Source organism: Pteropus alecto, unplaced genomic scaffold, assembly GCF_000325575.1.
Source record: "Pteropus alecto unplaced genomic scaffold, ASM32557v1 scaffold461, whole genome shotgun sequence".
In the NCBI taxonomy this organism is placed as follows: domain Eukaryota; kingdom Metazoa; phylum Chordata; class Mammalia; order Chiroptera; family Pteropodidae; genus Pteropus; species Pteropus alecto.
Genome location: NW_006431079.1, coordinates 1,175,706 through 1,231,517, shown reverse-complemented (window position 1 = coordinate 1,231,517; position 55,812 = coordinate 1,175,706). Strand labels below are relative to the sequence as shown.

The following is a 55,812-nucleotide window of genomic DNA, read 5'->3' as shown; positions in this document are numbered from 1 at the left end:
ACGTTTTAGAAAGATCACTCTGGTAGCAGTGTAGGGAGTGATTTGAAAAAAGCAAAATGGGAGGCAGAGACCTGAGGGTATTATAATAGTTTGGCTAAGACATTAAAATTTCTAGAAAAGTATAGGATTTCATTATTAGTAGAGAAAAAAAGGACAAAATGCACTAGAAGTTAGAGAAAATACTGTCTCCTTGGAGAGCTCCATAAGTAAAATACCTTTTGTATTTTGGGGGTGGGGTTGCCTTTTTTTTTCTTACATTGAACATTTTTTTAAATGTGTTTATATTTTTTCTGATTACAAAAGCAATCCATACTCATTGAAAAAAATTGAAACAATTCAGAATTTAGAAAGTAAATTAATTAACTTAAGAAGTAAAAGTCCTGCATAATCCCACCTCTGAGAAGTAACAGCTGTTACTAGTAAGATACCTTTTTCACAGTGGAAAGTCCTATTCTTTCTGAAGGATTTGAAATGCCTCACAACCACATCTCAGAAGGCAAAGCAATGCTTAGATTCCCTGAAGAGGAAATGAAAGACTATTCAGAGGAGGGAAGGTGTACAGAAATAATGAGTGGAAAAGATTGAATGCTAAAGCAGCTGATTCATTCCTAATCATATTTTTCTGTTCAGGAGTTCATTTACCTGAAGCTATCCAGAGTGGTTGGCTAAGTGGGTGGGTAGTGTTTACTTCAGTGAAATAAAATGAGCTCTAGAAGTTTACCTTTCTTCTTGGTTAACTGTTCATATGTTGCACTTTTCTTTTCAACAGAAAAGTGTTGTCCTGTGACTAGAAAAGTGTCAGTGCCGAGCTGATCAAGAAGGGAAGGTTTCGAGAAGGGAGGGTTTCGAGAAGGGAAAGTTTCAGTGGTGAGGTGCCCAGTTGAAAGAACACTCAAGGGGCCAACGTAAGAATGAAACAGCAAGCATCAACTTTATTGCCGGGAGCGCAGTTCTATTGCCATGAGCACGGTTCTATTGTGGGGAACGCGCTTCTGCATTAGGGAACCGCATGCCCTTCACATATATCAGAGTACAATAGTGCCATTCTGCCACACACGTGTGCTACAATAAGCTGAATCATGCTTACATGAGTTAGGCGCAGGAGCCCTACTACATTAATGTAACATTCTAAATCTGAGGTACTATTCCTAGCCGTGAGCCTGGATCACAGCCAGACAGGGGACCAGCCAGGCCTGGGACCCACAAAAAGGTTTTTTGACATGATGGAAAACAAGAGAAAGTAATTCAGTAGTTTTTGTGTCCATTTGTTCATATCAGATTGGGATAATAATACCTGTCTGCCTCCCCAGAGAGATGATACAGCAACTGATGGTTTGTTTGTTTGGTCCCTTACTTTTGCAATAGAAAAAATTCTAGACTCGAGATCTTTTAAAGGAAAGAATTATCCTTTCTAGGCAATTCTTAGAGAGTTTCTTTAGAAATAAAGCCTTTTTTAGAAACCATTCTGGAATTTAACAACTTTTGCTCTCAGAAATTCTAATCTCTTTCAATTGCATATTACAGAAACTCAATTTTAACAACCTTAGGTAAAAAGGGAAAGATGATTGTTTCACCCTTCTAAAGCCTGACAAAGGTAGAGTTGGCTTCAGGGATACAGCTCCATCAGGTACTATAACTGGATTTGAGAAATTCTACTTCAGTATCTGTATGCTGCTTGAGAGAAGGGGGTTCATTCTTGGAAGCCATGGAGTGCCATGTTTGGCTATATGCATGTCAAAACATCGAAGGCTAGTCTTCAAAGACAGAGAATACCATCTGGGCAGAGAGAAACCGAGATGAGAGATGGTAAGAGGACCATTAGGATCACGGTTCCTGATGGTTTTCCAGATCCCATTTCCTTTCCCTTTGTATCCTGGCTACCTTGGGGCTTTGCTGAAACACATTCTCTTTGCTCATAACCCAAAGAATCATGACTACTATGGACTGAATATTTGTGTCCCCTTCAAATTGATAGGTTTAAACCCCAATCCCCAATGTGATGGTATTTAGAGGTGGGGCTTTTGGGAGGTTATTAGATTTAAATGAAGTGATGAGGATATAAGCCCCATGATAGAATTAGGGCCCTTCAAAGAAGAGGAAGAGATACCAGAGCTCTCGATGCCACTTTGAGGACACAGCAAGAAGGCAGCTGTCTGCAAGCCGGGAAGAGTTCTTACAAGGAACAAAGTCAGTAGGGACCTAATCTTGAACTTCCCAGGCTCCCAAACTGTGAGAAATAATTATCTTTTGTTTAAGCCACCAAGTCTATGGGTATTTTGTTATAGCGACCCAAGCTAAGACAATGACTGAGACAAGTAGGAAGGAAAATTAGTGATAGCCTTTTCTGTGTACTTCCTGCAAGATGTGGAGAAAACATCTTTCTTATCCTGAAATTCTCTTTCAAAGGTCACTGATTTCTAATTGCCAAACCCAGTGACTCAATTTTCATTCTATTTTGCCATGCTGGCTGTTCTTACCTTCTCGAGTCTCTGTGACCCCTGCTCCATGCATTCTCCCTTAACTTCCCCGTCAGCTCTTTTTCACTATCTTTCACTATTTTCTCTACTTGGCCCTGTCCAGGTGACCTCTAAGATTCTGTTCTTGGCCATATTCTCATCTTGCTGACTGACTCTATCTGCTACCACAATTTTCTCTCTCACTCATAAGCTGATGACTTCTTCATTTATTATTCATAACCATCAAGTTTTGCTGAGCTTTAGGTCCTAATTTATACTCTCCTGGTGACTATACTCTCTAGATAATCTGCAAACACTACAAAATGTCCCAAACCAAATTTCTCCTTTCTCTAATCTAGTCTCAAATTTTCCAGCCTCAGGGGGGTTCCATAGAGTAGTGGTTAGCATGTCTGCTTTACACGCAGAAGGTTCTGGGTTTGAGCCCCAGTGGAGCCACCACCCATACCCTGGGTGCCCCAGGCCCCAGGCCCCGGGTGTGCACCACGGAGTGTGTGGGAGAAGATGGCCCTGCCTTCAGAGATCCAGTTCTCAAGGGGAGAAATGGGGGAATAAAAAAAAATGTTTTTCTAACCTCAACCACCAGTACTTCCCACGTTGAACCTCTCTTGCGCTCCATATTCTCTTGTAGTCATCAGCCCAGTCTCATGGCCTTTTTCTCCCCTAACCTCTTCTCTCCCCTAGTCTCCCTTTCTTGGTACTACGTTCCTACCTCAGCCTTGCTCCCGTTCTCACTTTCTTGTCTAAATTGTGCCTTGTCCAATAGTTATCCTCCTTCTTTCAGCCTTGCTGAATATCTCTTTCCCAGGACATGTCATGCATTTTTACACCTCCATGATTTGCTTACAGTTTCCTTCTCCCTGGGTGCTGTTTCTCCATCTTTGTCCTGTCTAAATCTTATTCATCTTTCAAAATCCAACCCAAATGATTATTCCTCCATGAAGCCTCCTGTCAGGACCAAGCATTGACTTCTTGTGGCTCTCAAAGAACCACTAGAATAAGTATTATAATCTCAGTTTTCCTTTCTCTTATGGTAGAGTCTGAATGTTGTTCATGAGGGAAGAACCTTTCATAACAGTGCAGTGCACAGTTCAGATGCTCAATAATATTCGTCAAATTAAATCAAAGAAGAAACTAAGAAACTGCAGAGATCTTTGATAAGAGTCAATGTAGCTGAAGAAAGATATTAATATTTGAGGGGGCTGCTTTTTGATATAATTTCTTTGCTATTACAAATGGAGTGAGAGACAGGCAATAGCAGATAGGGCAGATGCCCTCTTAACTCTTCTGGTAGGTGATTGAATTTGGCCTTTATCCTACAACCCAAGTGAGCCTTATCTTTAAAGTGTTTGCTTGGAATAAGCTAAGATTTCTTGAAATTTATATTCTGAGAGTTTTTATTCTTTAAGCAGAAGAGAGAACTGACACATTATATGGTCTTGACATGTAGTGGACCCCAAATATATGAGTAACTGGCTTACAAAGAAATCTCCTACAAACGGACATGACAAACAAACAGAGACTTACGGGCATGAACAACAGTATAGTGGTTACCAGAGGAAAGTGGGGGAGGAGGGAAGGTCGAAAAGAGTAAAGGGGACCAAATACATGGTGACAGAAGGAAATTTAACTTTGGATGGTAAACATGCAATATACATATGATGTATTATTGAAGGCTTACAAAGAAATCTCCTACAAACAGACATGACAAACAAACAGAGACTTATGGGCATGAACAACAGTATAGTGGTTACCAGAGGAAAGTGGGGGAGGAGGGAAGGTCGAAAAGGGTAAAGGGGACCAAATACATGGTGACAGAAGGAAATTTAACTTTGGATGGTAGACATGCAATATACATATGAGGTATTATTGAATGTACACTTGAAAAATATAATTTTATTAACCAATGTCACTGTAATAAATTTAATAAATAAATAATAAATAAACAAATATAAATAAAACTGGAAAAAAGAAATCTATCAGGGTATAAGAAACAGTAGAGAATATTGGTCAGGAGCTTGCCTTTGGAGCAGGACTGGTAGGGTCTGAATTAGGCAACTTCTCAATTCCCTCTTGTGTGTAGTAGAGGTTGTCATGGGCCTACCTTAGAGGTTATTAGACAAGAGAATATATGTAAAGTTCTTGACAAGCTAAGCATATAGTAAGCACTCAGTAATTATTAGGTGTTATTATTCTATTTGATTACCACTTTCAACTATGATGTGGCAAATTTTCCCTCTTCTGTACCCTAAAGACACCCTGAGCAGATCCTATGACTTCACTATTAAAACTCAGTTCAGTCTGATTTAAAACGTCAATCTCATGATTGGTTCAAAGCTCTCTGCCTCCCCCAATACAAGCTAGTCTTATGGCCTGAGGAGATCAGTCTATTTTTTTAATCTTTCTCTCACTCTAGTGCCTTGGAGGGCAGGTAGAGGCTGGGCCATGCTCTGGGACACCTTGTCCCCCTTCTCTGTTTTTAAGAAGGACTCAGGGAGAAGAATGAGGTAGTCAGAGCTCTTCTCACATAGTTTATTGCCTCTTGTTTGGGAGGCATCTCTGAAATTTAATACACTGGTTCATTTTGTTCTGCTACTGCTATAGCCTCTAATGAAGTGACAGCCTCCACTGGGATGGGTGCACCAGATCCTTATGCACATGGATCAGATACCACTTTAGCATTAGATTACTGAAGCACAATTGATGCTGGAGAGCCAACTGAAAACAGTACTTGATTTTGCTGTTCCTGTTGTTCTGACAAGCTACAGTCAAAATACTCTTGTTTCCCACAGTGCTTGCTAAATAGCCTCCTAAGCGAGATATGTAATAGAGTGCAGTATGGCCGAAGCAAATCAGAGACCAGGGCAGATGCTACTCAAAGGGCTTCTGGGTTTCAGATATTTTAAAAGAGCAATGACCCCAAATAATATTTATTGAATATCTACTAAAGCCAGGTTCTTAGCATACATTATCTATTCTATGTAATAAAGATTATTAACTCCATTTTATAGATGAGGAAAGTGAAGGTAAGAGGAAGTCGATCAATTGCCACTATTCCTGAGGGTGTTGATTCTTACATACTAATTTCCACACTGACCAAAAAATCTAGTTAAGATCTCAGAAAGGCAATATTAACGAAGTCATATTTTTGGACATTTAGGATATAACTGCTTGCTAATGTTATTTTTTTTTCTTCTGATGCAAACTTTTATCTTTACTTTGTATCAATTCATGACAAATATAAGGGCCATCGAATGTCTTTTTGGCACAACTTGAAGTTGGCAATGGACACGATAATCCCAATTCATTTTTGTTTTTTCTTTTTGTCAAGAAGATAATTCACTGAACAATAAAAATCTTCTTTTTAAATCCTCAAACAAATTACTTCTCCAAAGCTCTAGCACTTAATCACTTGCTTATTCAATTATAAATAAATATGTATAAAAAACCTGCTGTTCGCAGTGCTGGAATACTGTAGTAACCAAAGCAGACAAAGTATTTGCTTTCATGGCGCTTAGATCTTACCTAGGGAGACAGACAATAATCATATAAATAATACAATTCAGATGATGTGATGTGAGGAAAATTAGTCTAATTGTCATGAAAGAGAGTGATCAGAGGAGGGTAATATTAATAAGATAGTCAAGAAAGATTGACCTTTGACCAAAACCTGAATGATAAGGAGATAGCCACTCAAAGATCTGAGAAAAGAGCCTCTCAAACCAAGGGGCTGAAGACTTACTTGGCAACTTATAATGTTTTGGATATTGAGAACGCAGTGCTCTCTCTATTCCCTCACCCTCAGTGAGAGAACCCAGCAGTAAGTGCAAGATTGGAAGATTTTGCTTAAAAGATCTGGTATGAAAATAAGCAGAAGTCAAGAAGAAAACAAAGATAAATTGAAACCTAAAAGTGCACCCAGCCTGCTAAGAAGTTTTTCTATCATAAAGGTGAATTCTAGGAAGGTTGATTTAGTTTTAGTGATTCAATAAAGTTATTAACTAGCAAAGAATGCACCCTAAGTCACATTTCTATGTTTGTGCATCACTTTATAATTGAATGTTTCCTGAAATAAAATAAGAAACGACCACTTTGCTCTCTGTATTTATGCTTCTCAACAGATATCTTATAGTAGACTTTCTTATATTTGTGGTAAACTACTTTTAGCCATGCATCAAGGCAATAAAATAGTTTTCATGTGATTATGTCTTTGGAAGTCTGGCACAAAATGTGATTTCACTTATTGAGTGTGATGTGACAGCTGTAAATTGCCACATTCCAGCTTAATGTTTCAATATTGTACTCTCAGTGTGACTGAGTCGATGACTTTTCTGGCTTTGACCATTTTTTCCACAGAGAAGCTGGCACTCAGACAAATCTCCTGTGACACTCTCACAAAAAGATGCTGACAGATCTCTGTCTCTCAGAGGTTCTAACTTGGCAGCATTCCATCCAGACATGCTGGGCACGAGCGTGTGTGTCTGTGTCTTTTGGCCTATGGGAAGGTCCTCTCATTCTGTCTTGCCAGCAGCAAAGAGGCATAGAGAGCCCCTTGGGATGAGAGTTCTACTTTGGGGCCAGCATGCTTTGGTAGGAAGGCATTGGGCCAGTTTAATAGGGCAAGGAGTCTTATTCAAGGCAGCCAGAAGTTTGTGTAGCAGGCTGGATAATCAATTTTCTCTTCATTATATGGTTGGGTCATTGAGTAAATGCTTAATAAGTAATTGGTAGCATTCAGGCACTACCCTCAATACTTGTGATGTATAGATGAATGCCTAAGTCAAGGAACTTACTCTAACTTGTTTGGGGAAATAACCTATAGCTGCCAATCATTTAATAGCTTCCCCTTACCCTAACTGCAAGACTTCTTACAACTCATTCAATGAATTTTCAACTAGTTTTTATCAACTACTTTTACTATGCCAGGAACTGTAGTCTGCTTAAGACATACTGAAATAAATAAGATAGATGTTTCTAAGATTAATATTGTACACACAAAAATGTTATGATGGTTATCTTGGGGGAATAGAATTAGATGGCGGTATGGACAAAGACTCAGTTTATATTTTTTTATCTTTACTATTTGAACTTCTTACAACAATTTTTTGGGAATATTATTTTTTTGTAACTCAACAAAACTCTTTTGAGTAATTGTGCCAGGCACTCTTCTAGAGCTTTGAAAAAATGGCAGTGGATGAAGCAGAAAGAGCCGCTGTTCTCAAAGAGTTTCTCTAATTGGGGAGGCAACACAAAACCAAAAAATCCAAACCAATATTCCATATAATAAAATGATGATTGATGACGTATTCTATGAAGAAAATATTTTTTTAAATAGGAGTGTTCATTTTTTAAAAATTAATATTCTGTTGTTAACTATCCTGTAATCCAATCTCTGCCTTACTTCTCCCACCTCCATGTAATCTTCCTTAAGTTTCCTCTTTAATTTCAAATGCATAAAAGAATCTGCAAAACTCATTCTCTGGAGCATTTGAGATCTTGCTCCATGGTATAATCGTCAGTTTGGCTCAAATAAACTTTTATAAAAATTCAAAAACAAAAAAAGTTATGATATTCTAATTTGTTCAGATAGTCTTGACTCTTCAGAGGCCAGGGTTCTTTATTGGCCTGGGCAAATAGCACTACTGAGAGAAACGGGACAGAGGTCCAAGCCTCAAAGCTTTGAACTGTTTGGATTCTTGTCCAGCTCTCTCTCCACTCGGCACAGATGAAAAGGCAGTCTGAGCTGCCTGCATTCTTTTGGCACAAGAGTGATATCAATCTGGAGAGTTTGACCTGGCTCATTGCTCTTGTCCAGCACCCAGGCCTTTTCCCACCTAGTAGTGTGGGCACAAAACTCACTGCTGTGCCAGTCAGTATGAAGGTGCTGACCTTGCCTACCCCACATCCATAGCTTGCTTCTTCTTTCCAGCTTCACCAGCTGGCTTCCAGGGACCTAATCCCACTGGCTTCCGGCCTGTCTTGTTTGACAGCTGCCTGAACACTGGGACTTAAAAATTAGTTCTGAATGCCTGAGTCCAGCCATCACATTCCAATCTATTTTTAGGACAACATCCTTCTTCTTTGGCTTCCTGAGAAACTGCTCTTCTTTTTCTGTTTCTAAACTGTTTCCATTCCCAATTCAGACTGAGGTCTCCTTACCTGGGAATGCAAAATTTAGAGGTTTCATTTCCTGCTCACAGCCAGGGAGAAGATGCTGTTTTCACTGAATACCTATAGATGAAGAGGTAAAACTTGATATCAAATTTAAAAAATACAAGAAAAATTGTATACATGTGAACATTCCAAACATTAAAAAATCTTTAATATGTTATTTATTTTTGATCTGTTCTCATGCTCACAAGTTTGTTGTTGTTATTGGTTAAATATATTATTCATGCACACAAGACAAAATTCAAAAAGTAAAATCTCACTCTTCCCCTAATGTACTACTTTCTTTTTTGATTTTAGTAATTTGATTTTTCTCACATATGTCTTAGTCAATTTTGTTGATCTTTATAAAGAATTAGCTTTTGGTTTTGTTGATTTTCTCCACAGTTTTTCTATTCTCTACTGTGTTTGTCTCCATTCTATTCTTTATTATTTCCTTTCTACTGCTACCCATGGGTTTTAGTTTGCTATTCTTTTTCTAGGTCCTTAAAGTTAAAACTTAAATTATTGATTTACTACTCCCATTATTATGTTTTATTATTTTTATTATTTTGTTTAAAAATCATGCAGTATAATTGATTTTTTGTAGTACTGTTCTATGAATTTTAAAAAATATACAGATTCACATAACCAACAGGACACATAACAACTACTTGTTCTGTTAATTACTGAGAGTGATAAAATCCCTAGCTATAATTGTCATTTATGTATTTCTTTCAGAATTGTTGCCAGCAGTACAAAGAAATTTTTTCTTGAATTACTTAAGTGAGCTGTTGATATATATAAAGTTACTTACTTTTTGTAAGTGATTGATATTTTATGATAGATTTTTAGAAACTCTGTAAATATTCTATTTTCATCAAACTTTTAATTTATTCATTGATTTTTAAAATAATCACAGATTCATGATTTTATATTTTATTCAAAAATATCGTTATAGTCTGTTAATATCTTTATTTATTTTGCAGTTCAAATTATACCCGATTGGATCATTGGAGACTCTTCAAGCTGGCTCTTGAGTTCTTTCGATATGTCCATGTCATTTTTGAGCATTTCCTTGTTTCTTGCACAAGATGTTCTTGATTCATCATGTATTTTTTCGTATCTCAACCAATTCTATAACCAGCCATTTCTCTAAGAAGCAGAGACTATTATTTAGAATCAAGATTTTGACACTAAGCATATTCATTATTCTTGAGGTGTCACTGACCCCAAGCATTTTTAGTGGACACACTCATTTACATTTATATTCCTCCCAACATCTCTCTCTCTCTCTTTTTCTCTCTCTCAAACCATGACTTTACATCAGCACCTCTAATTTCAATCCAACATCACTCTACTTTTCTCCCTTTCCAAGGTTCTAATTCTAATCTGGGTTTGTATTATCCCTAATATTGCTTTTTTTTTTTTTAATCAATCTACCAATTTGTAGCCAAACTCTTATTGCTGCACCCTTTCCTCTCCTGTGCAGATGCCCACCTTATCCCACTTGAACTCCAATATCTTGTACCAGGTCGCCCTATATAGATGCACTTTTCATCCAGTTTTGACTCCGGGCTAATGCCATCATTGTCCCCTGAGTGGACACTTTCTTCATCCTCCTTTGGCTTTGAAAACTTGCTTTGAATCACTCCTCCTAAGGAATATTCTCATTACCTGGTGTGCAGAAAAGAGTTAATATAGCAGGCCGGAGACTGTTTTGACTTAATAGTGCCTACTTGCAAGCTTGACCTGTGGCTGGCATCTGGTAACTTGGATTTCAGGAGGGTTCCCACCATCTCTATACTGATAAGAGTGACTTACCTTGCCCAAACTATTTGTATAAATAACATGGTTTCTGCTGAATGATTGCTTTCCTTGAGGAAATCTGAAGTTTGGGTATATGCTAGGCATACAGTACATATGTGACCAATAAGTATGTTCTGTGCAATTCCACTGGGCAAGAACTTTTAGAAGCTTTTGCCTGGTTTTCTTTGGACTTTGCCCTATGTGCCTTTCTCTTTGCTGATTTTGGTTTCAATCATTTTGCTGTAATAAATCAGAGCCATGAGTATGATTATGTGCTTAGTCTTGCTAGTTAATCATTATTGTCTTGGGGACCTCTGACTTTCCTCGCTTGGACTCAGAAACCCTACAGTGGGCTACATCTTCTCTCTCTTCACTCTGCTTGTTTTTGTTTTTGTTTTCTGTAATATAAAGCTCTTTTTAATTAAAGTAGAGTTGGCATACAATATTATTATATTAGTTTCAGGTTTACTCAGTGATTTGACATTTATATACCTTATGAAGTGATCACCACAAGAAGTCTAGTAACCATCTGTCGCTGTACAAAGTTACTGTGACATTGACCTCTGCCAAACCAATCTCTTCACTCTGGGCTCTGACATCCTACAACCAGGCTGCCCCCTTCAGGGATGCTGTCCTCACATCTCTTGTTTCCAGTTTTTAGCTGTTGGGACTAAAGCTGCTATGAATATTTGTGGATCAGTCTTTTAGGAGTTATGTGTTTCCAATCCTTATGGATAAATTAATTGGCACTGCTGGATCATAAAGTAGGTGTTTGTTTAGTTTTATGAGAAACTGTGAAACCTTTCCTAAAGTGGTTGTACTATTAACACTCCCACCAATAATGTATGGTTACCATTATCCTCTAAAAATTATATAATGAGGAAAAAGTATTTTATAGTTACCCATGTTTACCATTTTGGGGCACTCTTCATTCTTCTGTAGATCTGTGTTTTCTTCTGCCATCATTTTTCTTCAATATTTCTTATATTCCACATCAGCTGATGACCAAACTCTCAGCTTTTGTTTATCTGAAATATCCTTATTTCACCTTTATATTTGAAGATATTTCTGCTGAATTTAAAACTCTCAGTTTGCAGTTTTGTTTTTATTTTCTTTAAGCACTTTAAGAAATTTGTTCCATTTTCTTCTTATTAGCATTAATTTTTTTTTTTTAAATATGAAGTCCTCATTTGTTCTTATTGTTGTTCCCCTGAATGAAATATATCTTTTCCCCCAAAACCCTCTCTGGCTGTTCCAAAGATTTTCTGTTTATCTTTGGCTGTCAGTATCATTATGATATGCCTAAGTGTGTTTTTCTTTATGTTTATCCTGCTTGGGGCTCAATAAACTTTTTGACCTTTGGGCTCCTTGTTTTCAACAAACATGTAAAAAAAATTGACCACTATTTCCTCAAGTACTTCAAATAATCTAATTTTTTTCTCTTCTTTCTTTAGACATATGTTAGACTCAGCCTTTTTCTCTCTATAGTGTCCAATCTGATGTTAAGCCCATCTAGTAAATTTTTCATTTTAGATATTGTGTTTTTTATTTTGTTCTGTTTTACTTTATTTATTGCTATTTCTTATTTGCTCCCTTATTATGTTCATGGTTTCCTTTAAGTCCTTGAACATATTCATAACAGCTTTTGAAGAGGACCAAAAGTTTTTCCTTTTGAGATGTTGATTTTTAAGCTTGTTATTAAGAAAAGACTCAGAAAGAAATTTTGACCCTCCCTTACCTTTCCTTTCTAACAGATTCAGAGGGAAAAACTTGTTTCAAGGAGGGTACCTTAGCAAAATCACCTTAGATTTGACAGGAAGACTTCCTGTCAAAAGCAGGAGCTTGTTTACTAGATTCCTCCTCAAAAGAAATGTAACCTTCTATGTATATTCCTGCTCTTCCTCAATTATCTGCAAATCACCCATTCTCCCTTTTGAAATCTAAGATTTTGTCCTCATCCTCCTTTTCCTTTGTCCAAAATAACATATATACCCAATTTTATCTATTTTTGGAATTTTCATGCTTATGTGAATTCCACATGCTCATTTTAGAAATTTGAAAATCTAGTAGAAATTTTATTTCCTCCTGTTAATCTGTCTCTGTTAATTTGATTATTAGCCCAACTAGAATTTAGAAAGTGGAAGAAAAAATATTACTTTTTAGCCCCCACACTTAAAAAAAAAAGTCATTTCTAGGTATGCCTCTGTTGACTGATTTTTCTTCTGATTATGGGTCACTTTTTCTGGCTTCTCTGAATGTCTACTAGTTTTAGACTGCATACTAAACATTATGGATTTCATGCTATGGAACATCTTGACTTTATTTTCTTTTTTAAAAAATTGAGCTTTGACCAATGTTGAGCTTTGTTTTAGATGACAATTTGTGCATGAAATTAATCCTTCGAACTTATTTTTAATCTTTATTAGTGTGTCTAAAGTAGCCTTTTCTCTATGGTTAGATTAGCCCTAATACTAAGATTTGTCTTTCTGGGGTATTTTCTGAATGCCCAAGGTGGTCACCAAATTTTCTCTACCCTGGTTGATTGGAAATTTAATGTCTTTCAGCCCCCTCTAAATGCTGGAATCTTCATTCAGTTCAGAACTTTCAGCGCTTGTATTTCCCCAGCATTTGTTCTTGGTTCCACCTCAGAGAGTCTTAACCTGGCTTGTGCAGATTTTTGACCAAACTCAAGGAGACTCCTATGCAACTATCTAGATTGTCTTTTATGTTCCCCCGGATATACTGTTCTGCAAATTCCAGTCAAACTGGTACCCTTAAACTCCAATCCTTTTCTCCTTGGCTTCGTAACACCAATGTGTAATCTTTGGCCTACCCCTCCTTTTGCTGTGTGGTCTAAAGAGTCTCTAGGCAGAAAGCCATGATGATCATGAGGCTTTTCCGTCTCTCAAGGATAACAGTCCTTGATTGACTATTGTTCAATATCTAAAAACAGTTGTTTCTGATATTTTGTCCAGTTTTTTAGTTGTTTGTAGTAGGAAGGCTGGTCTGGTACCAATTACTTTGTCATAGCTAGACAAAGAAATCTCAAATTAGCTTTGGGTTTTGTATTATGAGGCTTTTCCAGTGGTTTCTCTTGGGGAGGGTGAACAGAGACTTGGAAAATCTTCTTGGTTTGGGTAATGTTCTATTTTTGATTTGGGGACTCCCATGTTGTGACTGTGTCTTCTCTATTTTGATATTAATTTTAGAAATGTTAATTTTATTTATATTTATCACAAAAATATTCATTTTATTAAGTTTTGAACTTTTATTAAATAAATATTTTGCTACGGTTGCCCAAAGGTTGGGCCTCTAGGGCTTGCGAGTCAAAATTAAAAAAAAAAAAAAAAGATGTGTTTGCTCTAGGGATTAGGAGAGAAGAAAATAAGGGAAGAGTTGACAATAAGAGAGAAGGAGAGAAATGTCTGAAGTAATTATTATTTGTTCAGTGAAGTTGATTTGCTTTTAAGTGTGTGATAAAGTGCACATGGATAAAATCAGAATTTTCCCTATAGAGTATACTCAGAAAGTTCTTTTTACTTCAATATAATAAAAACATTTTTAATATTTTATCTTCCAGTACTTTCATAGTTTTGACTGTTAATTTTAAAGTTTTAATGTCATCTGATAATTAATTTTGTATCTGGTAAATGATAGGAATATGACTTAAAACATTGGTCAGAAAATTTTCTCAGTAGCATTTATTAAATAATCTTTTTTTTCTGATTTAAAATGCTACTTTTATCATACACTAATCCCCATAATTACATGGGTTTATTTGATCCCATTCATTGGCCCACTTTTTTCCAGCCTCAATATACCCTTGTCTTAATGACTACAGCTTTATAATTTTTTAGAATATATATATATATATATGTTGAAATTAATGTAGGGAGGAGGCAAGAGAATTAAAATGTTAAATCGAGCTACATTCAGAGAATGCAATATGCTGATCAGCCGTGCAACAAGGTCAGGAGGACACATTCAGAAAAAAAGAAGAGTTCTACTGATATTGCTCACATCCCATTTCCCCACACTTGTGAAAGGGGAAACAGGAACAAAAGAGTCTTTCTTTACAGGCTGCCTTACACTAATAAAATTGTATATATAAACTGAATTCTCTGAACACTCAGGGTCCCTCTCGGTGTCTTTCTCTCACTGTCCATCTCATTGCCTTTACTCTCACTGTCCACGTCTCTCTTAGTCCCTCTCATTCTCTGCCTTTGAGAGGAGATCAAGCTCTGTCTATGGAATATTATCTCTTTTCTAATAAACTTTCCTTTTGACTCTAACTTTGGCGTGTGTGTTTAAACTGAATTCTCTGAACACTCAGGGTCCCTCTCGGTGTCTTTCTCTCACTGTCCATCTCATTGCCTTTACTCTCACTGTCCACGTCTCTCTTAGTCCCTCTCATTCTCTGCCTTTGAGAGGAGATCAAGCTCTGTCTATGGAATATTATCTCTTTTCTAATAAACTTTCCTTTTGACTCTAACTTTGGCGTGTGTGTTGAATTCTTTCTACAAATTCTGCCAAAGGACCCTCTTCCTTTCTCAGTGCAGGGCTTGGTCTCTCCGCACTGGGGGAGATTTGCCCTGTCCTGCATCAAAATAAGTCTACCATCCTCAGTTTCCTTTTTTAAAAAAGTATCAGTATTTTCAACATTAGACTTTGTTTCAATCTCTGCTAAGCAAGGGACTCCTATATTTAACTATCTTGATCATATGTATTTGGAGAGCTTTCATGCATCTCAAAGGCATTCACTGTACAAAAACATATTGAAAAAAGGCACTGTGCTGGATCACTAAATGGTACTTATGGTCTGGTGGCAGATAATAAGTAAACAACTAAAATATAATTAGATAATTACTAAAGTAGAGGCAATCCAGGGAAGGAAGTGCCTATTAGGGCCAGTAACCTTAAGATAATTCTTCAAAGATAAGCAATAATTGATTATAGAAAAAACACTGGGGAGAAGGCACAGAAATAACTATTGTTAAGGCACAGCAGCACAAGTGAGTATAGTATGTTAAGGGTACTAGGTACTACATGTGGTTCAGAGTGGTTTCTTTTTTTCATTTTATTCATGTTGGATTGAGCTTGTGGCAAATCATGAAGGGCTTCAAGATTATCTCTTAGAGACTATTCTAGTGGTAATATGGAAAATTTCTTAAAGGTGAGTGGGAAGAGAAACCACAAGATCTAAATGAGGAGGGTAAGGAGATTGAGATCTGACTAGATCCAGTGTTTGACCAGATGTGGGTGTGAAGGACAAGAAGGAATTCATTCACAGATACATTTACTCAAAAATTGGATTTAATGATTGTTAAATGAGAATTCTTAGGTTGAGCAAGAGGGGAGCTGATGGCACTACCTCCCAAGATTGTGAACATGGAGTGGACAAAATTTGGAAGGTAAGATATTTATTCAGATCTGGATGTTCTGAGTCTGAGGTTGATAAGAAAAAAAATTGAGATGTTCTAAATTAAATTAGAGCAGCCAGAGAATAAGAAAAAGAGAACTGCTACTCTGTTAATGGCTGTTGACCAGCTACCAAAAGACTTCTCACATTCCTGTTTTGCCCGTTGGAGCTTCGGATTAATTTCCAGGTGGCTATTTCCAAACATTATTGTATCCAGGCACTAACTTCAGGAGCCGCCACTTATTGTTTACACGTGGGCATTCTGGATAGCTGCCCACAGCCAATTCACAAGAGCAGACATTTCTTTATGTGCTCTCTGCTATCCCAGAGCTGGGCCTGACTCATCTTCTCCTGCCCCTTTGCCTATACGTCATGTAAATTTTTTCAGACTACCTCTTCCTTCCCCCTATCCCCTTACTCGATGTATAAAAATGCTTGCAAAACTCTGGGACAATGGACATTCTGTCTCTTCTACCTAGCCATGCTGCTGGTGGTTTAGACTCCGTGCCCCAAGATTGGTCTTTTGGGCCAGCATTTTAGGCTCAGTGAAACCTTACTTAACAATTACTTCAGTCATGAGAATTAAAATTTTTTGGTTTAACAAGGTGCTTGTGGTACACCCTGGAGTAAATGTCCTATAATGTCATCCTAGTGTTTGACATAAACATTTGTCATCCATACATGTATAAATGATTGTTGAAGTCATGGCCAAGATTGCCTAGAAACAGTTCGTAGACTGAGGAAAGAATGCATTTCTCGAGGGAATACCAGCATTTAAGGGGTGGGGAAAAGAAGTTTCCTTCAGAAGAGGTTACTAAGTGGTCAGAATTATCATGAAAACCATGAAGGAGGGAATAGTTAATGTATTAAGCAATGAAGAGAGGTAGCGATGACTAAAAACTGATCACAAAATCCAACAAAAAGAAACTCACTGGTGATCATGAAAGCACTTTCAGCTGAGAAAAGGTGGTAAAAGTCAGGAAGTGAGCAAGTATAGATACAGTATCCAGAATGAAATTCAGTGTCTTTCTCTCCAATCCAACTCCTCTTTCTGTAATTTCTTAGGTGCAAATATTCCCCTCAGCCTCCTAAACCAGAAATTCTCCAAACATCTAGCCCTAGGAAGGTAAATATCTTACCTTCCAAATTTTGACCACTTCGTTCTCACTAATATATTTGTCTAATTTGGGCATTAATCCTCTAGATTTTACTTCCTTAACATTTCAAATATTCCAGAAGGGTAAATCCTAAATATGATGATTATCTATAGATGGTGGCTTTAGAGATGATTTTTATGTTTTTCTGATAGTTTGCTTTTTCAATATTTTTCTGGAATGACTATGTATGTACTTATGTAATTAAAGTAATAAATGTTTAGTTTTCTCATACATCATCTTATATCTGATGTCATTTCTTTGTTTCCCATCTACTATTGCGGGTCAAGCCAGAATTACAACAATAACCTCTTCGCTTCTCTTTCTGCTGCTAGTGTGGCTCTCCTCCAATTCAATAACTGGGCAGTCAAAACAAGCTTTGTTAATATGAATCCTAATTGGCCCCTTTCTGGTTAAAAGTTCTTCAGTGGCTTCTGATGATATCTTTGAGGGTTAGTTCAAACTTCCAGCACTGTCATAAGGTCCTTCCTTGTCTTATCTCTTTCATCTCATTTTTTTCATTCTCCTTCTCTTCACTTGCAGCTTTTTCAAAAATAAGCAGTAGCTTCCAGCGTTTGTAAAGCTTTTTCTTCTTTATTAATTCTCACTCATCCCCTAACATCAGTTTAAAAATCATTCTTCCTAGAACTTCACTGTAGCCCCTTTCTAATTTAGATACCTTCTCTTTTGTTGTGATCCACACACCTCTCAGTGTTATCATACTGTATTGAGGTTGTTCATCAATTTGTTGGCTGTTTAATTTCTTCTGTGAATTGACTGTTCATATTCTTTGTACACTTTTCTGTCAAGTTGTGCTTTTCTTACTGATTTGTAGTAATTCTTATTTATATAGCAAATATTTTTTCTCAGTCTGTTCTTAGTTTTAGTGTTTTTAGAATTTATTTTTTGGTGTTCTGTGATACTTTTTATTTTTGTGTGTAGTGAAAAAAAAGTTTTGTCTGGCTCTAGAAGACCTCTACACTAAAGATACAAACTTACTTGCTTACATATTCTAATATTTTGTTTTTATAATTATCACTTGGAATTGTTTTTTAATAAGCATAGTCCACATATTAGTATCTTCATAAATATCATTTTCTATGGTTGAAAATTTATTCAGCAAATTTATCGAATGCCCACTTAGCTGCTGGGGGATACAATGACGAAAAGACAAGCCTCTTATCTTAACAGAGCCTACATTCTAGAGGAGGAGGCAGGCAATAAATAAGTAAATAATTCAAATTATTGCGTTTAATAATGACTATGAAAGAAATAAAATGGGGAACTACTTTTCACAGTGGTCACCAAAGGTCTAAATAGAAGTAGGCAAAAGACATGCACATAAGACAGTTCCATTTAATGGATCCCCAATAATTAATCATTTTTCTTTAGTGTTGGGTTTTTAGATTGCTTCCACATTTATCATTATACTTATTAAAGCTATTAGGAACAACTCTATTTCCAAGGAATAGTTTCCTAGAAATGTCATTACTGGATGGGAACAGTATTTTTATACATACAGCCAAGTTGCTTTTACAAGGTAATTCCAATACACTCTCCAATGAGTAAACCCAACACTGATCTGAGAGATAGGAATGGAAAAAGTAACTGTCAAAAAAGGGCACGTTTGGGCTCATCAAATAGGCAAAGATAAATGTAACGAGCTGACCTGGGTTTACCAGAGAAAGGCAGCAGGGTGATGACGAAGGAAAGCATTGCTTGGGAATAAGGAGGCCCAGATTCTAAACCCATTTCTGCCACCCTGTGACCTTCACCACTAGAGCTCCTCCGTGAGACCTTATTTTCCTGAAACTCGGTAGAGAATCGGTTTCGGTTTTACGTTTTCCAACATCTTCAGACCAAGCATTCTCTAGCCCCTCCAAATTCAAGACAGATTATGAAAATGGTGCGAAAAGAGGTGTACTGAATATAGAACCACCACGAAATGCCAACTAATCACTAGCAGGCACTTCCGGCGGCCTAGACAAAAGGTTTGAAGTCGCTGGAACTGCACTTCCGCATAATTAGAGCAGCGCATTAGAAGCCAAGGTCCTCGAGTCACATCAGGTGACGCCGGAGCCGCGACTGCGCATGCTCCCGCTGTTGCGGGGGCGGGGCGCTGAATGGGGAGGGCCTGGATCCAATGTGTCTCGCGGTTGCTCGGCGGGCGCGCGAGCACGCGATTCTCGGGGGCGGTGCGGGGAGGCGCGGGGCGGAGCCTAGTGCGAGTGGGCACTGCTAGTCTCAGCCGAGCGTCGCTGTTATCGCGGGGCCGAGGTCGTCTCAGGTGAGGAGGTCGCCCCGGAAGTGGCTGTGGCCCTTGGGTGTTAATAAGGAGGCTGCGGTGGAGTTGGTCAGGGGGCGCGGCATCACCCTGTTTCCTCTACCTTCTCTGTAGCAGCCATGGCAAAAGGCAGAGTCGCCGAAAAATCGCAGACGGGGACACTTCATACGACCGCAGCGGGGGACCGAACTGCGGGGATGCGGGGTCTCACGGCGCCGGGCAATGGAAACAACCTAAAGGGTGAGTGGATCCAGGGACCAGAGCTGGGCCTGGCCCAGAGGCGGGTGTGTGCCATTTGGGGCTCGGGAGGGGAAAGGAGCCTGTCTCGGGAATTTGCGGGTGAAAAAAGCGTCTCTTGGTACCCAGGGGCGGGAGCACAGGGAGTGGAGGACCTGGACTTGGGCCGCTGCCCACCACAAGGCCGGACACCTAGTAGGTGCGTCATATATTTATACACGTGTACACACACACACACACATATATAGATACTTTTTTTTTTTTAGTTAAATTCAGTTAAAAGGAATAACACTGGCTTGTTGACGCCCCAGGGAAATTTTAAGATTGATAGTACTGAAGCTAGGCAGCGCTGTAGGAAACTGTAGTATTCGTTGCTTTATTTTTGTAGATGAGGAAACTGAGGCCTAGAGTAAATATATGACTTGCACAACGTGGCAGTCAGATTACTAAATTAGTAGTTAAGAGCGAAGGCTTAATTACGTCCAGGTGCAACTTCCAGGAACGCTTGCTTTACTACGTATGACTTCGGACTTATCTTTCAAAGCTCAGTGTCTAAACTGTACATTGGGCACGATGATAATAATAGTATCTACTTTTGGTGCGTAGATTAAACGAATAACTCCTGCAAAGGGTTTAGTGTAATGCTTGGCTTATATGAAGTGAGAGCTAAAATGTTAGCGATTTCTATTTCAGCTAAGAGCTCGCATTCTAAAGCTTTTTTTCCACTTGACTATCCTGGCATTTCTCAGGGCTTTAAGTATTATTTTAAGGAAGAAAAAAAAAAAACTGCATCGAGAAATTAAATACTTTGATTCCATCTTGGCATAGGGTTTTTAGTCCCTTTTCAGTAGTTGAAATGATCAAGCTCTTTAGATGCTATTAAAGCCCATTAACTTGAAGAGATCCTAACCAATGGCCATTATGTTGTTTGCTGCTCACACTAGTATGTTCCACCGCAAGTAATGGGTAAGATGAGAGTCTTTTAAGAATATCTAGCAACGTTGTCACTACTGTCAACAACAAAGTATTGTACACTTAAAATTTACATATATGAAGATAATATGTTTAATACGAGCTAAAATACTTTTTGAATCCAATTTAAAATGTATTAAATGAAAAAAGTGTCTAGCAGAAAATGGAATTTTATTTTCAAATAATTAAAATGTCCCAGTTTACTTTGGCTCTTTAAGTTTTATGTATGTAATTTCCCACTTTATAGACAGTAGAGCCAGATAACTGCAGTAACTCAGAAATGAATTGTTCTCAATATATAAATCCATCCTAAATTAAAGGAGTATTGTTCTGAAGATGCTACTTCTGAGAGTGACGAAAATCCAGGGATTTCCTGAAAAAGTGCTTTTCAGGTAGAACATCCTTAAAAATTGTCATTTGGTTTGCGATAAGTCAGTTGATTTATTATGTTTTTTTTTTTAATTTAATACTATTCAGAAAATAAAACCTTGAAATTTTCAAAGTGCTTTTAAATTGTTTATCTTATTTTATAATTTGAACAACACATTCACTACAGTTATTTTTATGATGCTGTCAGATGACTTCTGTAGACTACAAAGCTATAGGAAGCTAGAGGGAGGAGATGTGAACACATTCCTTCATGGACAAGTAGGGTTTGGATAAACAAGTTTTAGATAAGAGAAGGAAATGGAATTCCAGGCAGGGGAAACAGTAGGTTGAATGTTAGTGTGAACTTTTTATGTGTGTTAGTAAAATAAGTAACTTGTCAGGAGTGAAGGATATTTGTTGGGTGATAGTAGGAGATAAGGTTGGTTAAGGTTAAAATGGTGTAATAGTATAGAGGGCTTTAAAGCGCTAAGGAAAGGAAGTTTTTTGATCCATACTTTATATTAATGATTCTCAGTTTTGGTTTTTTCCCTTCTCTTCCTTTTCTTCTGTCTCTGTCACCCTCTGCCTGCCTGCCTGTCTGTCTGTCTGTCTGTCTGTCTGTCTCTCTCTCTCTCTCATTAATGCTAAGAATTCTCTCTTTGGACAAAAGATTTTGTGGACCTTTTACATAAGGGTTTGATTTACTTGCTGGTGGTAACCATCAGGTAATATGATATCATTTGAAACTACTTAGCCACTGATTTTTCAGGTTATGAAGAACAATTTTTGTTAATTGCAGGTGATAACTTGACGTTCAAAAAATGAAAGGAAAGGTATTGGGGAACAGATAAATTTTAGTGACTCTTGATTGAGAAATACATTGTAATGACAATTAAATGAATTTGTATTTTTATTAACTGACATGTATATAACTTTGACAAATAGTCGTCACAGTGTATGTTTGGAGTATTTTACATGGTACATGCAGTGTTTGGTAAATTTAATGGGTTCTTTACCATGACTCTGGTCTCTAGTCTAATATCTGAGCCTTATAGACTGAGGACCACTTTGAAGACTTGAGCAAGGCAGTAACACTGAAAGTCTAATTTTTGCATTTTAAGGAAGGGTGAGACAAGATGAGAAGTAGAACCACTTAAAAGATTCTACACCTAATCTATGTCCAAGGATGCCTCGACTGGGGTATTTTATTTCCGTGTGTGTGTGTGTTTTGCCTTGACTAATCTGTTTACTAGCATAGATGTTCCCAGTTTTGATTTAAGAAAACTCCTAGGACCGTGTTTTTCTACATCTAAGTCATTATCCTGTGAGAAGTGTGAAAGCAATTTGATTAGTACTGATGAGCCATTTAAAAAAAAAAAAAGAAGAGAAAATAGCATAGTGCTTTGCAAGTAGTAGGGAGTAAGTTTTATTCTTTGAATTTTTTTTCAGTTATGTAGATTTTGTGTGTACCAGATCACGATATAAAATACATTGCTTATTGTGGATTGAAGCCACAAATGTTTGAGAAACACTTTAAAAGTTGATTTTATTGCTTATAGAAGACAATATCATTTGAACTTGGATAATAAATTTCTCTCAGATGCCTATTCTAGATCCTGCCTTGATAATTTGATTCAACAAATACTCTTAATCTGCTATGAGCAAAGTATTGGCTATGAGGAATAAGGAAGCTCCGATTACTGATAACTGGGAACTAAGATCAAAATTGGCAACTGGACATCAACCGACGTATTAGCCTGATTTGTTGATGCCAGTCTCAACCCAGATATGTATCAGGATTCTTTTGCTTATAACCAGTAGAAAATGCAATTGAAACTCTTGCTGAAAGGAAGTTTTTTGGTTCATGGAACTAAAAAGTCGAGAGATTGAGTGGAATTCACTAGGTTTAGACTGGAACTAGTAGCCCAATGTTATCAGGATCAGATTTCATTTTTGTCTTGGTTTGCTTACTTGATGTCAGCTTTACCATAAGGTTGATTCCTCTTGAAAATCCAAGTAAATGCTGCTATGTTAATTTTGAGAATCTTTTTCCTAGCATTACCAATAAAAGTCTAGATATTCACTCTGATCAAACTGCCTCAGATCAGATGCTTATCCCTGAACCTATCACTGTTGTCAGAGGGTAAGAATAACCTGATTGGCTCAGCCTGATTTATGTCCTACACCTAGAAAAGGGAGTAGGAACGAGATCAGTTTTCCCAAAGACATAGATCTCTATCATGGATCACTCATGAATTTTCTCTGTTCAACCATCTTTGTGTAGGAATGAAGAAAGTGAACTTGGAGCACTAATTTTGGGTTAGATTGGCTATAAGGAAAGGATAAGGATTCCAATCAAAGACGTTGCTTCAGATGAAACACCATGGAGTCCAGGCTAGACATGGAAGGAAGAGAAGTGAGGGAATCCGACAGAAGGCAGAAAATGGAGAGAGTAAACTCATGAAAGAATAGTGGTGATCAAGGAATGGTATACTGAGATTTAAAATGTCCAGGATAAAGCAGTCTCCAGTGGTGCGAGAACTTAGTGGGTGGCTGAAAGTTGAAGAGAAATGAAAGTCTATGAGAATTTTGAGGCTGGGTGGATCATCTAAACAGATGATGAATCTTTTAAGATCATGAAGAATTTTACTATAAGCTTGGTCTCAGTCTTCTGCAAATGGGGGGACATGCTTGAAAGTAGTTATTAATAATTTTAAAATTTGAAAGCTCTCGAAATAGAATTTACTTCCAGCAATACAATTGATTCTTGTGATCTTAAAAAACCTAATAGAGACCCTCGTAAAGTTTTGTTTTCAAGAGAGGCTAGTCTTTGCTTCTTCATGGTAGGATCAAGTAGGTCTAGGGAAAACTGAATGTTGACAGCTAGTGGACTAGAGTCATTCTTAAGATCTTGTAGACATAGGAAGATTTTGCTTTTCAAAAAGTTTTGATATGAAAGTGATAAGAGAAATAGGGATCTGCTACAAGGACATTAAGGTTAAGTTATGATTTTTCAGAATGGATATATACATATTAGAAGTTAGAGAAAAAGTGCTTGTAAGAGGGAAGAATTGAAGATATTGGGTGAATGGAGAAGAGATAATTTTGAGAGCAAGATCTGGAAGGAAGTGTGCTGGCATTTAATGCAAAGATAAAGGGAAAAAGACAAGGGAAGATAATTTTGTGAAAGATCTCGAGTCAGAGATTGGAGAGCTCTCTAAAATGTGGAGGCAGTGTCATTGGTTGAGGGTAAGGTAAGGTAGAATTAAAGGCTTGAAGAGACTTGAAAAAGCCCTTTTGGAGAGTGCTGTAAAAGGATTATTGTTTGCCAGTCATAACCTTAATCGAAAATAGAAGAACTTGTGAACTTGTTGGAGGCCAAGGGAGCATGATGATATGACTTTCCCTAACAGTACCTTTGGCCGGAGAGGGAGTTGGAAAAGCAGATGATGGGATAATTCAGATTGGGAATTAGTATGATAGAAGATTTAGAGGTTTATGAATGTATGAAGTACTGGTGTGGTTACCTCTAAATGCTAAATGACACATGTGTCTAATGTAGTCAGAGAAGAAGGCACATTATAAATATGTATGCTGGACATGGTTCCATAGTGTAGTGGTTAGCACATCTGCTTTACACGCAGAAGGTCCTGGGTTTGTGCCCCAGTGGAGCCACGGTCCATGGCCTACAGCCATGCCATCCTGAACAAGCCCGATGTCTGATCTCGGAAGCTAAGCAGGGTCGGGCCTAATTAGTACTTGGATGGGAGACCACCTAGGAAGACCAGGTGCTGCAGGCATAAATAATAATAAACAATAAAAAATATTTGTATGTAAATATGTATGCTACACATTTAAAATGTAGATTTATCGTTAGAACAAGATCTTTACCTTTTAGCTCTTTAGAACTAAACGAATTACATACTAGTCTCTGGATTTATTAGAATTATAACGAAGAAGGATTTTTGAATCATAATAGCCAACACTCCCTATTTACCAGTTTGTTTGAGAGAGCTTCAAAATTGAATGTCACTTAGTTTTATTGCATTCTTATCAGTTGTTTTTTTGTGTTACTGTTGAACACAATGCTTGGAAACATTTTCCTCATTTTAGAAAGTGAAGAAAATTAACATGGAAGTTAATTTTGTTCAAGTGTCTATATATTTCATCATCCAACTGTAAGACAATAAATAGCAATCAGAGAGATGTTTACTCAAAGAACCCTCAGGATAGTGTTGTCTAGAGCAGTTAAATGTTGTCTGACACCTTTTTCCCCCTCTGACCTCTTACTTAGGACTGGTAAATTCATAATGGGAAGAAAAATTGTATAGTTTAATTTTAGAGCTAGTGTGATAAATGCCTTATTTAATTTTTAATTTAAGAGAACTATGTGACCTGTCGAAGTCTTCAAAAAATATGTTTAGCTACGATACAGGTTAGAGGGCTGTAAACTCTTCTCATCTTTTAGTCTTCAAATACATTTTTACCTGCTCACTGAATCTTGCTTCTGATACTCCAGCCGAGTAATCTTGCTTTCCTTTAAACTCAAATCCCCTTTGTCCCATTCTATAGGGAACTAGCTGAGGGTAGCATCAGCTTCTTAGGAGCAGAGATTGAGCAAAATATTTTGTACATAACAGATGCTTAGCAGATAGTTCTAAGCAACTCTATATTTGAGTAGAAACCCTAAAGAGAAGTTCCAGGAGAGGGGAGAAAATCAGCCATTTATTCTTAGAAATAATCCTGTGTCTACAAATATGTACAAGTTGAAAAACAAAAATCAAAGTTATTAATGGTTTTGAAGAGTATAAAGGATACCTATAATATTAATACTTTTTGTCTTCTGGACTTGATTCTAAAAGAGAAGTAAGTGAGAAGGGAGGGCTGGACAAATTAATTCCAGATAGTTTTAAAAGTGACATACCTTTTGAAGTAATAGGCCTCCAGAAAAATCACAGACTTTTATGTGTTAACATGTCTGCTTTGGTGTCAACCTATAGAAACCTTTGCCAAAATACTCAATATTTATATATTACCCTTTTCTAGTAGAGTACCTCTTTATTTAATAAAGTAGGAAAATAATCAATTTAGACTTGTGAGAATACTTTTTGTGTTTAAAGAAGGTCTTTTGGTTGAATTGGTTTTAGTGCACACCTGAAATTTTTTGTGACTTTTGGCTGATTACTCTTTTTCTTTTTTGGATGAGTAGATATGATTTATTAAGAGTCTTCAAGATAGGCATTGAATTAGATATCATAATCAGGGCAAAAATGTAGTGGACAATTCTGTATTCATAATCTTAAGATTCTGCAGAGATCTTTTCATATTTGACCCACTTCAGATGTTTAAAGTCTCTTTAATTAATTCTCTGTGCTGCAAAAAAGCATCTATACAAATACATCAGTGGACTAATGAACTAAAATAAATAAAGTATTAAGAGGCAGGCATGCCTAGTTTATTGTTCCATCTTTTGTATTATTTTATAATGCCATTCCTTCTTGCAGTAAATTTTAGAAGTATGATATGAGCAAATAAGTTTCTGTTTGTGACTTGGTTTTTGAAGTAAATTCATTTTTTAGGTTAAGAGGAAACAAAGTTAAAATGATAGGGACCAGTTGGGAGGTCAGGCTCATTAGTGATGTTTAGATTACAGAAAATCGGAAAACACAAAATTTTAACCTTAGTGTTCCACATATTAGAACTTGATAAACCTAGTATTGTCTTTTAGAAAGCACTAACCTAAGCAGTTGGTGTTTCAGAAGGAATTGAGTGGATTGTAAATGTATAGTAAAATGTTTTGGAGATATACTTAACATTATTTGGTCGCTTAGGATTTTTTTTTTAATAGTGCAACCTCCTTTGCACCTCTGTTTACTTTTAAAATAGGGTGAATCAGATTGTTGCTTTTTAAGCTTTAATGTGCATGCAGATCATCTGAGTATCTTATTAAAATGCAGATTCTGATTTAGTAGATCTGGGACGTTGACTTGAGAATCTGCATTTCTAACAAGCTCACTGGTGATGCTTTCATGTAATTCACAGAACACACTTTGAGTAAGAAGGGGCTAGATGGCTTCTTTTGCTCTAAGTTCAACATAAAATTTAGCAAAATCTTACTAAGTCGATTGCAACATATATAAAACTGCCATATTGAGATAAGGATAAATGAAAGTTAAGGCTTTTTGGTTGTAAAGGAACAGAAATCAGTTTAAATGAGCATAAATAAAAAGGGAAGCAGTTCTAAGAATATGAGACAATCTCATTGGTATCCATAAGCAAGAAATGAAATCTAGCCAGGCTGCAAAGGAAGTGGAAAGTTAAAAAAATTAAGTAGGTTAGCTATAGCTCCCATTTCTGTTCTCTGGGTTTCTATTCCAACTTCCCCTCTTATTTTCTGGTGCATGTCTTTGGCTTGCCATGTTATTGACTGTGGCCTTCACTATTTGACCTTTCAGCCTCAAGATTTACCACCCATTGACAACTATCTCTTTTTCTTAGTTCAGATCCTCCAGAGAAAATTTGGTCAGCCAATAATGAATTGTTTCTACTTGGGTCATGTATACAACCTTGAGTCAATCAGCCTTCTATGTTTGGGAGGATATAGTGTTAGAATCAACATGGTAATAATAAGGCCAATGAGATTAGTCCCTTTGGAGTAGGGTTTGGGCATGGAAAAAGTGCTAGTTTCCAGAGAAGGGGAGCGGTTAGTAGAGCAGGCAATGACGTTTGTCTAATACACCTTTATAAATATTCATGAAGAATGATTTGCTAAATTAATAGAGTATAAACAGTCCTGTACTTTTGTTTAGGATGTTTCATAAAAGCATGTATAAAAGTTACATAGACAGTAGTTGTGGGGACGGCATAGTGGCAGATCTAATCTCAGAGAACTAAAAATAATAAATCCTAATTATATTTTATACATATATATTTTTAAATTCCCTGAATGTTATTAGTATATACATGGAATAATGGTAAATGTAGGCCAACACAAATTGAATCACCTACTCCTGCCTCTTCCCCAGTGAATATTATTAAGATGTCTTGGCCTTCCCACTATTGACTGCTTCTGGGAAAAACAACCCTGCTCTTTCTTCTGCTTGCTGTTTCTGGATCTCATTTCTTTTATCTTGCATATAATTTTAAAGATAACACTAAGGAATGCAGACAAATTCTCCCATTCTTGGAATCACAGACAGAGCCACCCTTAACATTTGAGCTTCAACTGTATTCTGAAGCCCTTGGTGTAAAGAGAAAATATAATATTCACCAGTTGCATTAGTGAATCACTAGGTTCTTATGACAGTTGAAGTAATTGCCAGATTACCTCATTTTTCCTAAGAGGCCATTCTGTCTATGCTATCAGCTCCCAATATAGATCATATACAATTGAAACTCAATGATAGCATTTAGAGCAATGCCCTTTTCTCCTTTTGGCTTGTCAACAAACCAATGTTCCAAATTCTGGTGTTCTGTTTTTTCATATTTCTAAAATGGCTATATCCCAGAAAAGTACTATGCCCAGTTATTAAAATCAAATACAGTTGTACTTAAAATATAACAATACAGTGTTTCGGGTGAGAGTGTTAACAGTTTTTTGGGAGGAAAGCCTTTAAGTAAATTATTTGCTGCTGGCTTGGAATACTGTCTTCCTTTGTATTTATCTTAATTATAGCTTTTTTCTTCCTTTCAGAAAGAGCCTGTCTAGAAGCTGGGTCAGCAAGAATGTCACTTCTTATACTGGTGTCCATTTTCTTATCTGCAGCTTTTGTTATGTTTTTGGTATATAAAAATTTTCCTCAGCTTAGCGAGTAAGTATACTGAAAGAAACTGAAAATGTCTAGACATTTCTACTGATGAAAGTGGATTAAAAGTTAAACTGATTTTAAGCAACAGAACTGTCATGGTGATTGTATATCAGCTCTCATGGCTTGTAGTAAGTCCACATTGACACTGTTATTTAAATGCTTCTTTCCAGATATGCCTCTTGATTTTCTATGCAGGATTTTCCTAGCACTATTCCTCTAATTAAGGCCTCATCTTTCTAATAACTTTACATACATGTGCCTACCTTTTCCTCTTCCCCTTTACTTGCATACGTGTGTGTGTGTGTGTGTGTGTGTGTGTATAAAAAACTAAGTCAAAGTTTTGTGAAATGGGTAGTGGTTTCTGATGTTTTCCAAACTATTTCATTTATGTTTTAATTCTAGTAGTGACCAAGTAAATTTATTTTATAGTTTATAACAGATATTGACTTGTGTTTTGAAAAACATCAATGGCCTTTTCTGCTTTTCTCATTTTTCCATCCCTGCCTATATTTTCCCTTCCTATCTTTCCTTATAACCAATTTTTATCTTGCTTTTATTTATTTCCTCACCCACAACATGTGTCTCCTAGCTCTTTTTCTCACCCCAGTTTTATGGAAATGATATGATCTGAATAGGTACTTTTCACAGTGAAATGAACCTTGTAAGAGACTTGTATATCTAGTACATATCCACAGTTACTTAGCAAAAACCTTGGCAGTTAAGTGTGTTTCAGAATTTACAGTTTTTTCATTTTTGAAAAATAACATGGAATAAATATTGTATGTTGATTAGTACTTCCAGCAGGATCTGAGGCAGCATCCCATAACCAAATACATTAATAGTTTTGCAGAAAAACAGGCACCATAAAAGACTATAAATACGTTTATAAAAGTGTGAGTCAAGTTTTGCTGACAATAAAAAGATTTTGGTTTTGAGAGTTTCTTGAATTTCGGAGAAGAGATTATTGGCCTGAAACATACTTCAGTAGAGCAAAATATTCTCGGGCTATTTAACCACAATAATACAACCCTTGTGTAATCATGAATTACATAAGGGACTACTAAAATGTAGTTAGACTTTCAACCAGGGCCAGCCTGGTGTGGTAATGGATAACTGAAATGAAATTTCAAGGTGTTGGGAAGTTCCTGTTTCCTCTAAATTCCTTTTATTAACAATTTTTTATGCTTGAAATTTATAGTTAAACTTATTTATATTTTAATACTTTGATTTCTTGCATCAATGTAAATGCCTTTGGGAGGATATCATGTTGTATTTTGTTAATATTAGTATGATTGAATTTTAGATCCTTTCTGGTTTTGATCAGAGAGTAGGAAATAAAGAGCTGACTGAAAGAGGAAAGAATATAGAGTGTAGATTAAGGTTGCCTTTGCTCCCAATCTTCTCTAAGAATAACATCGCACGTATATAATAATGTGCAATTATAAACCTTTTATAATTCTGCTTATTTCTTTGTGTTTGTGTAGTGTGTATGTATGCATGGCTGCATGCACACCCCTATAAAGAGATTTTGTTTTTTGTTTTGTTTTTTGTTTTTAAATTTATAATGAGGAAACCCATTTTAGTTTACCTGCTATTTTCATAGGACTTAAGCAGCAGTCTATCGTTGTGCAAGGTCAGTTAAATTTTATTATGTAAACAAATGGGCACAATATAAATTAAATGTAAACGTGATTATTTGAGGTCTTTATAAGCAAGAAATCATTGAGTTCCAAACAAGAAACCAAATAGAAAGGAAAATTAATATAAAGGAAAAATGTTTTTAAAATTTTTCAATTATACTCAATATATAATATATTATTTTAATATGTGCAACATAGAAAATGTTTAGTTATTATCTGCACTTTGAGCTGGAATATTCCAGAAGAGGTGTGAACTGTAAATTCAATAAAATTTTTTAATAATTTTGGTTGTAATTGATTATTGACTTTAGCTTGTCATGAGGATTACCCAAAATGATGGTAAAATTTTAAATATTGCTAACATCAGTGATTCATTTCTTAATTCAAAATTTACACCAATGTTGGAGCAAATGCTTTTAACCTTTTAGTTTGAGTCATCTTTAACTTTCATATATAGAGTACATGGTTCATTGTATTAATTATATTAAAGCATTAAAAACAATTTATAATTTTTGAACTTAAAAATTGTGGATTTATGCTTTACTTTTAACGGATCAAGGCGTCATCATTTTGGATAAAACTTCATGTTTTAAAGTTGACAAACTGTAATGTTAATTGTCTTGGCAAATTTTTGCTTTAAAATTTTTCACTTTAATTTTATTTCTTTAGAGAAGAAAGAGTGATTATGAAGGTTCCCAGAGATATGGATGATGCCAAGGCTCTTGGAAAAGTTTTATCCAAATATAAGGACACCTTTTATGTACAAGTACTTGTAGCTTATTTTGCTACATATATTTTGTATCCTTTCAATTGAAAAATGCTTTCTAGTTTTGTTTAAGAAAAAGGTTTTTTAAAAGATTTGTTCAGTTATATATAATTATTCTTCCTTTAAAAATTGTTAATGCAATGTAACAATATTAAATAGAATATTAAAAGGCAAAAAATTCTCACTTTAATCCTATCTCTTCAACTCAATATTATTTCTGGATATTTATTACCAGTTTTATTCTGCTTATTTCTCTCATTATAAACATTTTCCTCTCCTCTGCATTATTTGAGATAATTATTTTATTTGTTTTATTTATGATTATTTTATTAATTGTCTTGTTTTAAGTAATTATTTTTAATTAATAGTCACCATACTGTAGTTTTTAAAAGTTGCCTTAGGTTTAAAGAACTAATTTGTATTTAACTTTTTGCTTTTCTAGATGTTATGAATCTTTTTGTTCATGATCTTTTTCTTCCATTTAATGGTTTTCTTTGTTAAAAAAAAAAAATCCTGAGAAGATAGTCATTCAAAGAATATGAATTTTTTAAATAGTACTTAGTATGTATTTCATTGTTTAATAGAAATAATTCCGTATTTTAACTAATCAGGGAAAATAACTTTGTTCTTTCTAAATATTTTCAAGCAGCTTATGCTACTAGATTGATTTTCCAATTTGTAGACTTTAATTTCTAATTTTTGTATCTTTTATTCTAAGCCAATCTATTTTCCAAATCTTCTTAGTTAATGAAAGACATTATCTCTTGATGTTGTGACAGTAATCATTATCCTTTTAAACCAGTTTTTATTTTAAAAAGACAGGTTACTTTGTTAATTCTCTCAAACTATTTTTGTTCTTGTTTCTTCTAGCTTGCTTCTAACCAAGCACAGTGCATGGTTAGGAGAAGGGATCAGTAATCTAGTTTAGGTGGGGTATAGAGTGTGAGCAAAGGAGAATTGAGAAGTAAGTTTAGGAAGATGGGCTAGACATAATACTTAGATTATAGAGAACTTTGAGTACCAGGCTAAGGAATTTAGAATATTCATTTGATATTGGGTAGTTATTGAGGACTTTTGAGCTGTGGATGACATTAAAAGTACAAATCATTGAAAGTATCACCATCACTTCTTATTTGTTTCCCTAAGGCCAAAATCTTAGAGTAACTTAAATTTATTTTATTATGGAAAGTTTAAAACATATATAAAAGTAGAGAAAATTATATCGTAAACTTCTGTGTACCCATCACCCTTATTCAGCAGTTATGGATATTATGCCAGTCTTATTCTTAGTAGTTCTTTGACTTTGTATTCCGGCCTTTTAGAGAAAAAAGGAATTAGTAAAAGACCATGTTTGGGGTTGGGAAAGGAGATTAACATTTACAATGATTTAGGATATCTTGAGTGTTAAATATTCAAATAGAAGTATCTGTACCCAGATGTCAGTCAATAGGGGATTGTTTGAATAAACTATGGTAAATATAAACACTGGAGCACTATGTAGCTGTTAAAAAGGATGAGAAGTATAGCTAAAAGCTGTTAAGGTGTTACTTTGAAACTATATTGTTAAGGAAAAGAGAGATGAAACGGATAAAAGTGAAACTATTTAAATGTACTTTATTATGTAGATTTAACTTTAGAATCAAGTAAAGATTTCACATAATTATGAAACCAATTAAGTCAAAATGAAAAAAGACAGGAATCTTAAAAATCTAAAGCAACTTCACACCCATTAAGATGGGCACTAACAAAAAAACAGAAAATAACAAGTTTTGGTGAGGATGTGGAGAAATTGAAACCTCTGTGCACTGTTGATAGGAATGTAAAATGGTGCAGTCTACAGCCATGCCACCCTGAACGTGTCCTATCTTGTCTGATCTCGGAAGCTAAGCAGGGTCGGGCCTCGTTAGTACTTGGATGGGACCACTTAGGAATATCAGGTGCTATAGGCATTTTTTTTTTTTTTAAGGCAGAATTAGTAAAATGGTTCAATTTCTGTGGAAAACAGATAATGTTTTCTCAAAAAATTAAAAACAATTACCATATGATTCAGCAGTCCTCCTTCTGGGTATATAACCAAAAGAATTGAAAGCACCTGAAGGACATATTTGCACACCCATGTTCATAGTTTTATTCACAATAGCCAAAAGGTGAAAGCAACCCAAGTGTTTTTTAATGGATGAATACATAAAATCTGGTATATACATACAATGAAATATTGTTTGCCTAAAAAAAGAAAATTCTGACACATGCTACAATACAGATGAACCTTGAGGACATTGTGCTAAAGTGAAATAAGCCAGTTGCAAAAAGACATGCCATATGATTCTGCATGTATAAAGTACCTAGCATAGTCCAATTCATAGAAACTGAAAGTGAATGGGTAGTTATTAGGGGTTTGGGGTAGGAGAGACTGGAAAAGTAATAAGAGTATAGAGTTTTAGTTTTGAAAAATGAAAAGAGGTCTAGAGATTGGTTGCACAACAGTGTGATAGTATTTATTGTTACCGAGCTGTACATTTAAAAATGGTTAATTTTACCAAAATTTTTAAAAATTAAAAATCTAAAGCAAAATGAAATGACTTTAACAGTGTATTAAGTTGGTTGGGGGTTTGACTGTCTAGAGGAATTATTTTAAATGATCTCAAAAACAGTAATTTGGCTAATCCCTTCTAGAGTAAATATGAAGGACAAAAATATTTGAAAAAAATCTTAAACTACTTTTAGTTATTATTTTAATAGTAATATTCCGAAGTAAATATGTAAAAAAGTTTTCAGAATAATACTAATGTATATATTTTATATAATATATAATAGTCTGCAAAGCAAATAGGTAATTGAGACATTAAGAACCAAGATTTTTTAGTAACAGAAGAAATACAAATCTAAGCAGATCTAGAAAGTTAAGCTCAAATCACATTCCCATGCAGAGAGAATGAACGGCTTTGTTGATATTACAAGATAAAGGACAGAGGAACATATTAAATCACTCTGAGGGATACAACAGGCAAAACTCTAAAAGTGATAAATTCTATGAATGACCTGGTTTCTTCAACAAATTAATTTCAAGGAAAAAAGGAAACTATACTTAAGTGATATAATGAGCCATGTGTGGACTTTCTTTTTTTTATCCTGATTTGAATAAACCAACTGTAAAAGAAATTTGGGAAATCTGAACATGGACTAAATAGGTAATTAGAACAGTAAAGAATTATAGTTAGTCTCATGAAGTCTGACATTGGTATTACAGTTACGTTAAAAAGAAAAGGAATCTATCTTTTAAAGGTATTAAAGTAGTTGCACATTAAACGATATGTGTGGGATTCTCTTCAAAATAATCCAGTGTAAGGGATATAGACAAAACAAGATTGGTTGTGTGTGAATTGTTACAGCTGTGTATAGGTATGTAGGACATCATGATACTAGTTTCTCTACTTTCATATATGTTGAAACTTTCATATGTGTTAATTATTGAAGTTGTGTATGGGTATATAGGGCATCATAATACAAGTTTCCCTACTTGCATATGTGTTGAAACTTTCCATCAAGGTCCGAAGACCCCTTAATAAATATATTAATAAAATTTACTTTTAATTATTTTTTAATGGAAGCATCCAGTAGACAGATGGAAAATTTGAGAATGGTATTTGACTGGCAAGTTTTAATCAGACATAGAGAATTCAAAGTTATCAGTATATATGGCCATATACTTGAAGCTATGGAAATTGCTGAATTTATCAAAGGAAAGGGAGAGGAGAGTGTGGCTAATAATGTTAGAACGATCCCAGATTTGAGAGTGAGGAGAAGAAAAAGACTAGAGGAGGAATATCTGTAATGTAGAAGAAAAGTTTCATGTGAGAAGATGTTTAATCCTATGCAGGGGTCACTAAAAAGTGATGAGAAAAAGCCATTAATTTTGGCTGAGAAGTTTCAATAGAGTGGTAGCTGGGTAAGCAAGTTGCAAGGGGGCAAGGAGAGACTACCTAGTGAGGAAGAAAAGTGAGAGACAGTAGTTGTATAGGGTACCTTGGTCAAGGAAAACCTAGATTTCCTTCAGTTTATAGGTGTCTGAGTGGTTTTATAGAGGACGGATCCTGTAAAAGAGCAAAAAGTCGAGGAAAGAACCCAGGAGGAAGAAGATTGATATGAAAATATAAGTAGGACCTGAAGGTAAAGGGAGAGGGAGAATCAATGGGAGAAGATAAATTTTAAAGTAGGAAAGAGATGTTGAGGGAATTCATTAAGTCTGATTGACTAGTAAGGAAATCATGTTAGGGGAGAAAAAGGGGTCCCAGCCACAACTGGCAACTAGAGGAAAGTAGAAAAAGCATAACTGTTTTCAAAATAAGATTTCTGATTTTTACTATATTTTGTAACCCTTCTTTTTTATATTAGTGAATTAGGGCAAATGCCTATAAGTTAAATTAGAAGTAATTATGCCTTATATGTACTTAGATTTACACAGAAATGCAGTTTTCTGAAAACGTTTGGGAGTAAATACAATGCAGTAGGGAAGCATATTATTATTATTATTATTTTTTAATTTTAAGTTTATTGGGGTAACATTGGTTAATACAATTATATAATTTTCAGGTATACATTATCATTTGATATCTGTATATTCTATTGTGCGGTTACCACCCAAAGTCCAGTTTCCTTCAATACCACATATATGATCCCCTTTACCTACTTCACCCTCCCCCTAAACCCTATATTTAATCCCCTTTACCCCTTCTACCTACCCCCTTCTCCCCCACCCCACTAGTAACCACTAGTCTATAGTCCTCTGCTAAACACTAACCTATAGTCCGTGTCCATGAGTATCTGTCCTGCTCATTTGTTGCTTTTAGGTTTATATCCCACATATAAACTTTTTCTGTTTGGCTTCTTTTTCTGTTTGGCTTCTTTCGCTTAGCATGATTATCTCGAGGTCCATCCATGTTGTTGCAAATGACAGTATTTCATCTCTTCTTATGGCTGAGTAATATTCCATTTTATATATGTACTACAGCTTCTTTAGCCAATCATCTATCATAGGACACTTTGGTTGGGGAAGCATATTGTTTAAAAGGTTACCAAAAACTGTTTTCATTCTCTTTTTTTTCTTCTTTTTTTTTCCGCCTGATTATCTGGTACATATCAGTAAATGGTCAACTTAGCATTAAATGCATTACAACTGAGGACTCATTTTTTAAACTTTTGAGTATAATTTTACTTTATTTTTAATATTGAAATATGGTTGTAATCTTATTAACATGATAGTTTATGTATTGATACTTTTTCCTAAAATGTTGGATTTATCTTTTTAAAATTTCACTTCATTATGTTTCAATCCTTAACTTAAAAGTTAACAGCTTACAAACATTTGCTATTCCAGGCTCTATATTTCTCAGTATACTCTCGGGGTTTCTTTATCCCTTTCCACTAGCCTTATTTCTTGTTTGTTTGGTAAGTATATAAAATGAAATTGGGAGAGTAGGAAAAAAATAGCTTTAAATAGAATGATGAGGATGATGGTGGTATACTAGTCCCATTAGTCTGTGTAAGCATAATTGCTATTTAATTCGAATAATCCAAGAATGTTGGGCAAAATGAGTTGTCTTAGGGCTGGGGGTGGTGGTTTCAAATATAGCAAAAAAAAAAAAAAAAAAAATTTTTTTTTTTTTGACTCTTGAAGTTTTATTCTTAAGCTAAAGGCTAACCGTTAACTATTTGGATATAGTCACTAAATTTAATCACAAGTACCAATTTGTTTCATTTTAGTTATAATTTGGCCTGAGAAAGGACTGCATCAAATCAGTTCTTATACTCTGCACAAGAGATTTCATGCAGAGTATCCTCCCCATACCCCAAAAGAAGTAAACTAGTTGAGCTTTTCCTTAGGTGAATAGAATATATCCGTCTAAATGAGATGGAAAAGTACAAAATGCTTATGACTTCTTGTTTTCTAGTGTTCTGGACTCGGTGCCTCATTCTGTTATATGCTGTCCTATTTAGTTGGGAGGCCAGTTGTATACAAATACCTAACAGAGAAAGTGGTAAAATGGTCACAGCAGGTAAATATGTATTTTTAAATTATTTAATTATTTGGCTAATTGGGAGGTCAAGATATAGTCTCCACTTAAATTAACTCAGACTCAGGGCTTTAATAAAAATGATCTTTTGACCAAAACAAAACCAAGTGATAGGCAAATAATGAATGTTAATAATTTCAAATACAAAATTTTTGTACCTGTAACAGTGATTTTAATTCTTCATTCCTAGTAATTTCAATGAGAGCAAAGAAGTCAAAATGTTGATGTAAAGGCCTCCACAGATTTAGACTCCTCACCTGTTTTGTGTTGATGCAGTTTTGCTGTCAGTTGGTCACCGAAAAACTTGTATCAGCCAACTCCTTTAATGCATTTCATCAGTGAGAACAACTATTATCTTCAGTTAAGATCTCTGCAAAGACTAGCTATAATAAATACAAGCAGTACTACACAGAAAGGTCTTACACAGTAAGACTTAGAAAACCCTATTTTTATAAAGAGTCAAAAGAAATCTTGGAGGAATTTTAGTGATCATCTTTGCCTTACTGAGTAGGGTATTAACAGAAATTAAGCATTTGGCTTAAAATCACATTTACTTGTAAAACAAGTTCTAGAATCTCAGATCTCTAGACTTGTATGGAGTCAAGTGCTTTTCTCACTTTACCACATATGTACTGAATATTAAAATCATTTTACATGTAAGTTTTTCTTTGGAATATATGTTTTCTGTAAAAGCTTATTCAAAGGAAATATTCACTAATCACTATTCATATTTAATTGATTAAATATTTTCATGTACTTTTTAAATCTAATCAATAATGAATGAATTCACTCATGATATGTATTATAACAACAAAATAAAGATTATCTGAAATTTTTAAAAATTAGAAGGTAGGTATATCGATATGCTTTACTAGCCCTTTGCATTGTAGGAAGTTAAAGGCATTAAAATTTGATTACTTGTGTATTTTATATCTAGTCATAAGTTTAATTTTGCCATTTTAGGTTTAAAATGTTGTCGGGCCATCATTATCTAGGCTAATGTAGAACCATCCTCAGTAGTGTAACATTAGGCTATAAGCACAATTTTAAAAAAAGTCTCATTCCATGCTATCTAGCTTTGGTAATGAGCGTTTGATTAGTTCATTGTCATTTTCAAGCTCTTATTTTGATCATTTCTATTAGATAGACGCTCAACTATCAAAGATGAGAATTTAAAATAAGGCATTTTATATTAAAACAATTATTTTCAAGATTGACTTTTCCTTAATCCTGATTCTTTTCTCTTTTTTTGGCAGGTTGAACGTCATAGAGAACATCTCATTAACTACATTATATTTTTGAGAATAACACCATTTCTGCCTAATTGGTTTATTAATATTACATCTCCTGTAATAAATGTGCCATTGAAAGTTTTTTTTATTGGCACTTTCCTGGGTAAGGCTCTGGTTCATGCTGTGTTAGAACTGATAGTATACATATCTAACAGTGTCCAGCCAGGCTAGATTTCATGCTTTTTGCAGAATGTGCCAGGACCATGGCATAGAGCCTGATCTATATAAATACATGCTCAGAACTGTTTGTTGGATTGTGTTGATTTAAGTATTTTTATGCTACTTCTTTTAAAAAAGAGTGCGCTCTACTGGACATTTTTTTAATCATGCAGGATTAAGCAGAATTTTTAAGCTCCATTCTCTCCTTCAATGGAGAGGGAAAAAAATCAAGATGCCTTTTTTGAATAATTTTCTCTTTTATCTTCTAATCAAGTACTGAAATATTGAACTTCAATTTTCAATTGATTCTATTTTGAGAATTGATTCTATTTTTATTTTATTGAAATCATTATGGGCATTAGCAAGAGTATGGGAGAAGAAGGATAACAGTTTCTTGCATTCAAGGAGCTGACACTTTGAAATTAATACTTGTGAGAATAGATCTTTTTGTAGAGAATAATTAAAATCAATTTTTTATTGCTACTTTTACAAAAATTTATTGACAAACTTAAAAATTTCAGCAGGGGTAGTTTTAGATTTTGTAAATAATATTAGCATTTAGAGAATCAGAAAAGAAAATTGTATCCATATCTCCTTACTTTACAGATGAAATACTTAGCTAATTAGTTAACTTCAGCTTTGGGTAAAGCAGCTTTTTCTGTTCTGGTTTTTAATGAAATGTGACCATTTGTACATGCTCTTGTATAAAATATATTTTTTTACTCATATTTGGAGTATCTTTTCTGAGTATCTCCTACCACTTCATTTTTAAGTATATTCTATCAAGGATGAATGACAGTTTACTCAGTCTTATTTTTGAACATTTCAACTATTTTCAGATTTTTATTATTATAATGCTTTGATGAAAATCCTTGAGACTAGACCTTTGCTCATACACATTATTTCCTAAATTTGAAATTGCTGGATCAGAGCACTTTTTTTTAAGCCTGTTAATAAATGTTATAAAATTATTTCCTAGTCTACAGCTTTGTCACCCTCAATGCGCCCAGTCTCGTCTGATCTTGGAAGCTAAGCGGGGTCTGGTCTTGTTGGTACTTGGATGGGAGACCACCTGGGAATACCAGATGCTGTAGGCTAAAATAAATAAAATAATTTCCTGGAAACTTTTCTTGGGTTTTAAAATTCATTATACTTAAGAGATGATTATGAAATATTTAATATTTTATATGGAAATAAATGTGAGGGGCTTAAAATTAAATTAAAAATTTCTGAAATGGAGATTGCTATATTCTTAAAAGAAATCTTATACATGTAGAAAATTTTAATTTAAAAAAACAATTGATGGTTCTGTTTTGTTTGTCTTTTAGGTGTGGCACCTCCCTCTTTTGTAGCAATCAAGGCAGGAACAACACTGTACCAGCTTACAACGGCTGGGGAAGCTGTTTCCTGGAACTCAGTATTTGTTCTAATGTTTTTGGCTCTTCTTTCTATCCTGCCAGCCATCTTCCAAAAAAAACTAAAGCAGAAATTCGAGTGAAAAATCATCTGACTTTTAGTTTTCCTATTATCATCATCATCATCATCTCAGGATTGGCAGGTGTATATGTTAAAATCACCTCTTTAGTAATTAAAACAAGGAATTTGTAAAATAAAATTTCCTATGATACAGTTAAAATATTATGCATTTAAATGGCAAGGAAGAGAAGAAAGTAAGAATGAAAACTGATATACTATGAAAAGTGCTGTCAGTAGTTATGATAGCCATCTTCTAAATTACTGTTCCACAGGTAGCTATAAATAATTAGTAATAGCGTGGTAGGAAATTCTTGACCTAACTGATTCATTCAATTTAATATATTCATGAACTGGTTATAGAGACTTACTCAATATTTTAATATTTTTTTCTTATCTCTTACTAATAACTAAAATAGATATACTAAAGCAAAGATGTTAGATTTTTAAAAATAGTATTGTAGTTCTGGCTAATCTTAGCCTTCTTTGAGAGTATAAACTTCAAACTAAAGCTCAAAAGAGATTTATATCTTCCTCTTTTTACCTTTGAGGTAATAGATGTGTTTAGAAGTTGCATTTTAGTGGACTACTGAATTTGGAAAGGATATCAAGTTATATCTATTTAGTGAATTTCGTTTTTTTCTGTTCTAGATTATATCATGGATTAGTCTGAAATTTAAAATTCTGACCAGTCTATTTTCATCTTTTTTTCCTAGCTTTCAAAATATTTCCACTGTGCATATACAAAATGGCAATTACATGATAATTGTATTATATTGGTGTTGATAGTTTATATTCAGATAATATTTTATTACACAGTTTCCCTTTACTGTATCAAAAGGGATCAGTAAACATTCAAAGTATGCAGTTTTTAGATGTTAATGATATTACTTTATATTTTGAAACAAACAGTGACAGTGTAACACTTAAGTAGTTAAATATAGTTTATTTGTTCTAATGACTGTAAAATTTACCTCATTTATATATTAGTCTGGTCATTAAAGTATGTATTATGTAATTATCTTTTGCATGATACTCTTATAAGAATGCCTTGTTTGGAGCTGCTTTTGATTAATGCAGTTTCCCAATTTAGTGTTTTTACTTTTTATAACTCAATGTATAATTAACTTCTCACATGGTAACTACTATATTTAAATAGTCCTGGGAAAATGAAACAGCTTTTTGCTGCTTGTTTATTGGTAATACACTTGATTCTAGGACATCATTGGTCTGAAGTCAAGTACTCTGTCAGTTTTACCTTCACTCAAGACTGTCATATTTACGAAAGTACTTTAGTTGTGGGAAAAATCCGTATATGTTTTTATTGTGAAAGGGACGATCATCCTCAAAGCCTGTTTCTGCTACATAATATGGACTGATTTATTATTTTTTCTATTACAGTATTAACAAATGGATTTACTGTAAATACAAAGAAAATATATTGATTAATATACTAAGCTTATGTCACCTGGCCTTTAGTGTGAAATTATTTATTGTTATTTCTAGCAAGGTTTCCTTCCTTTCTTATTGACCAGAGACCGAGTAATAAAGTTTTTTGTTATTTTTACAAATAAACTTAAAATCTTTTTGGACAAAGTTCACTAAATACTGTTGTATAAAATGTAATTGAATAAATTTTTATCAGAGTTTTCAAAATAAAAGTAAGAGCTTGAACTCAGGAGAAGCTTCACTGTTTACTCCAGTGTGTATATATTGTACTTACTCTATTCTCAGTATTTTCCCTATCCTTATCATTTATTCTTTCTCTTTGCTAATTTTTTTTCTGTTAGACTTTAACTGTCACTCAAGGTGGGATATATTTCCTCCTAAGAGAATAGTCAGTCTTTCCAGATTCATCATCATTGACTGTCAAGAAAGAACCCTTTAGCTGGTTGTACCCTAAATGCAGTGATGGCCTGTGTTCATGGATTCACAGACTTCACCTGATGCCAGATGTATATTCAAGCTTTAGCCACATCTTGAAGACAAGTTACACAGTAATAACCACAAGACAGCAAGTATGTGTAGTGGGTAGGTGTGCAGGCTAACTAGGAAGTTGATGCACTGAGACAGTTCTCTACTTAATGGCCTCTCTTTGGAGCTCTATTACCTTGAGTGTGATATTTCTAAGACAATAAATGCAAACTTAAATGTAATATGCATAAATTGTACTGAAAAAAATGAAATGTAGAACTTTGAATTTACTTCATGGTAGTATCTGTATTAAAAAAAATTTTTAATTAAGGAGAAAGAAAAGCCTCTTTAATGATGCTGGGAAAACTGGAAAGCCACATACAAAAGAATGAAACTAGACTATTGTCTATCGCCACACACCAAAATTAACTCCAAATGGATCAAGAACCTGAATATAAGACCTGAAACAAATTGCATAGAAGAAAACATAGGTACTAAACCCACAGAGCTTGAATTTAGAGAGGATTTTATGAATTTGATCTCAAAGCAAGGGAAGTAAAAGCAAAAATAAATGGGACTCTATTAAACTCAACATAAGTAAAGAGGCAGCCATTCAAATGGGAAAATATATTTGCAAACAATGCCTCTGATAAGGGCCTAATATCCAAAATATACAAAGAACTCATACAACTCAATAACACCAACAAAAAAATCCAATTAAAAAATGGGTACAGGACCTGAACAGACACCTCTCCTAAGAAGACATACAAATGATCAACAGACGTGAAAAGAAGCTTAACCTCACTAACGATTGGGGAAATACAAATCAAAACAATGGCGTAACCATCTCACATCTGTTAGAATGGCTATCATCAACAGGACAAATAAGTGTTGCAGAGAATGTGGGAAAAAAAGGAACCCTCATACACTGCTGGTGGGACTGCAAATTGGTATAACCACTGTGGAAAACAGTATGGAGTTTCTTCAAAAAACAAAATATGACGCTGCAATCCCTCTTCTGGCTATTTACCCCCAAAATCTGGAAATGTTTATCCACAAAGAGATATGCACCCTGTTGTTCAGTAGCAGCAACATTTACAGTGGCAGGACATGGAAGCAACTGAAGTGTCCTACAGTAGATGATTGGCTAAAGAAGAGCTGATATATTTATACAGTGGAACATTAGCCATAAGATGAAATACTGCCGTTTGTGATATCTTGAGATGGATCTTGAGATAATCATGCTAAGCGAAATCAGAAAAAAATGAAAACTACATGATATCACTCGTGTGGGATATAAATTAAAAAGCAAACAAACATGACAAGCAGAGACTCATGGACATGAACAGTGGATTAATGGTTACCAGAGGGAAGTGGGGAGGTGAATAGGGGTAAACGGGTCAAATATTTGGTGATAGAAGGAAATCTGACTGTGGGTGGTGAACACATAATGCAATATATATATATATACACGACATACTGTTGAATTGTACATTTGAAACATTGGATTTTGTTGATCAATGTTACCCCAATGATTATTTTTTCCCCAATGATTTTTTAATAAAAATTTTAATTAAAAAAACCATTGAATAAAAATATGTTCTCTTGAAATTCTGTTGCACATTTTCAACTAAGAACATGAAAAATTTTTAACCTTTCATTTTACTGTTGTTTTTTGAGAACCTTAAAGCAATTTAAATTGGAGAGAGAAGTACATACAGGTAAACAGCTAGGTTTCCGAGATATGTATACTTAATGTCTCTATAAAGGAGTCTTTTTTAAAGTTCTCTTTGGCTTTTTGAAAATGAGTAGAATAAATCAAAAAAGCTGAAGCTTACCTGGTGTGTAAATTATCATTCACTGTAGTTTACATGTGTAAAAGGTGGACTTTATCGCAGCTTTAATAAACAATGATATTTTTTCTTTTTAACCTGTGATACAAAATCTCCTAAGCCTTACATATGGGTAGAGGTTATTTTTCCTATTTTTGTGTAGCCAAAAGCTATACAGAAAAATTTTGGCAATTATCCACCTTACCAAATACTTTATATCATCTTTAAGTTTAATGCTACCTCCATCAATATCCCAGCAAGATATTTTATAGATATAGACAAGATTATTTGAAAATGTATATGGAAAGGCAAAGGAACTAGAATAGCTAAAATGATCTCAAGTAAAGTGGGAGGAACCAATTCTAGATTTCAAAATTTATAGCTACAGTAATCAAGACTGCTGGTTTTGGTAGAGGGGTAGACATATAGATCAGTGGAACAGAGACCCCAGAAGGAGGACCCACATAAATATGCTCAACTGGTTTTTGACAAAGGTGCAAAAGCAATTCAGTGGAGGAAAGATAGTCTTTTAAATAAATGGTGCTTGAGCAATAGGCAAAAAACATTTAACTTCTACCTAAACTTTAAACCTTATACATAAATTAAAATTAATAAAAAGCGTAAATGTAAAACTAAAACTTTTAGGAAAAGGCAAAATCTTTGGTACCAAGAGTACCAAGAATCTTTGGCAGAGTTCTTAACACTTGACACCAGAAGAATGATTCATAAAAGGAATAATTAATAAATTGTACTTCAAAATTGTTTTCAAAAGATCTTAAGATGATGACAAAACAAGCTACAGAGTGGGAAAAAAAGATGTTTGCATACCACGTATCAACACAGGCCTGGTATCTAGAATGTATAAAGAATTATCAAAATTTAACTAAAACCAATTAGAAAATGGGCAAAAGATATGAACAAACATTTCACCAAAAAGGACATACAGATAACAACGTGAAAAGATGTTGAACATCATTAACCCTTAGAAAATGCAAATTATCAAAAAACCACAATGAGCTATCCCTATATGCCTATCTGAGTGGCTAAATAAAAAAATTGACACCAAATGTTGGCAACGTGAAGAAACTGCATCACTCATTCATGTATTGCTGGTGAAAATGTTAAATGGTATAGTCAATCCGAGAGCAGTTTGGTGGTGTCTTTTTAAAACTAAACATGCAACTATCGTGATCTTGCAATTGCACTCCTGGGCATTTATTCCAGAGAAATAGACAGTTCACACAAAAGCCTGTATATAAATGTGTATAAGAGCTTTATAATAGCTCCAAACTGGAAGCAATCCAAATGTTCTTCAATGGATGAATTAACTGTGGTGCATCCATACCATGGAATACTGCTCAACAATAAAAAACAATGAACTGTTGATTCATACAATCACCTGGAGGAATCTCCAGGGAATTATACTGAGAAAACAATATATTACATACTATATGATTCATTTCTATAACATTCTAGAAATGATAAAATTCTGGACATGGAGTAGAGATCAGGGGTTAAGAAAGAGGTGGGTGTAGGACAAATGTGTGGCTATAAAAAGGACACGTAAGGGATCCTTGTGGTGATGGAACTGTATCTTGGTGATGGGACTGTTCTGTATCTTGACTATCAATGTAAATAGCCTAGTTGAGGTAATTGTGCTTTCTAAGAGAATTGCCTTCAGAGGAGACTGGGTAAAAGGTAAATGAGATCTCTGTATTATTTTTTACAAACTACATATCAATTTACAATTATCTTGAATAGCTTAATTAAAAACAAAACAAATTGCATAAATATTTTGGAATAGAGCAATAAAGCCCCAAAACAAAACAAGAAAATAAACAGCAGAAATTAAATGAACAAAAAAGCAATAGAGAATATTAATAATACAAGTTGGTCCATTGAAAAGGACATTTGGCAAGATTGATCAAGGCAAAAAAATGTGCAAATGCAGACTGAAGGAAAAATGGCTATATGTACAATAGGAAGCATTTAATTTTACTGAGTTAAATGTATATTGGAAAAACTAGAAAAGGATAAATTCCTAGTAAAACAAAAGATATACAATGCTACAGCTGGCACAAGAAAAAACAAAACTTAACATTGACCAAAATGCATTAAAGGAATTGCAAAGGTAATCAAGAACCTCTCTCTCAAAACCTAGGTGTTTTTAAGATAAGTTCTAATACATTTTCAAGGAACAGTTTATTCCTATCATATACAGACTTTTCCAGAGAGAAAACCCACTAGTTCATTGTATGAGTCTAATGTAATTTTGATTCCAAAATCTGATGAGAATAATGCAGTAAAAGAAAAAAAAAATTATAGACTCATTCTATTTACAAAAATTCTACAATATATCTAAATCCAGCTCATATTTAGAAAATACATCAAGAATAAGTAGAATCCCAAGACTTAAGGATGGTTAAACATCAGAAGAATTTCTCAGTGTAATTTCTCTACATTAAGAAGAAAAAATCATATTATTTTGAAAGATGTAGGAAAACTTTTGATAAAGTTCAATACCTGTATATTATAAAAATTGCAACAAGTCAGTAATAAGAGAGTAATTTATTTTGATATATTGTTTACTAAAACTCTACAGCAAATGTCATTCATAATGGAAAACTAGCTGCATTCATTCTCTTTAAGATTAGGATTTCCACTATCATTGCTACAATTTAACATGGTGCTGAAGGTCTTGGCCAAATGTTATAAGGAAAGAAAGAAATATTAGGTGTAAAGACTGGAAAGGAAAGATAAAACTTTAGGGAGGGAAAGTTAGTCTTGGAGCTTCTCCATTTAGTGGTCTGAATCTTCATCAGAAGGTCTTGAGCAGATTGGACCCCAAAGCTTTCATCTTCCTAGATGGAAAAAAAGAGAAGTGCTGATGAACAAAATCTGAACATCAGTTCTGGAAACTGAACTGAGACAGTCATGACATGTATCAGTGTAGTCAAAGAAACTACTCCAGGCTTGTTTAAGTAAAAAAAGGGTTTAATGGATAAATATATGCTTACAAATTATGTGTTGTAGTTTTAAAAATTGACTGCATGTCTCTTTGCTCCTCCTGTTTGACAGACAGCTGTGTCTTTCTGCTCAGTGCCAGCCATGCCCCTGAGGCGCGATGGTGAAGAGTGGAGTGAACAAATTTGGCTGCATTGGGTGCTTGGTTACCAGGGCTGCTTTTAACTCTGGCAAAGTGAATATTGTTGTCATCAATGACCCCTTCATCGACCTCGACTACATGGTCTACATGTTCCAATATGATTCTACCCATGGCAAGTTCAAAGGCACAGTTAAGGCTGAGAAAGGGAAGCTTGTCATCAACGGAAAGCCCATCATCATCTTCCAGGAGCGTGGTCCCACCAACATCATATGGGGTGATGCTGGTGTTGAATATGTTGTGGAGTCCACTGGTGTCTTCACTACTTTGGAGAAGGTTGAAGGGTGGAGCCAAGAGGGTCATCATTTCTGTCCCTTCTGTTGGTGCCCCCATGTTTGTGATGGGTGAGAACCATGAGAAGTATGACAGCTCCCTCAAGATTGTCAGTAATGCTTCCTGCACAACCAGCTGCTTGGCCCCGCTGGCCAAGGTCATCTACAATAACTTTGGCATTGTGAAAGGACTCATGATTACAGTCCATACCATTACTGCCACCCAGAAGGCCCCTCTGGGAAGCTGTGGTATGATGGCTGCAGGGCTGCCCAGAACATCATCTCTGCTTCTACTACCGGTACTGCCAATACTGTGGGTAAGATCATTCCTAAACTGAATGGGAAGCTTGCTGGCATGGTCTTCTGTGTTCCTACCCACAACGTGTTAGTTGTGGATCTGATCTGCCACCTGGAGAAAGCTGCCAAATATGATGACATCAAGAAAGTTGTGAAGCAGGCATCGGAGGGTCCCCTCAAGGGCATCCTGGGATATACTGAGGACCAGGTTGTTTCCTGTGACTTTTAACAGTGATACACACTCTTCCACCTTTGATGCTGGGGCTGGCATTGCCCTCAATGACCACTTTGTCAAGCTCATTTCCTGGTATGACAATGAATTTGGCTACAGCAATAGGGTGGTGGACCTTATGGTCCACATGGCTTCCAAGGAATAAGAGCACCCTGGACTACCAGCCCCAGTGAGAGGAAGAGAGGCCCTCAGCTACTGGGGAGTCCTTGCCCCAAATCAATCCCCCATCACACTGAGAATCTCCTGACTCTCATTTCCATCCCAGACCCCCTGGAGAAGGAGAGGAGGGGCTTAGGGAGTCCTACCTTGTTGTCCACCATCAATAAAGTTCACTGTACCCAGTCCCCCTGACCCCCGCCACAAAAAAAAATTGACCAGATGTTTTAGCTTAGTTTCATCAGTATTGATGATATTATGGCCGAGGTACCTTCTTTAGAGTGAGTGACATCTGGAGTTGGTTTCAAACAACCGTATTCTAGGTGTTTTACGCAGAAAAAAAGAACTTCACATAGGAAATTTTGGATTTTACAAAATCACTGGAAAGTTTAGAGAAGCAGGTTTTAGACTGCAGGTCCAAGAATGACTCCTAGGAAACTCCAGAACTGGCAGTAATTGTGTTCAAGAACTTACCACTATGGCTGTTATTCAGAGTTCAGGACAGGATCTAAGTCTCGGCAGCAGCCCTTGCTGCTTTTCAGATCCTGGAAGAAGGAGCCTGCTACTTTTGCCACTGCAACTCGGTCACGTCATCCCCAAAGACCGAAGATGGACCACTGGCATTTCTACAACCCTATGTGCACATGGAACACTGCCAAAAGGAGCAGGAAAATGACTTTTGTTTCTCCTTTCCATCCAAATTTCTTTCAAGTGCATTTAATTTTGGGGACCTATTTTATATGCAGAACTCTGGTTTTTAGAGTTTGTAGATTTCCAGTCTCTGCAATAAAGAAAAGAATAATCAGAGCCAGATGCATAATTTGCAAGGCTCAGTGCAAAATGAAAATGCAGAGCCTCTTGTTCAAAAAGCAGGGAAAATAAGTGCCATTAAAGATACTAAAATATAAAGATTTTTCTTTTTTTTCCCCAGGGTCTTCTTAACTTGTCATGGTGTTTCTATTTTCTATTTAATGTTGTTCTAAGTAAAGAAAAATTAAAATAGTAAGTTATTAGCTTAGATTATGTTTATCTTTTATTGTACAGTGCCTGTTTTTAAATGCAAATGTAAGAATGTTTAACTGCATGTGGAATCACTGAAATTATACACTTCTACTTTGAAGCTCATACATGCACATGTATTTCATTCTTAAATGAATAGTGGAAATGCTGCAAAAAGTAACTCAACTGCTTTTATTTCACTTCTTGATATGCACACATTTTACCAATATTCTCTACCTTCGACTTACTGATGAGTAAGATGACTGAAAGGAAAAGGAACTATGCATTGCCTTTCCTTCTTTGTCAGCAGTACTACAGGGAAGTCACAAAAATAAGAATGCAATAGGATTCCTAGGTCATTTGTGTTTCTTGGAATGCCATTGTCTTCTTTCTGCATTGGAAGCAAGTTATGGTTTGAGTGGAAAGCATCCCATCAGGATAGTCAACAGCCCTGTTATGCAGTTTTGGCATACCATTGCGGTATATTGGCTTTGAGTCTTGCTGAACTACCAGGCATCACACATCCACCGGAATTCTCTGCTCATGGAGCATTGCAAATTCTGTACGGGAATGAGGCCGCAAGAAACGGCGGATGTGAATATTGCTTACATAGTATCTGTTCATGTGTACGGTCCTTTGCTCCATCAGACTTTACTTGCAAAACATAAATTCAAAGATAAAATTATTTAAAATTTTATAATGGCAACAGCAGAGCTCTAAACCAAATGTGTAGCCCTTCTGAATACAGAGTCTGTGCATAGGTGGAATGTCCATGAGGCTGACCCTGGGCATAATAGAAGGAGGTAGAAATGAATGATGACTGCCAACTACTTTATCCAGTATAGAGAACTTGTAAACTGATGAGTGAGGATAGAAGGTGGGAGAAAAGAAAGCAGAGGGACAGAAAGAAGCCATGACTGTGAGAGAGCACAATTGGTGTTGACTTTCTAGTTCTGTGAAGTTATACTTCCTGTGTCCTGCTTTTTACCAACACCACATTGGGCAATGCAGCGAAAATGCAGCCCCACTGTTAGCTCATATTGTGATTTTGGGTGAATTAGAAAAAGGTACCCCTTTCTTAAGATACTTTACTGCCATCTGTTGGAAAACTGTCATAATAACTGTGTAAATTAATAGTGGCTATGATGAAAGGTGTCTTTTGGACAATGCTAAATCTGTATAAATGTAAGTAACGGCACTGGCTGTTACCCTCAGGGTCTCTGAGGACCAGAGCCACAAATGCTGATAACTCACAACCTGAACTTAGGACACTTAGAGGGCAGCAGGCAGGAGATGAGGTGGCTGGCCAAGGGATGACTCAGACACACATCTGAATCCCAGCATTAGAGGCATTTAATTGAGAATCAAAACCAGTAGTGCCTTACTTTATATTGACTTGTCCCTGACATGGGGTTGTGATAGGGGCTTCTAGCTAGTTCCAACATTTGACAAAACCTAGTAGATGGGCAAATATTTCTATCCAGGAAAAGCCTTTACAGGCTAAAAAAATAAAATAAAATAAAATAAAAAACTTTTTTTTTTTTGCTTTTGGCTTGAGTTATATTAACTCTTGTGTTCCACACATCTTGTGCTAATTAAAAGGTCTGAACATCAGACTAATGTATCTTTTATTAATTAAAAAAAGGAGAAACTGACTCTAAATACAGTTTCTTTCAGAGGGTCCCTGGGGTGGGAAAACAATAAAAGGACTCTCCAAGATACTGCTATTGGAAACCCTGTTTATGGCCAGGCCCTTCTTCGTAGACATGAGTAAGCCAAAGACTTGGAAGAGCAAGGGGCCTGCCTGAGGTCACATCATCTGAATAAACTGCAGAGTTAGGATTCTAAGTCAGATTTCCTAGTTCCTAAGCCAGGCTTCTTCTCAATCTCCATGACTGAGTAACTGCTTCTTTTTTCCTCTTCCTTTTCTTCCTGAAATTTCATGGATCTTTATTCAGACTCATAGAAAAAACACAAACCATTTCGCTAGCATTTGCCAAAAGGTCATCAGCTGCTGTGAATATATTGTATTTAATGACAATTATTAACAATCATTTTTTAACTTCTACACTTACTAGTGACCCAATAACATCTCTTCTTTGTCACAGGGAATATTAAACTATACTCTTAAAAGCAGAGCATCTTCTCATGTATGAATAAAAACAAAATATTTCCCAAATACCATCTAGGACATAATGCTCTGAACTTTAGAAATTCAGTTTATTTTGATTACAGTTAATTGTTAATGTGTTAAAAGTCTTGTGCTGTTTTATTCTGTCAAATTAATTATTATAAATTTAATCATTTCAACAATTAAATATTAATTTTTCTTTATGTAATAGTTCTTATGTTTTTTCTGTCTGTCATATTAAAGACAGATTGATATAACCTAGAAAATTGATATGACTCTGTATGTTTTTATTTACAGATGAAAAAATACTACAAGATTCTATTAATTTTATAGATTTTTCCCCCCACTTTTTGTTAAGGTTCAATTTACATACAGTAAAATTCATTCTTTTTAGTGTATGGTTCTGTGAGTTTTGACAAACATAAACAATTGTGTACCTACCACCACAGTCAAGATATATAACAATTCTATCAAGGCCTCTCCCCACTCCAAAAAAATCATTGAGCACTCAGCCACAGTTAAATATATCTTCCTTTTGGGATTTGGTCCAAGGGCTTTCTACTTCCTTCACTAGACATCTGGCCTTTCCCAGGAGCTTTTGGTCATCAATAGCAAATCTACTGTGCTTATAGTCTAAGAGAAAGTGCTGGATGCAGCACATGTAAGGCCATCCACCCAGATTCTCAAAAGGCTCTCAACCTAGGGGGACATAGCGAAGAGGGGACAGAGGGGACCAGCAGTGAGTCACTCCTGGATTTGTTAAGAACCAAAAGTTCCCTTCTGCTTATCTGATCTAGCCACCCTGCCCTTCTCAGCTTCTTCAGATACACACAGACACACCTACACACAATACACAAGTGCAATTATTTACATGCAAATACACAATATTACTTCTAATATAGAGATACACATACATATACATGATCACCCCATACACGAATGCTCACTCACATATAAAGAAGCTCCAACAGACATGTACATAGATATATATATGTGCACGTGTACATGCATGTGCTCATGCACTGTTTCTGAAAAAGTTGCACCACTTGTGAACATTATCTGCAATTTGTTCCTCCTGTTGCTCAACTTCATACTTCCCCATGCCACAGGGTGTCAGATGCTGCTATATGTTGACTCTTTAGGGCTTCTGTGTTGCAATGGGTAATGGTGGCTGAAGGGCAATGTGTGATTTTTAACTGGTTTAGGGAGCTCGTGTCATTGAGAGACATGAGGAGCTAGATGCTAGTTATGAGCAAGGTGTTGGGAACTGGTGGGACAGTAGGATGTGGGAAAGTGAAGCCTCTGTGACTCTTTTCATAGAGTTGGATCGCTGTGTGGAGAGAGTTGTCTGCCAGAGATGGCCATGGGTGTGTCACTCTATATCTTTTTGTATTTGTATTTCTAGTCCTAAGAAAACCTGAATTGTGAGGCTTAGATTTTTCTGTATGATCAGTGGGATTCATTTCAGTTCGCACATGATGAACTCTTCATTGAGCATTGGAGAGGAAGGGTTTTGAGCACCTGTGGGTTAATCAGCTGATCTTTCTTGAATTCTGTACTGTGAGCTGGGGAGTGGGCACATTCTGCCTGGGTGGAGTCAAATTGATCCCAGTCTCTGAGGAGGAGGAAGCACCCTGCTGATATAGATATAGACTATCTCCGGAAGGATAAACAGGCATTGTTAATATGGATTGCTTGAGGGGAAGAAAACTGAGTGGTTGGCATCAAGGCCCCGTGATGAGATGAAGAGGGCTCTAGGAATCCAGGAGGAGTTTTACAAGAGATGGGGCATGAGCTGGGCCTTGAAGGGTCAACAGGTGAAAGAGGACAATTAATCTGGTATTAGCTTGGAATTTAGCCTTGGCCCTATCTTCAGAGGCTCTACCTGGAACCCAGGTAAGAATGTATAGGTAGAAGGTTAGGGGGAGCTGTTCCAGTCTCCTTGCTTATATATGTCAGGCCAGGTGAGGGTCCTTACATCTACATAACACAGTGTCCTACCACTCACTATTTTTCCCTTGGGGTCCAGACCAGGCTAGTTTAGAAGGAGAAGGTGGGGAAGCTCCTGCTTCCTGAGTTTTTTTAGTGGAAGAAGGCCATTGGCTCAGGGATTTTTGGACTCAACAGTAGCTCTTCCCTTTGGAGATACAGATCTAGGTTAGGGAAGCAGGGCCCCAATCTAAGGCCTGAACTGCTAGGGCTGTTATCAGGATCAGGCTGTTATCATTATATATGTTAGCTGACATAAATCAGAGAAAATAGGGTGGGAAGGGAGGTGCAGAAGAGGACCCATAAGTGATTCATTTGGGGCTTTCCAAATTCTGAGGTGGGGGTGGGTTATGGACATTTTTGTCCCAAGCAGGGTGTCCCTTCAAACTGATATTTTAAAAATATTTGTTGAATAATATTAAGCAAAGGGAAGGAAACTGATTAATAAGAATTCCATACTTTTTTCTTTATATTAAAAATAAAAGATTTATTATGTGTATCATATATATTATTACATTTGGGGGGGTTAATTAATTAATTTTTTATGGTGATGTTGGCTAACAAAATCCAGTAAGTTTCAGCTGTACATTTTAATATTAAGGCATATATGTATTTACATTGTGTGTTCACCTCCCATAATTAGATTTCTTTCTGTCATCACATATTTGACCCCTTTTACCCCATCTACCTCCTCCCCTCTCCCCTCTGGTAACCACTAGTCCATTGTCCATGTCCATGAGTCTCTGTTTGTTGTCCTGCTTGTTTTTTTGCTTTTAGGTTTATATCTCACATATAAGTGATACCATGTGGTTTTCAACTTTTTCTGTGTAGCTTATTTCGCTTAGCATGTTTATCTCGAGGATCATTGCATTTTATACAATATGAATTTGTTTTTATTTCTCAGTTTTTCTTTATTGATATCATTATCCAGCAGCACTCAATAGGTATAGAGGTAACTAATAAGATAAAGTTACAAAGTATTTTTCAAAACATGCTTAGTGATTTTCTGGATTTCATGTAACCAGAATGTTTCAGACTTTCAGTAGTTTGAGGTTTTTGTTTGTTTTTTTATTGTTAAGGTGTGAGTTCGTGTATATGTACATGGGCTTGTGAGGTTTGAATCCTCTCTTTTTCCAAAGGAGGGAGACCTTCATTTTATTGAGATATATAATTGACATATTATATTAGTTTCAGGTGTACGACATGATTCGATATTTGTATATATTGTAAAATGATCCCTACAATGAGGCTAGTTAATATCCATCACTATATATAGTTACAAAATTTTTTCTTGCGATGAGTACTTTTCTTTAAAATTTATTTTCATTATAGTTAATATAAGTATTATATTAGTTTCAGGTGTACAACATTTATATACCTACTGAAGTGACCACTATAATAAGTCTAGTAACCATATTATTTGACTATATTCCCTATGCTGAATATTACCTCCACCTTAGCCTTCTTATTGCTCCTTGAACACTCCAGGCACACTTTTGGCTTACACCCTTTCCTGGAATTATCTTCCCTCACATGTCTATTTGCTTTCTGTCATGTCCTTCATGCTGAAATGGTGCTCCAGGATGCCATTTATTAAGAGTATATGATGTCCTAGATATTTAAAATTCCTTTTAAGATTAATTTATAAATCTTGAAAGCAATCTTGTGAAAGATAAGAATGATTATTCTTCTTCCAGAGAGGTTAGCTGATGTGCCTTAGCTCACACAGCTTAGAAGAGTGGGAGTGAGGATTTAAATGTTAAGAGCATCTGGCTCCGTTTTTTTTTTTTTTTCCTCTTCTGACTCTCGAAGAAGCAATCACTCTGCCAAACACATTTCCTATTGGGAAGGAGATCACTTTACAGTTGAGTATTCTGGGCCTCTGAGCAGTTCCATTTCCCAGGGCAAATTAATACAGTCGGGCTTTTGTTTCTAATTTGTGTTTTATGAGTTGAGTTAGTGTGAGAGGTCTCTCAGCACTTGATCACCCTAGACACATTGGATAAAAAGTCTCTGGACTTTCAAACTGAGGATATTAAAGCTTTTCCAACTCTCTTCTTCTAAGGCTATTCTAAGATGTGGGTCAGATCTTGTCACTCTTTGGCTTAAATTTCTTTATCACCCACTGACATGCGCACTTTACAGGACAAATTCTTTAGTCTGTCGTTTGAGGCCTTATCTGCTGTCCCTTTCCTTTTTTTTGGTTTCATTCTCTTTTAATTATCCATCTCCCATTGAAATGAATTACTTGTTGTTACCTGAATGTAGCATTTTAATCTGTCAGTCCTTGTTGCATATCCTTCCTGAACCATCTTTTTTCCCTCCCCTTTTTAATCTTTTTGATGCTTCGGAACTCAAGTCAAGATTATATGTCCTTCTGGAAGCCTCCCCTGACCATCTCCCAAACTGGAGAGATGCCCCTCTTTTGTGTTCTGTAACTATTTAGCTGAGACCCCTCTACTGTCTGTGTCTCCAGCATACAGGATAGGGTGGGACATTACCCTAAATGGGCTTTGTGAAGCTACTTTCTCCTCCCCACTTTTCTTCCACCCGTTCAGGCAGGTTTCATACAGGGAGGAGCAGGTGCTATGGTTCCGAGTGACATTGGCTATGAACTCCAGGCCACTCTCCCTAAGGGAACCAATGATTGAGACAGGCACCCAGGAGAGAGCCCAGAGTCAGCCCTTGGGGAAGCCGGTTGCCTTCTAGGGCTCTTAGTAGCAGCCTGCCAGAGCAGACTTTGAGCATACTTC

At 35.7% G+C, this 55,812-nt stretch overlaps 1 protein-coding gene and 4 pseudogenes across 2 annotated transcripts; all 5 read left to right on the top strand.

Moving 5' to 3' along the window:
- Positions 1-19,142: 19,142 nt before the first annotated feature.
- Positions 19,143-41,753, top strand: TMEM41B (transmembrane protein 41B). 2 transcript variants are annotated; one of them, XM_006905624.3, is made up of 8 exons: positions 19,143-19,290; positions 19,402-19,527; positions 28,559-28,676; positions 30,983-31,111; positions 36,431-36,524; positions 37,028-37,132; positions 38,407-38,545; positions 39,930-41,753. In XM_006905624.3, exons 2-8 carry the CDS (start codon positions 19,407-19,409, stop codon positions 40,097-40,099), a joined length of 876 nt encoding a protein of 291 aa, XP_006905686.1. In that variant the 5' UTR covers positions 19,143-19,290; positions 19,402-19,406; the 3' UTR covers positions 40,100-41,753. The 2 variants fall into 2 exon arrangements, with proteins under 2 accessions (XP_006905686.1, XP_015452185.1); XM_015596699.2 differs by lacking the exon at positions 19,143-19,290 and having other exon boundaries at positions 19,300-19,527.
- On the top strand, positions 24,550-24,665 carry LOC112469601 (annotated as a pseudogene).
- On the top strand, positions 32,912-33,028 carry LOC112469636 (annotated as a pseudogene).
- Positions 39,580-39,698, top strand: LOC112469604 (annotated as a pseudogene).
- Positions 41,754-46,944: 5,191 nt separating the features above from the next.
- Positions 46,945-47,929, top strand: LOC102884883 (annotated as a pseudogene).
- Positions 47,930-55,812: the final 7,883 nt, after the last annotated feature.

What these genes read in the sequence shown, in the direction of transcription:
- TMEM41B (XM_006905624.3), top strand. Translation starts at nt 19,407, where the DNA reads ATGGCAAAAGGCAGAGTCGCCGAAAAATCGCAGACGGGGACACTTCAT. An exon ending in TATTTTGCTACATATATTTT is followed by an intron (nt 31,112 to 36,430) that starts GTATCCTTTCAA and finishes AAAAGTTAACAG; the next exon opens with CTTACAAACATTTGCTATTC. An exon ending in TGGTAAAATGGTCACAGCAG is followed by an intron (nt 37,133 to 38,406) that starts GTAAATATGTAT and finishes TTTTTTTGGCAG; the next exon opens with GTTGAACGTCATAGAGAACA.